The sequence below is a fragment of the Triticum aestivum genome, chromosome 5D (assembly GCF_018294505.1).
Source record: "Triticum aestivum cultivar Chinese Spring chromosome 5D, IWGSC CS RefSeq v2.1, whole genome shotgun sequence".
NCBI lineage: Eukaryota > Viridiplantae > Streptophyta > Magnoliopsida > Poales > Poaceae > Triticum > Triticum aestivum.
In genome coordinates, this window is record NC_057808.1 from 435,581,144 (window position 1) to 435,653,232 (window position 72,089).

The 72,089-nt window shown below is 47.0% G+C and overlaps 3 protein-coding genes across 4 annotated transcripts; 2 read left to right on the forward strand and 1 right to left on the reverse strand.

The window, feature by feature from the left end:
- The first annotated feature begins 24,012 nt into the window (after positions 1-24,012).
- LOC123122451 (uncharacterized) lies at positions 24,013-26,157 on the forward strand. The gene is made up of 2 exons (XM_044542654.1): positions 24,013-25,271; positions 25,797-26,157. The coding sequence occupies exons 1-2, from the start codon at positions 24,018-24,020 to the stop codon at positions 25,857-25,859; spliced, it is 1,317 nt and encodes a 438-aa protein (XP_044398589.1). The 5' UTR covers positions 24,013-24,017; the 3' UTR covers positions 25,860-26,157.
- A 3,160-nt stretch (positions 26,158-29,317) lies between these two features.
- LOC123125332 (uncharacterized) lies at positions 29,318-32,518 on the forward strand. Of its 2 annotated transcripts, none has more exons than XM_044545846.1 (3): positions 29,318-30,638; positions 31,161-31,299; positions 31,792-32,518. In XM_044545846.1, exons 1-2 carry the CDS (start codon positions 29,391-29,393, stop codon positions 31,272-31,274), a joined length of 1,362 nt encoding a protein of 453 aa, XP_044401781.1. In that variant the 5' UTR covers positions 29,318-29,390; the 3' UTR covers positions 31,275-31,299; positions 31,792-32,518. The 2 variants fall into 2 exon arrangements, with proteins under 2 accessions (XP_044401781.1, XP_044401780.1); XM_044545845.1 differs by having other exon boundaries at positions 31,800-32,517.
- A 14,096-nt stretch (positions 32,519-46,614) lies between these two features.
- Positions 46,615-49,876, reverse strand: LOC123120835 (uncharacterized). Its single transcript, XM_044540822.1, has 3 exons — positions 49,783-49,876; positions 47,782-48,950; positions 46,615-47,228 (listed from the first exon to the last, which is right to left on the reverse strand). The coding sequence occupies exons 1-3, from the start codon at positions 49,874-49,876 to the stop codon at positions 47,028-47,030; spliced, it is 1,464 nt and encodes a 487-aa protein (XP_044396757.1). The 3' UTR covers positions 46,615-47,027.
- Positions 49,877-72,089: the final 22,213 nt, after the last annotated feature.

A 72,089-nucleotide genomic window follows, 5' to 3' on the forward strand; every position in this document is an offset into this window, starting at 1 on the left:
ATTGCTTTCACCGATGACAACTTACTTGAAGGATCTTACTCAATCCATAGGTAGATATGGTGGACTCTCATGGCAAAACTGGTTGTAAGGGTATTTGGAAGCACAAGTAGTATCTCTACTTGGTGCAAAGAATTGGCTAGCATGAGGGAGAAAGGCAAGCTCAACATGTTGGATGATCCATGACAATATACTTTATCTCAGATATAAGAAAACATAACCCATTACGTTGTCTTCCTTGTCCAACATCAACTCTTTAGCATGTCATATTTTAATGAGTGCTCGCAATCATAAAAGATGCCAAGATAGTATATTTATATGTGAAACCTCTCTTTCTTTATTACGTCCTATTAATTGCAACGATGACCAAAACTATGTTTGCCAACTCTCAACAACTTTTAATCATCATACTCTCTATATGTGAAGTCATTACTCTTCATAAGATCAATATGATCTCTTTATTTCTTTTTATTCACTCAAGATCATAGCAAGATAATCAAGCCCTTGACTCAACGCTAATCTTTATTATGTAGCTCACAGACTCGATTACATAGAGGGATTATAAAGCAAAACTCACAACTAGATCATACTAAAACTTTATTCTACTAGATCAAGATAATACCAAAAGGATCAAACTAAGAAAAATGGTAAAGATAGGAGTGTGATGGTGATACGATACCGGGGCACCTCCCCCAAGCTTGGCTGTTGCCAAGGGGAGTGCCCATACCCATGTGATTAGATCTCCTTTCCGGTGAAGAGGATGGTGGTGATGATGGATAATCGCACATCGAGCGTAAGAGATCCTCCAACTTGCGGATAATGCCCTTGAGTGCGACGATATGATCCTTCAACAAAATATTTTCACGTGTGAGGTACTTGTTTTGTATACGAGCTAACTCAATCATCTTGAAAGCTTCAATCTCAGTTGGGGTAAAGAGAGGTGGAAGGGTGTCTTCTTCTTCTGCCTCTCCTCGGGTTCTTCTCTCTTCGTAGGGGATCTATCGTAGTCCTTTCGATAAGTAAGAGTGTCGAACCCAACGAGGAGCAGAAGGAAATGACAAGCGGTTTTCAGCAAGGTATTCTCTGCAAGCACTGAAATTATAGGTAACAGATAGTTTTGTGATAAGGTAATTTGTAACGGGTAGCAAGTAACAAGTGTAAATAAAGTGCAGCAAGATGGCCCAATCCTTTTTGTAGCAAAGGACAAGCCTGGACAAACTCTTATATAGAAAAAAGCGCTCCCGAGGACACATGGGAATTATCGTCAAGCTAGTTTTCATCACGTTCATATGATTCGTGTTCGGTACTTTGATAATTTGATATGTGGGTGGACCGGTGCTTGGGTGCTGTCCTTACTTGGACAAGCATCCCACTTATGATTAACTCCTATTGCAAGCATCCGCAACTACAAAAGAAGTATTAAGGTAAACCTAACCATAGCATGAAACATATGGATCCAAATCAGCACCTTACGAAGCAACGCATATACTAGGGTTTAAGCTTCTGTCACTCTAGCAACCCATCACCTACTTATTAATTCCCAAAGCCTTCCTCTAGGCCCAAACAATGGTGAATTGTCATGTAGTCGACGTTCACATGACACCACTAGAGGAGAGACAACATACATCTCATCAAAATATCGAACGAATACCAAATTCACATGACTACTTATAGCAAGACTTCTCCCATGTCCTCAGGAACAAATGTAACTACTCACAAAGCATATTCATGTTCATAATCAGAGGGGTATTAATATGCATAATGGATCTGAACATATGGTCTTCCACCAAATAAACCAACTAGCATCAACTACAAGTAGTAATCAACACTACTAGCAACCTACAGGTACCAATCTCAGGCTATGAGACAAAGATTGGATACAAGAGATGAACTAGGGTTTGAGAGGAGATGGTGCTAGTGAAGATGTTGATGAAGATTGACCCCCTCCCGATGAGAGGAGTTTTGGTGATGACAATGGCGATGATTTCCCCTTCCCGAAGGGAAGTTTCCCGGCAGAACAGCTCCGTCGGAGCCCTAGATTGGTTCCGCCAAGGTTCCGCCTCGTGGCGGCGGAGTCTCGTCCCGAAAGCTTGCCTATGATTTTTTCCAGGGTAAAAGACTTCATATAGCAGAAGATGGACACCGGAGGCCTGCCAGGGGGCCCGCGAGGCAGGGGGTGCGCCCAGGGGGGTAGGGCGCGCCTCCCACCCTCGTGGCCAGGGTGTGGCCCCCCTCTGGTATTTTCTTCGCTTAGTATTTTTTATTAATTCCAAAAATGACTTCCGTGAAGTTTCAGGACTTTTGGAGCTGTGCAGAATAGGTCTCTAATATTTGCTCCTTTTCCAGCCCAGAAACCCAGCTGTCGGCATTCTCCCTCTTCATGTAAACCATGTAAAATAGGAGAGAATAGGCATAAGTATTGTGACATAATGTGTAATAACAGCCCATAATGCAATAAATATCGATATAAAAATATGATGCACAATGGACGTATCACTCAGCTGGGTCTTGCTCTGAAGACTCATGTCTATGGCGGAAGGAGCTCATCAACCTTCCGAACTGGACGCCTCCGCCTCCTCCTCCTCCTTCGGCGAGTCAGGGCACTCCGCCTCCTCCTCCGGCGAGTGATCAAGGCACTCCGCCTCCTTCTCCCGCTGCTCCGGCGCGTGGCGGCACTCCACCTCCTTCTCCGCCTGCGCCGGCGCGTCCAAGCAGCCCGCCTCCTCCTCCGCCTCGTTAGCAACAACAGAAGACAGCCGCCGCCGCTCCGGCTACTCCGGCGCGTGGTAGCACTCCGCCTCCTTCTTCTCCGCCTCGTAAGCAATGAAAGAAGACAGCCGCAGCCGCTCCGGCTGCTCCGGCGTCTAGCAGTTCAGCCAGAGGCGGGAGGCAATACAGATTCGGTCCATCTCTCAAGCCTCTAGAGAAGTTACCATACGAGATGACCGAGGAGGAAAATGCGAAGATCTGTAAAGCCCAAGTGAAGGACTTCTTTGAAACGCGAAGAGCTATGAGACATCCACCTCCGGAGGAGAAGATAGATCCCGTGAAAGTTCAGCGCACTGTCGATGCCCTGAAGCGACCACCACCTTCTCATCCGCTAACCAACTATGATCGCATTATTCAAAGTTCATATAAGGAAGCGTCCTGGTCGGGAAGTACTTGCAGTGATCGAAGGTTAGCAGAACGAAGAAGTGGGAAAAAATTCCCCAGCTCGGCGAACAAGCGAACCAATCGTTCCCCCAGCTCAAGGTGTATAGCGATATCGTTGCTAATCATGCGAGGATGGTGCCCGATACCAATCCTGGAGATTACCTGCCCGACGATGCACATTTATATATAATGGAGGTGGACGAATTCAAATACCGGCACGGGAAGCCTCTCGTCAAACCTGGTCATCCTCCTCTAACAACGATGATGCGAAGATTCCATGAGTGGTACATGGACACCTGCAGCAAGTCTGGGAAGGATACTTTGATGCTGAGAGTTAAAAAGGAGCACGACCTCGTTGGAATTGATCTGTTGTCTATTCCATTTGAGGAGTTCTTCCAGTTTTTCAATCAAAAGGCCCTTGATAAAATAATCGTCACTTGCTACTGTCTGTAAGTACTACTTCTGTAATTAAGTCTCTATATAAGCTCAGCTCTTTCATTGCATGTATATATAATTATCCTCACTATATTATGCAGATTGAAGATTGTCGAATGCAAGAAAAGACAAATCGGTGATATTGGGTTCATTAACACAAATCTCATAGATGAATGGATGGTTAAATATGATGCCAAACAAACCGAGGCCAACTTGCTACGATCATTGCTTCAAAATCAAAACAAAGATAAAATACTATTTCCTTACAACTTTAAGTGAGTGTTACTGTCTTGTGCATATTCGGTTTCTCTTATTACTCGAGGTTATAGTAATGTAATTGATGAGTTATGCATGCGTGCACAGCTTCCACTTTATTCTGCTAGAGATCAAGCTTGAGCAGGGACTAGTAACCGTCATAGACTCGAGACGAAAAGATCCCAAGGAGTATGCGGCCATGACTAAAATTCTCGAGAAGTAAGTCCAATCGATCATTATCGCACCATATCGGCAACTTTGTTCATTTCCTGATATCAAGTAATTGTTTTCTGTGTCTGGTAGGGTTTGGAAAAAGTTCACCGCACAAGCTCCGGGACTGCCGGGGGAGCTGCGATTTACACACCCGAAAGTAAGTACTACTAGCTAGTTCCGCACATCTCCCATTGATTCTAGCTAGTTTCATCAATACCATTTAGCATGCTTGCTTATCAGTTTGATTGGCCTCTATTTCTTGTAAAGTGGTTGTGGCAGGAACCCGGGAATAATTACTGTGGATACTACGTTTGCGAGTCCATCCGCCGCACGACCTGTGAGCGGGTCTACTCTAAAAAAAGAATATGAAGTGTGTAAGCAATAATATTCACAATTTTATTTTATTACCATCATTTGTGTTGAGTTTCATTCATATATATGTATTGACCCCCTTCTTCAAATTAGATGTTTGAGATGCGGGATGAACTCCTACCACAAGATCGCATACGAGCAATTCAAGAGGAATTGGCGGGATTCTTTCTTGACCACGTCATCAATAAAGACGGATAATACCATGTGGAACTTGAGTTCAGATGTTAGGGGATTGTAAGAGATCTTATATTGTATATATGTAGCCAGTAGCGTCGGATGGATATACGAAAACTTGTTGTTCGACCAATCTCTCGGAGAAGGAGAGGTCGATCACTTCTCTCTATATATGTTCATGACGATCTTCTATACTTAATGGTTTCTTTCATTTGCTTACTAGCTAGCGTGTCGAGTCCTCTCTATACGTATAGTACGTAGCGTCGACCAAGCACGGAGATAAGAGAGGACACTTCTCTCTATTAGCTAGCTAACACAATATATGAAACCCCTAAATTAACCCTACAAAACCCCCAAAACCCCCAACCCCCCCCCTTCAAAAAAAACAAAATCCCAGACCCTGACCTGCTGACGCGTGGATGCCTTTTGTTCCCGGTTGGTGCTACCAACCGGGACAAAAGGCCTTCCTGCCTGGGCAAGCCGTAGCGGCCACGTGAACCCCCATTTGTCCCGGTTCGTAGGCGAACCGGGACTAAAGGTATTGGGCTTTATTACCGACCCTTTAGTCCCGGTTCCGGAACCGGGACAAATGGGCCTTATGAACCGGGACAAATAGGCCTTTTTCTACTAGTGACCACCACTAGCTGCGGCCATGGCAGGGGTAGATGCCCGCAGCTCGTGGCAGCGCGAACAGTTCAAAATCTCGGTATTAATCAAACACCAACATAGAGAACCCCTAAAAATGGAAAATACAATCTAATCATCATGGAATCCTTCATCTTCTCCATTCCACACAAGAAGATGGGGCGCTGATATTGCTGCGGCTAGAGTTCTGCCCCATCACTGGAACAAAAAAGTAGTATACACTTAGGTGGGCGAAAAGTCACTGATCCCTGCCGGGAAGTTTCAGCGACGCTGATTCCTAAGGATCCACCACCTGGAGAAGAAGACGGTGTTGGGAGGATCATACCTAGAAGACTGCATGTGTTGGCGAGATAACTAGATCAACACCATTACTGACAAAATATCACCAACCCAATGAAGACACAACCCACTCCCCTATTTCAATAGAGAAATGCAAACTTGTTCCTCCAATCTCGCCGCTAGATCTGACGACGCACGTGCCACTAAAGGTAGATAAGCCAGAGGAGTCCTTATTAGACACCGTCGCCACGACCGCTGCATGGGCCGAAGCTGCGAACAACGAAGACCTAACGGTCCACCCAATCTTATTGATGGACCCGACAGCGCATGAACTAATGGTTGGAGAATAAACCGACGTAACTATTATTGCACTCTGTTGACATCATTTCTGAAAGGGCCGAAGTTTCCTGACAAAGGGAGATCTACCTAATGCATCAAAACCGGAAAACGACGGAGGAGGTGTCCAGCGATCTACCGACGAAGGAGGAGTGGCGAAGAAGGAGGGACCCTATGTCGCTCTTTCTTGGGTTGCGGGCTGCATGGGTGAAGTTTACTTCTGGCCCGCTCACTTGAATCTTATGGAATTGGAAAACATAGGAATTGGTACATGTGGGTGTTTGATATCAACATATATCAGAAAACCATGGAATTCTTTTCAAGAGCTCGGACCTCATAGAAAATTTCCTATGAAATAGACTAGGAAAAAATACACAACAATGATTCCTAAGAATTGCAGTCCTGCAAATCAAACAGTCATCACGGGCAAAAAAAATCCAAACAATCACAATTCTATTGTAATTCAGTGAATCAATGGAGACATGAAAATGTTTCCCCAATGACTTTGCGCTCGCTACTAGTCTTAGTATCAAAATTTGTCGAAATCAACCTTCGTTTCCCTTCATGTAGATCAATGAAACACCAACACCATTACTAATATCCTAGATTGTACCCCCCCCCCTCCTTCCTACAAATTTACCTCAGACTGCCACTATACCCCGCATGTCCGCCACTGAATACCTTTCTCCCAATCTTAGAACATTGTAAAAAAAATTCTTGCTGGTTGCCGTGCCAAACTACTATCAAAAGGCGATCACCTAATACTTCTAACCATCATAGCCAACTCTCTTTAGACCTACTTTGTATCTGTTTTTTAAGTTCCAGAAAAAGGTTAGGCCTCCTTTGGTTTATAGGGTAGGAAAATCGTAGGAAGAGGAAAGTCATAGAAAATGAGATGACATGTATCTCAAATCCTATGAGGAGGAATAGGAATGGAGATGCCCTTTGATTCACATCATAGGATTTTTTCCATTGAGTCTAGGCTAATGTTTATTTTCCTATGAAATGTGGAGAATAGGAAGAATTCCTCCATAGGAATAGGATTCCATTCCTACAAACCAAAGGGCTCTAAAGGAATTTTTCTTATAGAAATCCTATCCTATGAAATTTCTACAAGATTCCTCTAAACCAAAGGAGGCCTAATGTTAAATGTTAAATGCACCCGAGTCTCCTAGTTAATGTTAAATGTTGAGTTAGATTTCTGGATTAATGATGTACATATCCCATTCCGTTAGACAGATGGAGTAAAAACAACACGCAATATACATATAACATTTGGTTGCTATGTTATAGACTTTTTTAAGTGTAGACCATTATACAAAGTTTTTTCTATCAGATAAACTGTTGTAGTCATACAAATTTGGTTACAACTATCTCTTAAAATTTCAGGTTTATATACTTAGAGAAAATGAAGTGCTTGTTTCAAGATAAAAAAAATTGAATGAACAAAAGTTAAATAAAACATAGTATACCCTACAATGTTTATAAAAAGATCCTAGGAGAAACAATCAAGGGGGTGCACATAATATGTGAGAAGTGTTCAACGAGGTATAGATTCAATATTCTAATTAATACCTAGGGAAAGACAAATGATGCCAGACAAGAGCCATGTGTGACCTCTAATCTAGGCGGTGTTAATGCGTGGCTGAGTTTCCAGGCAGGTGCAAGTCAAGTCAACCACCCACACGTTCGCAGTATTTCGAGGTCAACTCAATTAGTCAACCATCACCATCACTATAAGTTGAGCTCATGAGATATAATCGAGAGAAAGCTTCGTGGGTCAATACTAGCTATGAAAATACTCAAGATCATTGTCGTCTTGGCCATCTTAGATGCTTTGTCTATCTCGAACATGTCGTCGCGGGTTAGTGTGCTAGGGAAGCAACCAAAGCAAGCGCCTAAACGGTCGAGGATAATGCCTCCGCCACCAAAGCCATCCCGAGCTAGGGCCTCCGTAGTGCCAATGAGACCACCTCCACCACCAACACAAAAGAGTGGAATGCAGCAATTGTGCTCACCGCCACCACCAATGAAGAAGAGCAAAGTGCATCCAATGCCTTCCACGCCACTACCTCCACCACCAGCGCAGAAGAGTGTACCGTGGCCACCGCGCTTGCCGTCGCCTCCACCGCCAATGCAAAAGAGCATAGCTCGGCCAATGTTCTTGCCATCACCCCCACCGCCGGCGAAGAAGAGCATAGATCGGCTGTTGCGCCCGCCGCCACCTCCATCAAAAACAACATATCGTTAGTGTGTCGTCATTGGACACCACTTTTTCCTGTGTGACACCATTATATCCCACTAGCTTTTAAGTTTAAGTTCTCATATTCTTAATCTTGTAGTACCCATTTAGCATAGTAGACCCGAAAACAGATTGTTGTTGCTTCATCAAATAGTGTTTCTTTATGTCAAGAATTGTTACCTGTTTGTTCAATTCGTGTCACAAGTTAAATAGACTGAATAGGCTAGGTCATATGATATTTTTATTTGGCCACAAGAAACCTCTTTAGGCCAAAACAAACCTCGTGTAGAAGAGCATGAGTGCAGCCCGCTCACTGTCACCTCCACCACCAACGAGGCAGTACATATCGTGGCCATTGCGCTCACCCGCCTCTACTACCAACAACATTTCATCAAATTGGCGCGCAATCAGTAGACCATTAGACCTTAAGCTCCCTTATGCTTAATCTTGCTGTACTATTATCGCAATGTTGCTTCTTAGAATCAAATAAAGCTCCGTTTGCATGCCGAGATTCTGTTCATTAGTTTACAAATACCATGCACTGATTACTGAAACATGCTGAAGTCTTATCATGTTCTGATTTGGAAGCAATGGATAGTTGTGGCCGGCTGTAACTAGGCCTGAAATTGCTCCCAACACTTGTTTCTTTTCCCAGGGAAAGCCAAGGGAGCATCGGTTCGTGCCCATAATCCCATATATGAGAGGGAGAACATTGATCAATGAGACGTAGCTTCAATATTCTAATACTTGCGACGGTAAAAGTGCATATGGTGATTAGACATTTATAGGCTTCCTAACTGTTGCATAACTTGGCCCATCCTTCATCGTGATATTTCGAATGGAAGATATTCAAACGTGGCTCAACGGCAGGTTTGACGACCCCGTGGAGTGTAGTCTTGCTAAATCACAGCCAGACTCTATAACATGACAAATAATTAATTCAAATCTAGAGTTACGTCCTCATCTCCGTCACAAATACATTTACGTCGGTTTATAATATACTTCGAATCCAACCTAGTGTTCCATCCAAATGTACTCCTTCTGTAAACTTTTAAAGTAGTGATCTAAACGATCTTATAAAAGTTAACAGAGGGAGTATAGCTTGTAGAAGGGAAAGAATAGGCTGTGCAACACAATGCATTGATCGGGGTACCAGGCACGTATATATGAGTACAGAAGGGGGCCACAACCTCAACTATACAGAGGAACTAGGAGGTGGGCCCAAGACACAATATACACGTACACAATATATTCAACACCCCCACGCAGTCGAAGCGGCGCCGGAGACGCAGAGACTGGAACGAAACTCCTCGAAGGTCGAAGTCGGCAGTCCCTTAGTCATCACATCGGCGAACTGTTGTGCAGTCGGAACATGGAGGACCCGAATACGTCCAAGGGCCACCTGCTCGCGCACAAAGTGAATGTCCAGCTCATTGTGCTTAGTCCGGCGATGATGAACGGGGTTGGCGGAAAGGTACACCGCAGAAACGTTGTCACAGTAGACAACCATAGCCTAGGAGACGTCATGATGCAACTCCTGAAGTAACTGTCGTAGCCAGGTGCACTCGGCAACGGCGTTAGCCACAGCTCGGTACTCAGCCTCCGCGCTAGAGCGCAAAACCGTAGGTTGTCACTTGGACGACCACGAGACGAGTGAAGGACCGAGGTAAACGCAGTAGCCAGAGGTGGACCGACGGGTGTCGGGGCAGCCGGCCCAGTCCGCGTCGGAGTAGGCCACCATCTCCAGAGAAGTGGACGCCGTGAGAGTAAGCCCAAGGGCCAGCGTGCCGCTGATGTAACAAAGAATCCGCTTCACGAGGGTCCAATGGGAGTCACGAGGGGCGTGCATATGCAGACACACCTGCTGAACAGCATACTGTAAATCCGGCCGGGTGAGAGTCAGATACTGAAGAGCACCAAAATGGACCGGTAGAACGGAGCATCCGACGCAGGAGAGCCCTCGAGAGCAGAAACCTTGGCCTTCGTGTCAACAGGAGTAGCAACAGGGTGACAGTTGAGCATGCCGGCACGCTCAAGTAGCTCGTGCACATACTTCTGCTGATGAAGAAAGAAGCCGTCGGGTCGTCGAACGACCTAAATGCCAAGGAAATAATGTAGAGCGCACAGGTCCTTGATGGCAAACTCATCACGCAGCCGGAGAGTAATCTGCTGAAGAAGGGCTGCGGAGGAGGCCGTCAGGATGATGTCGTCGCCGTAGAGGAGCAAATATGCAGTCGTGTCACCGCGGTGATAGACGAACAATGAGGCATCCGAGCGAGTGACGCTGAAGCCCAATGTCTGAAGGAACCCGGCGATACGCTGGTACCAGGCGCGAGGTGCTTGCTTGAGCCCGTAGAGAGACCGGGACATCAAACACACATGCCCAGGAAGAGATGCATCGACGAAACCGGTCGGCTGCTCACAGTAAACCTGCTCCTCAAGATGGCCGTGAAGGAAGGCGTTGGAGACATCCATCTGATGAACCGGCCAGCCTCGGGAAACTGCCAGCTGGAGAACTGTGCGGATCGTGCCCGGTTTTACAACCGGGACAAACATCTCGGTGAAGTCGACCGCTGCCGAAAACCACGGACCATCCAGCGAGCCTTGTAGTGCTCAAGTGTACCATCCGAGCGGGTCTTATGGCGAAAGACCCACTTGCCGCTGATAACATTGGCGCAAGAAGGCCGAGGAACCAGTGTCCAGGTACGGTTCCACTGAAGAGCGTCGAACTCTTCCTGCATCGCGGCAAGCCAGTGAGGATCACGAAGGGCTGCGCGAGCGGACGCAGGGATCGGTGATGGCTCAGTGGTGGAGGCGGCGAGAAGATACTCGTCGCTGGAGTACCGTAGACTTGGGTGATGAACGCCGGCTCGAGCCCGAGTGACGGGGCGAGATGGAAACTCGGCGACTGGCGAGGCGGTCGGCGAGACAGCCGGCGAGGCCGCCGGTGAGATGGCCGGTGAAGAAGCGGCGCCCGAGGCCGCCGAAGCGCCCGTGCCCAAGGCGTAGGGGGGCGGGCGAGGCCGGGGCGTCGCCCGAGGCACCCGAGGTGGCGGGGCCAGCCGAGACAGCCGGCGACGGGGCGGCGCCTGAGGTGGCCGGTGAAGATACCGGTGACGGGGCGGCCGGCGAAGAGGGCGGCGAAGATGCTGGTGAGGCGGGCGATGCCGAGGCCCCTGACGGAGTCAGCGAGGACGTCCTGGGGGCGCGAGTCGCAGCTGTCCCACGGCAGGAGGACCGCCGAAGCCCGGAGGCGGACCAAGAATCAAGCGGGGCCGTCCACCTGACGGGGTCGCTGGAGGACTGCCGGTGGCCGGCGGCGACGGAGCGGCGGAAGGTACCTGCTGAAATGGAAACACCGTCTCATCAAAGTAAACGTGCCGGGAGGTGAATACACAATGTGAGACGGGATCGTAGCAGCGGTATCCTTTGGTGTTCGGTGGGTAGCCGAGGAAGATGCAAGTGACTGAGCGAGGTGCAAGCTTATGAGGTGCAGTGGCGGCGAGGCTAGGATAGCAGAGACAACCAAAGATGAGAAGGCCATCATAAGATGGAGGCGCACCAAAGAGGAGATGGTGAGGGGCATAGTTCCAGCGTGGGCGATACGGGCGGATGTTAATGAGGAGGGTGGCAGTGGCGAGAGCGTCCGGCCAGAACCGGGGAGGCACGTTACAGTGAAAGAGTAACGTGCGGACGCAGTCATTAAGAGTACGAAGGATACGCTCGGCACGACCATTTTGTTGGGACGTGTAGGGGCAAGTGAGGCGGAAGATAGTACCGTGGGAGGCTAGAAGGTTACTAACAGCGGCGCTGTCAAAATATTTTCTGTTGTCAGATTGTAAAGCAAGGATAGGATGACCGAACTGTGTGATAGCGTAGGAATAAAATGCGGTGAGTGTGGCAAGAGCGTCGAACTTGCGACGAAGAGGAAATGTCCACACATAATGAGAGAAATCATCTAAGATCACCAAATAGTATAGGTAGCCCGTGTTGCTTGCAACCGGGGATGTCCAAACATCACTATGTAATAACTGAAACGGAAAAGTGGAAATAGTGGTAGATGCGCTAAAGGGAAGACGAACGTGCTTGCCAAGACGACAAGCCTCACAAGTATGGTCGTTAATCTTGTTGCATGAGAATGAAAAACTCTTAAGTATTTGACACAAAGTGGTGGAGTTCGGGTGTCCAAACGACCATGCCAAAGGTCGACACCTGCGGCGAGGGCGACTGGGTTGGTGGAGGCGGTGGTGGAGGAGTGCACCGGATAGAGCTCGTCAGGACTATCGTAACAGTGAAGGACCATCCGAGTACGGGCGTCCTTCACAGAAAAAACGACATCATCAAATTCAACGGTAATGGGATTCTCAAGGGCAAGACGATGAACAGATACAAGGTTCGTAACTAAATCAGGAGACACAAGAACATCAGACATAGTGATAGGTGTAGATGTGGAAGGGAACGAAGCACGACCAACATGTGTGATAGGTAAAGAGGAACCGTTGCCAACAGTGCTGCAAGTAGGAGTATGAACCGGAGTGGAGGAGGTTAGAGTACCAGGATGAGATGTCATGTGGGCGGTGGCGCCCGAGTCCATGTACCAAGCGCCGCCGGTGATGGGGCCAAGTGCAGCTGGGCGGCCAAGGAAGTAGTGTCCCCTGATGGTGAGACCGGCAGCGAGGCGAAGCTGCCGTAGGGCTGAACCGGGGCGGGCGGAGCATGGCCGCCGGCCATCGGCATGGCGAGCAGAGCCGTAGAGCCGGCACTGGCCGACTGCTGCGGCACGGCGAAGTATGCCGGATGGCCCACCGGAAAAGCCTGCGGCGTGGTGAAGGGATCCGGCGTGTCCGCGTACATGTAGCCGAAGAGAGACGACGTGGCAGAAGACATCGCAGCGGTGACGGTTATAGCAGCGGAAGGCAGGGGACGGGTGGTGTAGCGGCGGTGAGGAAACGGGAGAGGAGGGAGCGGCGGCGGCGGCGGCGGGTGGCGGCGGCGTCGGGTGAGGTGATGCCGGGCGATGCGACGCGAGCGGGCTTAGTAAAGCGGCTGGCGGGCGACCGGGCGAGCGAGGCGGGCGGGCGACGCGGGTAGCGATGGGAAGCGGGCACGGCTGGTTAGCGCGCGGTAGGGAGAAGCGGCAGCCGGCGCGGGGGGCACGCGAATGGCGGCTGCTGGGCGGCGGCGGCCGGCGCGGGACGGCGTGCTGGCGAGGCAAGCGGGACGGCGTGCTGGCCAGGCAAAGCGAGCGAGCGTCAGGCGAGCTAGCGGGCAAGCGGATCGAGTCGGGAGAGGCTAGCGGGCAGGCGGGCGGTTCGGGTGATGCGGGCGCGGGCGAGGCGAAGATCGAAGCGGGCGAGCGGCTGGGTAGCGATCGGGCGGCACGACTGGGTGGCGATCGAGCGAAGTGGGCGGCGCGGCGGAGAGAGAGAGGAGAGGCGGCCGGACGGCGGCGACGGCGGAAGACTAGGGTTAGAACCCGGAAATTGATACCATGTAGAAGGGAAATAATAGGTTGTGCAATACAATGCATCGATCGGTGCACCAGGCATGTATATATGTGTACAGAAGGAAGTCACAACCTTAACTATACAGAGGAACTAGAAGATGGGCCTAAAACACAATATACACGTACACAATATATTCAACATAGCTAACAATTCTGTTCCTCTCATAAGACTCGTTCGTTCCTACATGTTTTTCTTGTTATCCGCCACTACAACCCGCTCTAGAACAAACACAGACGCACATACACGGTAATGTATAAACTTTGGTCAGGAAGTGCATCTGGTTCTTGCTGCCTACTCCCTCCGTTTCAAAATAGATATTCAACTTTGTATTAAAGTTAGTATAAAGTTGGGACATTGGAACGGAGGGAGTACTTCACAAAACATTTCATCTCCCTGGACTTGAGAGCCAGCTTAACTCTCCTCTTCTTCTTGTAGTACCGTGACTGTTTTAGCTTTCCATCCAGCTCAGACCTGATGCTCCTGATCTCCCAAGGAATCACGCAAGAACTGTCCTTACGGACCTTCGTAAATTTTTATTATCACTGTCCTCTTCCCACTTCAAGCTAATTCTACCCAAACATTCCGACATGCAGCTGTAGAGAAATCGTCCAGGCACTCAAAAATAAACCCAAACTGAGACATATATGAGATGCGACACAAATATTTTTTGCTGGCTCATAGGGGTGTTGTCCGCGTCTAGTTAATTTATACTCCCTCCGGTTTACTACTCTTTCAAAAAGTCAAACTTTGACCAGTTTTATGGAGAAAATATCATGGTCCACAATACCAAATCATTATACTTTGCAAGAATCAACGGCCCAAAAGAGGGTGACTCATAAACATATTATAGGGTTAGCCGGCTTTCCTGGTTTTCGTGTTCGTTCTTTGGATCTAGTTCCCGTCGTGTTCTTGTTACGTTTTGTTTTAGTCTTTTTTTGGTCTTTTCATTGTTTTCTTCTTTCCCTTTTTCTATTTTCTATTTTTTTCTCTTTTCCCTTTTATTGACCTTTCGGTTTTCCATTCTTTTGTTTTATTTTTTACTTCTTATTTGTTCACTTTTCCTCTACATTTTGTTCTTCTTTTTCATATTTCATTTTATATTCATTTTTATTTGTATTTCTCTTTGTCCCTGTTCCGCTTTTCCTGTTATTTTGTTTCCATTTCCCCCTTTTCTATTTATGCACTTATTTCATTTTCATTTTTTGGTTTCTTTTTGTAGAGATTAATTTTGTTAAATACTTTGTCGGGGTATTAAAAATGTTCTTTATGGATAAAAAGTGTTCAATGTATTATTAAAAAGTTTATCTCACCCATAAAAATCTTATCATATTTTAAAAAATCATTCTAGCATTTAATAAATATTCAGTGCATGTAGAACACATTCTTCATGTATTCAGTAAAAATATCATAAGCTGTTTATAAAAATATTCATCTTGTATTAAAAAATATTGATCATGAACCAAAAAATATTCATCATTTTTATAAAAAAAAAGTCATCATGTATTAAAAAATCCATCTTGTATTTGAAAAATCATAGTGTATTAAAAAATATTGATCATGAACCAAAAAATATTCATCATTTTTATATAAAAAAGTCATCATGTATTAAAAAATTCATCTTGTATTTGAAAAATCGTATGTATTAAAAAGAAGATCTCCGACACAACTAAAAGTTATATCAAAGTTCTTTGAATTTATTGTCTCTGGCTCCATCCTTTGCACTTTCACTTTTCCTCTAGCCTCGCTGCAAAAGCTATAGAACACCAAACCTGCGCAAGCTGGACTAACACCGTAGCTTTTGAAAAGCCGCATGAGCCGCTCGTCCTAACGGATGAGAACATAAATCGTTGAAACGCATTGTGGTCGGGGACACACACATTGCATGGAAGGTTGTCGGACCGCTGCTTTGTTGCCATATTGTCGAGGAAGAGGTCAAGAACACAAAAGAGTGAAAACAGGATAACCACTTTCTGCCATTACCGCTTTGACGGGACGGAGCGCCGGATGATCCGCGGGACAACAACACCACAAACTCCTTGATGTGTGCCTGTCAGCCATGTTAACCACACCTGGACGGGGACAGAGTCATGCGATGTGGCCTCCACCGTTGAGTCGCCACAGACATGGACACACAAAACTAACCTGAGAAAAACTTAAACTACACTCCAACTCTGTTCCGTGTTTCCCTCTTCTCCTCGTGGTGAAGTGCCCACCGAAGACAAGGGGAGGCGCTAGGTATGGAAACACGTGCTGAAAAATGGAGCTTCTCTTCCTTATGCCTTTTTTAGAAAGCTCTCTTCCTTGAGGCTATAGGGTCCAATCCAACCATATCCTTTTTTAAGCAATGCAACCATATATATCCGAGACAATAGCCAAACTACCACTAGTCAGAACCAAACATGCCAAAATACCACCAGTAAAAGCCAACTTGCCTAAATAGCACTCATTTCACTTTTCTCTAGCCAAAATACCACTAGTTCATAACTGAGACTAACATCATCCCAAAAAGACTTGCACGCCCTTACCTCTTCAACACAGCATGTACATGGACACAAAATGGTTCTCACAACACAGTATAGCAATTAGCAAAAGAGCACCTCCATGTACACACCATTCTGCTACTAAGCATGCATGCGCGTATACCATTCTGCTACTAAGCATGCATGCACGGTTGCAAACAGTCATCATACCATAGGATAGGAGTATTGGCTTTTTCGGAGAATATGAACCCAAGAGCATGTGTGCATGGCTTGCCACAAATCTGCCATCTCCTACAAGAGCACTCTTTTTCTCCAAGTTAACGGTGTGCCTCCATCCATTTCCTGAAATCTCAGCTATATTTGGCGATGCTCTTGCTTCCAAATAATGCAGCCCCTTGCTTTTCAAATTCAACTCCTTTATCACACTAGGTAGTATGTAACCTAGCAGTCCTTCAGCAACGGCTCTCCTTTTCTCTATCAATTTCATTATCATTTCCCTAAGGTTGTCCAAAAGCTCAACAAGTGCAAGCTGCTTCATGTCCTTAATCCAATTATTGAAAACCTCTGCCAAATTATTGCAGACATACTCAACTTTTGTCATTGCTGAAAATTTGCTTCTTGTACACACACGGTTGTGATGCATGTTCAAATAGGCTATTGCATCGGTGCTTTCTGCTTGTATTTCTGCCATCCTGGACTCATGCTTCTCTACTTCATAAGTCCAAGCTGCAGGCCACATATTATCTAGTATGTCACCTTTGAACTTTTTCTTGAAGTTAAGCATTAGATGCATCATGCATTCTCTATGTTCACAATTTGGGTACACCTTCGAGACGGCGTTCTCCAATCCCTTACATGCATCTGTATGGATTGCAAGCCCTTTTGGCTCTCCAATGGCCAATTTTAGCTGCTCCATGAACCATACTCAATTTTCTGTATTTTCTTTCTCAAATATTTCAAATGCTACCGGAAACATCCAACTATGCCCATCCACGCCAATTGCGGCTGCCAATTGTCCGGTGTATTTCCCACTAAGAAAAGTTGCATCAACCCCCAAATATGGTCTACACCCTGCCAAAAACCCATCAAGCATGGCTTGAAGGCAATGAACAACCTATTGAAAACATGCACAATGTCACCCTTTTTGTTGGTAGTTGTTTTTATGTCTATCTCAAATATACTTCCAGGATTGGCTGCCAACAATTCGGCTCTAAAGTTCCACAACTGCTGAAAATTCTCCTTATATGTACCTTCCAATTGATCCTTTGCACGAGCTCTTCCTTTCCAAACATCGGTGTACTGAAGCTTAATATCATACTCCTTTTGCAAAGTTTCTCTAAGTTGTTTTGCACTCACCGTGGGGTTCTCCTCAAGCGCAGCATTCCCTTTATCAGCAAGCCAGTCTCTATTTGCCGTTCCTTTGCTGCAATTGGTACTCCCACAAGTATGGCCAAAAGGAAGTTTCTTTACCTGCAATAACATTAAAAAACATAAGTGCCAAATAAACAACGGTAAAAAGAAACAAATCAACAATAACATCAGCCAAAGCAAGAAGCAAACAACGGTACTAATCATACCATGAAAGTTTTAGTGTTCGGTAACTTTGAGGCATGTATCCTCCATGGACAATCCTCATCAGTGCAATTAGCCCTAAATCTCTGAGTGTCACTATACTGCATGCCAAAGGACCAATCTTCTCTAATTGCTAGTTGTCTCAATGCAACTCTAAATGCTTTAGAGTTAGGAAATGTGGCTCCTACTTCGATTCGAGGATTGTTTTTATCGTGGATATAAGTAGGAGCCGTATTATTCGCAAGTAAGGCCTCATCATCCCCTCGCACATGTTGTGGATCACAAGAGTTGTCAACATCTAGTGTTCCCAGTGGAACTCTTGCAGCCTTTGGCTCGGCATTTTTCTGTGGTTTGGCATTCTCCTTTGACTCAGCATTCTCCTCATGCAAATAGGTGTTCTCCTCATTGCATCCCACGGGCTCATCATCCTCGTACTCCCCTTCATAGGCTTGCTTCGGCCAAGCAAAGAATGGAGCGTGAACCGGCTGATCATCCATCTCCTCGGTCATGACAAGAGCAGGTTCATTTTCTTGTTGTTTGCTCTCAATGGTCACACCGAACCTTACTATTTTTGTGTGTGAACATATATCAAACAATTGAGCTATCTCTGATTCAGAGATCAATGGGACGACGTTACCTCCGGATCCATACCAAATGGTCATTCTCTGATCAGCAGACCATTTGTACCTCTCCTCCACAACCTCCTTTATCCGTGCCACGGACAAGCCCCGACCGGCCATAAAATTCCATGTTCTGCCCCTTGTGTACACTCTACTGCCGTCTACAATCGTCAAGTAAGACTGAACATCTATTTCTACTTTGAAATCACCCATCGAATCTGAAACATGCAAAACAGAGGCTTATCATCTAGGAGCGTTCACCATTCACAGTACATACTAGCAGGTAGAGATAGTAGATACTAGTAGGTAGAAACTACTACAAGCCTTAATTGTAATAAAAAAAAAGTTTAAAGCATCAGATTTGTGTATCCCATTGCTTCTTTTTTCACACAAAGAGTCTATATCTGACAGAACACCAAATATGCCCATCCAATTGCCATGAAAAATACCAAGGATTTTCAGCACTTGCAATGAAAAATAGGTAACAGGGGGAAATCATACAAGGTCGAGGGGATTGAGGGTGTAGTGCGTCGAGTGCCCTAGGAGGATGGTGTCGGAAGAGCTGAATCAGAAGCTGCCCTCGAAGGCCTGGGAGGGCGGCTTCGGGAGCCTGGGGAGGCCGCCCCAGCAGCTGCCGCGGAGGACCTTGGAGGAGGGCGTCGGGCCTCGTCGCGGTTCTGGAGGTCGGCGTCGGGACTCGTCGGGGTCCTGGGAGGTCGGCGTCGAGAGCCTGGGGAGGGCGGCGTTGGGCGGCGAGGCTACGGGACGCGGTGTCGGGAGGGCACTGAGGCTAGGGGAGGGCAGTGGGGCGAGTGGAAGGGCGGCGGAGCGAGCGCCGGCGCGCCGCCATGAGAGTGGGCTGGGAGGAGGAGGATACGGGAGAGATGTGTTATGTGTACGAGGATATCTCTTTAGGTTTACTGGGGGCATTTTGGGAATAACAGGAAAAGTGACAAGGAGCTAACGGTTTGACTCACAGAATTTGTTTGACATCTAACGGGAGTGCTATTGTGGCCTGAAAAACTGAAAGAGGAGTGCTATTTTGACACTTTGGTTTTTCATAGTGGTATTTTGGCACTTGTGGTTTCCATTAGTGGTATAGTGGCAATTCTCAGACAATAGCCAAACTACCACTAGTCAGAACCAAACATGCCAAAATACCACTAGTAAAAGCCAACTTGCCAAAATAGCACTCATTTCAGTTTTCTCTAGCCAAAATACCACTAGTTCATAACTGAGACTAACATCATCCAAAAAAGACTTGCATGCCCTTACCTCTTCAACACAGCATGTACATGGACACAAAATGGTTCTCACAACACAGTATAGCAATTAGCAAAAGAGCACCTCCACGTACACACCATTCTGCTACTAAGCATGCATGCGCGTACACCATTCTGCTACTAAGCATGCATGCACGGTTGCAAACAGTCATCATACCATAGGATAGGAGTATTGGCTCCAATTACATAGCATCTAATTAATCTCCTACAAGTTGTAATAAAGAGAGTTAGAACTGCAACTGATCAAGGAAATGCAGCTCTCTGGTCTCCCTGGTCAACGAACCAAAATCCATATAACTGCAAGTTGAAAATGGTATTAGTTAGTATTATGACATTTCCTGAATGTAGATGTCCTAGTGTTGGATGTCTTCTTTCTAGTATTAGCCACAGGATAGCAAAAAAAGAAAGGTTGTGAGCAACCTGATCTGGGCGCTCAACATCCAACAAAGAAGAACCAACAGTCATATAACATAAAAGAAGAAAGTATGCAACCTGATTTGGGCGATCAACATCCAAAAGCTTGCTGATATCCTCCTTCACATGGCATTGTTGTTTCTAGAAAAAAGAGATTAAGGATTATGATGAAGGCAATTTAGAGAAACAGAAAATTAATGAACAGACAAGACAAGTGGCAATTTAGAGAAAACAGAAAATTTGCATTCCAGTAAAGCAAAACTCATACCATAAGCAAAAGATCATTGTTCTCACAACCAAATGAACTAAACTCACTGAAGAGGGCTAGGAGTAGCAGTTTTGCTCCTTGTAGATGCACTAGGAGGTGTTGAAGCAATTGCAATAGCTGCTGCCCTTTGCCTTGTCATTGGGCTTGTAGGATTACCAAGTCGAGTACCTTGCTTAGTTGGTGTCTTAGGAGAAGTAGCTGCAATGCTTGCTTCAACCTTTGATTTTTTCCTATAGTTCAATACAACATTGTTAGCAATTAATATACAAGACATTTGGCAGCAAGTGAAAGAAATTTAGACTCATGAAATAATTACCGTGGAGGAGGAGTAGCATCTCGGTCCACGTCACTTTCAATCTCTGGCTCCTTGCATGTCTTTCGAAGATAACCTAATGCTCCACACCTTTGCATTTATGTTTTCTGCCAGTTCCACCTTCGGTGTAATTCTTTATCCTCCTAGTTCTTGGGCGTCCAGCACTCTTGGTAAGCTTTGGAGGGATCATATCAAATCCAGGATTTACCTTGGGCCATTGGGACCTGCCCCTAATTGGCATGAGAATTCCCTCATATGCCGCTTTGAACCTTGCCACTGAGAAGCACTCATCAATATAATCCTCTAGCTTGGCTTTTTTGGAGAATATGAACCGAAGAGCATGTGTGCATGGCTTGCCACAAATCTGCCATCTCCTACAAGAGCACTCGTTTTTCTCCAAGTTAAAGGTGTGCCTCCATCCATTTCCTGAAATCTCAGCTATATTTGGCGATGCTCTTGCTTCCAAATAATGCAGCCCCTTGCTTTTCAAATTCAAATCCTTTATCACACTAGGTAGTATGTAACCTAGCAGTGCTTCGGCAACGGCTCTCCTTTTCTCTATCAATTTCATTATCATTTCCCTAAGGTTGTCCAAAAGCTCAACAAGTGCAAGCTGCTTCATGTCCTTAATCCAATTATTGAAAACCTCTGCCAAATTATTGCAGACATACTCAACTTTTGTCATTGCTGAAAATTTGCTTCTTGTACACACACGGTTGTGATGCATGTTCAAATAGGCTATTGCATCGGTGCTTTCTGCTTGTATTTCTGCCATCCTGGACTCATGCTTCTCTACTTCATAAGTCCAAGCTGCAGGCCACATATTATCTAGTATATCACCTTTGAACTTTTTCTTGAAGTTAAGCATTAGATGCATCATGCATTCTCTATGTTCACAATTTGGGTACACCTTCGAAATGGCGTTCTCCAATCCCTTACATGCATCTGTATGGATTGCAAGCCCTTTTGGCTCTCCAATGGCCAATTTCAGCTGCTCCATGAACCATACCCAATTTTCTGTATTTTCTTTCTCAACTATTCCAAATGCTACCGGAAACATCCAACTATGCCCATCCACGCCAATTGCGGCTGCCAATTGTCCGGTGTATTTCCCACTAAGAAAAGTTGCATCAACCCCCAAATATGGTCTACACCCTGCCAAAAACCCATCAATGCATGGCTTGAAGGCAATGAACAACCTATTGAAAACATGCACAATGTCACCCTTTTTGTTGGTAGTTGTTTTTATGTCTATCTCAAATATACTTCCAGGATTGGCTGCCAACAATTCGGCTCTAAAGTTCCACAACTGCTGAAAATTCTCCTTATATGCACCTTCCAATTGATCCTTTGCACGAGCTCTTCCTTTCCAAACATCGGTGTACTGAAGCTTAATATCATACTCCTTTTGCAAAGTTTCTCTAAGTTGTTTTGCACTCACCATGGGGTTCTCCTCAAGCGCAGCATTCCCTTTATCAGCAAGCCAGTCTCTATTTGCCATTCCTTTGCTGCAATTGGTACTCCCACAAGTATGGCCAAAAGGAAGTTTCTTTACCTGCAATAACATTAAAAAACATAAGTGCCAAATAAACAACGGTAAAAAGAAACAAATCAACAATAACATCAGCCAAAGCAAGAAGCAAACAACGGTACTAATCATACCATGAAAGTTTTAGTGTTCGGTAACTTTGAGGCATGTATCCTCCATGGACAATCCTCATCAGTGCAATTAGCCCTAAATCTCTGAGTGTCACTATACTGCGTGCCAAAGGACCAATCTTCTCTAATTGCTAGTTGTCTCAGTGCAACTCTAAATGCTTTAGAGTTAGGAAATGTGGCTCCTACTTCAATTCGAGGATTGTTTTTATCGTGGATATAAGTAGGAGCCATATTGTTCGCAAGTAAGGCCTCATCATCCCCTCGCACATGTTGTGGATCATAAGAGTTGTCAACATCTACTGTTCCCAGTGGAACTCTTGCAGCCTTTAGCTCGGCATTTTTCTATGGTTTGGCATTCTCCTTTGACTCAGCATTCTCCTCATGCAAATAGGTGTTCTCCTCATTGCATCCCACGGGCTCATCATCCTCGTACTCCCCTTCATAGGCTTGCTTCGGCCAAGCAAAGAATGGAGCATGAACCGGCTGATCATCCATCTCCTCGGTCATGACAAGAGCAGGTTCATTTTCTTGTTGTTTGCTCTCAATGGTCACACCGAACCTTACTATTTTTGTGTGTGAACATATATCAAACAATTGAGCTATCTCTGATTCAGAGATCAATGGGACGACGTTACCTCCGGATCCATACCAAATGGTCATTCTCTGATCAGCAGACCATTTGTACCTCTCCTCCACAACCTCCTTTATCCGTGCCACGGACAAGCCCCGATCGGCCATAAAATTCCATGTTCCGCCCCTTGTGTACACTCTTCTGCCGTCTACAATCGTCAAGTAAGACTGAACATCTATTTCTACTTTGAAATCACCCATCGAATTTGAAACACGCAAAACAGAGGCTTATCATCTAGGAGCGTTCACCACTCACAGTACATACTAGCAGGTAGAGATAGTAGATACTAGCAGGTAGAAACTACTACAAGCCTTAATTGTAATAAAAATAAAAATAAGGTTTAAAGCATCAGATTTGTGTATCCCATCGCTTCTTTTTTCACACAAAGAGTCTATATCTGACAGAACACCAAATATGCCCATCCACTTGCCATGAAAAATACCAAGGATTTGCAGCACTTGCAATGAAAAATAGGTAACAGGGGGGAAATCATACAAGGTCGAGGGGATCGAGGGTGTAGTGCGTCGAGTGCCCTGGGAGGATGGTGTCGGAAGAGCTGAATTAGAAGCTGCCCTCGAAGGCCTGGGAGGGCGGCTTCGGGAGCCTGGGGAGGCCGCCCCAGCAGCTGCCGCGGAGGACCTGGGAGGACGGCGTCGAGCCTCGTCGCGGTTCAGGAGGTCGGCGTCGGGCCTCGTCGGGGTCCTGGGAGGTCGGCGTCGAGAGCCTGGGGAGGGCGGCGTTGGGCGGCGAGGCTACGGGACGCGGTGTCGGGAGGGCACTGAGGCTAGGGGAGGGCAGTGGGGCGAGTGGAAGGGCGGCAGAGCGAGCGCCGGCGCGCCGCCATGAGAGTGGGCTGGGAGGAGGAGGATACGGGAGAGATGTGTTATGTGTACGAGGATATCTCTTTAGGTTTACCGGGGGCATTTTGGGAATACCAGGAAAAGTGACAAGGAGCTAACGGTTTGACTCACAGAATTTGTTTGACATCTAACGGGAGTGCTATTGTGGCCTGAAAAACTGAGAGAGAAGTGCTATTTTGACACTTTGGTTTTTCATAATGGTATTTTGGCACTTGTACGCTGGGCTTCACAGTCGTAGAAAAGCAGTGCTCCGATGTATACTCTTGGCCCATAGAAAACACAGCCCGGCCCAGGCCTGGTTAGCTATACATGGACAAGGCCCGCTGCCGCTGCCCCTGCCGCTCGTCTCTCGTCTTCTCCGCCGCCATGGCCTCCGATCTCGGGCAACCGCCGCCGGCGAAACGCCCGCCGACGGCGCCCACCACCATTACCGCTATCGGCGACGACCTCCTTTGCGAGATCTTCCTCCTCCTTCCCTCCCTCCCGAGCCTCGTCCGCGCCGCCCTCGCGTGCCGCGCCTTCCTCCACGCCGTCCGTTCGTCCCCCGCCTTCCGCCGCAGATTCCGGGCGCTCCACCCGCCGCAGATCCTTGGCTTCTTTTGCGACCCCGGCCGCGAAGCCGTCCCTCCCTTCGTCCCCCTCCGCAGCCGCTCCGACCCGGACATCGCCGCCGCCGTCCGCGGCGCCGATTTCCTCCTCACCCGGATCCCAGAAGACAGCGGCGACTCCACCCTCGGGTGGGAGCTGCAGAGCTTCCACGGCGGCTACGTCGTCCTCGTCAACAATGCCACCGACCAGATCGCTGCCTACAACCCCCTCACGCAGGCACTGCATCTCGTCCCCCACCCGCCCGAAGATATCATCTTCTCCATCTCCCCTGAGTTCCACATCCTCTTCTCGGAAGAGGACCAGAGGGTATTCCGTATGGTCTGTGTCCAGCACCAGGACACGCCGAGCCTAGCCGTCTTCTCAACGGCGACCAGCGAGTGGCAGGTTTTGCCGTGGGTGGAGACCCCGCCACTACCTGAAGGCGACAATCGCTTGTTCCACCCTGGCACGCAGCTGAATGGATTCGTTTACTGGAAACACGCGAGCCAAGCCTATGTGCTCGCTCTCAACACCGCGACAATGCAATTTTCCAGAGTGAGCTTGCCGCATTTCTTGGCAGAGATAGATCATATGCTGTTTAGGCTTGGTCAGACCAAGGATGGGAAGCTCTGTATGGTTGGGGTAGATGACTCTGACACAAAGATAGGAACACTTGTTGTTCGTGTTTGGGGAGCCGATGATGACGGTGTTGAGAAGTGGATGCTGGAAGATACTTTTTCACTGAGTAAATTTGTTGATGTCACTAAGTCTTCAACAGAGTATGATTCCACGGTGCAGATTGAGGCATTTGTCGATGGCTTTGTGTACCTCTGTATTCAGTATGGTGAGCATATTGAGTCCCTCATATCCCTCTCCCTGGAAACAGGAAAGCTGAACAAGATATTTGATGATACATATACAAGCCCTGCTCATCCCTACATCATGTCATGGCCTCCTTCTTTGGTATGCAACAAGGTGAGCCTGTGCTTGAATACCCCGGTAAAGTATTTTCAGATGTTTGGTCCTTAAATTTTGTTAAGTTACTTCCGAGCATTGGATTATTGTATAGTTGTGATAATCTGCCATTAATTCCACATTTTACAATTTCAGTCAACTGTTTTTTGTTTATTCATTACACAGCAATTGCTTGATACTGAATCTTGATAAAGTACCACACCATCATTTCTGATTCGCATAACTCATGGTACATGAGTTCAATTGCAGATTTTATATTGGTAGGAGGGTGCAATATTTAGCATGTGTTGTGCAGATTTTATGATCGCACAAGGATATACAGTGCTTGTCATGCTCCCTATCGTTTGCCATTTCGGCAGATCATATGAGATGGCATTGGTGTTACAAATCTTATGTCATTACCATTTACTCTTGTGGATGCTAAACTTGTCTATCCTTGGAATCTATACTCCATAGCATTGCACGATTTGTTTGTCAAAAACTTGAAGCCTTTACTTATGCTCAAATATCCTTTTTGGGTCTTAGGAGGATTCACAAACCAAGATTACTGGAGGCAGTGTTGAGGACGCTGGTTCTGTGGGAGCATGACAAAGAAACTCCCTCTGTTTTAGTCACAGCGCCACAATCGCACATATTTGATTGATGACGATGAAGCGAAAGTCATGGAGATAGAGTTTTTTTTTTTTACTTTGTATTGGGGATGATAAAAACTCGGCAAACAAAATCACTACAATGCATAACTGGCAACTGTGAGCGATCGTAAATTGAGAATAAGTGCCAACTTAGATAGCTTTAGGGAAAAGGCAGAAAGAGAGTTGATGGAATTTATGCTATCTTGCTGTGGATTGAGTTTCAGGCCATTTGATTCTTATCTTGACTAGTTGTCTGTCATGGGTGCACTATTTTTATTCTTATCTTGACTAGTTGTCCATCATGGGTCCACTATTTATATCCTTATCAATCCAGTAATTTTTATCATTTGACTCTAACCCCACTTTTCCATTATGGAACTCAGTTTCCTTTTGATTGTTTTCTTTTTGGCTTGTTTTTGGAAGTTCTAGAGAGTTATTTAAGTTCAGCAGTAATTATTAGGGGTTTACTACAAAGAGAAATGAGCTTAGTTTGTGTAGATTTGCTTTGTCATGTCCGCTTGCATACGTTAAGAACTACTCCCTTTGTAAACTATTATAAGATGTTTTAGATCTAAAACGTCTTATAATAGTTGATCTAAAACATCTTATAATAGTTTACAGAGGTAGTATTAACATGTACTCCCTCTGCCCCAAAATTAAGTGTTGCTGATTTAGTACAAACTAAATCAACGACACTCTAAAACATCTTATAATAGTTTACAGAGGTAGTATTAACATGTACTCCCTCTGCCCCAAAAATAAGTGTCGCTGATTTAGTACAAACTAAATCAACGACACTTATTTTGGGCAGGGACGAAGCTAGAAAAAATGGGCACTAGTATCAGTCGCTGCTCGGCTATAATAAAAAGAATAAGCATTTTGCTTAATAACAAATTTGTTTTCAGATTCAAAAGCTTGTCATACCGAAGCCGCCGCTAGTACCGGCACCGCTTCACCCTGCTGGAGGCCGAAATGATGCTCGCGCCCCTGCCATAGAGGGCCGCCAGGCACCACCCATGAGTCCACATGGACGAGGAGGAAAAGCCTCGCTGCCGCCCACGTCGCACGGGCTTCGCCCGGCTGTACCCACACCGGCGGCAATGAGGAGAGGAATGGGAAATTGATACCTGTAGGTGGCAGCGCTAGGGTTCTCTCGTGGGGAACGTTGTGGGCGCGCCAATTTTTTTTTCCATTTTGCAAAGTGGATGTGGGTAAAATCATGTACGGTTAGACTAGATATTGTGCCGCTGCAGTCGTCCGATATCAAAATAAAAGAACCGGCTTAGCCAGCAAACATTCGTTGGGGAGGATGACAATTGCAAACGATTTGCATGGCAATTTATGTTGATTGAGGATGACGAATTTAGTTACCAAACATGACAAATCTGTCTTGGTTCATTTTTTTGTTAGTATTTGCTGTACTTGCGAACTAAAGTATTTCATCCTCACAACAATATAAGTTGTCATAAAAAATGTTTGATTTGTTATCTCCTCCTGAGGAACGTCAGCTGAATAGCGTTACCAAAATGAAATTGCCGCTGGTTCAGGCCTGTGTACTTCCACCGAGAGGTGAGAGAAATATTGAAATGAGTAGATTGTTACTACTACCTCCGTTCCTAAATATAGGATGAGTACGGTTTTTACCAGTGTAGAATTGAGGATCGAGGCAACAGAGAGATGACCAATGTCCGTTGATTGAAAAATGCATCAATTGGTGAAAGAATGATGTCTCTTTATGTAAAGACATGTCCCTTGGTAAAAAGGTAAATTTTCGTGGAGAGACATCTCCCTTGGTAATTATTATTTTTGGATGGTGAAATTGAATTAACTATGCCAAAAATAATGTAGCGCACCATTCAATTTGTTTATGCACTTCGATGATATCTAAACTTCACAGCTCATTGATTAAAAATGCAATAAATTTATAAAAGTTGAAAACAAATTTACAGAACATATAATAATATTGCAACAAAGCGGGGGCTTTATACTAGTTTATTCTAAAACTGACCCGTAATATACTCCATCCGATCCATAATGTAGTGCCTATAGATTTTTACAAAAGTCAAACATTACAAACTTTGACCATATTTATAGAGAGAAATAGGCACATCTAGAATACCAAGTGCACATCATTGGATACGTAATGAGTTATATTTTCAGATTATACATGTTTGGTATTGTAGATGTAGACAATTTTCTCTATACACTTGGTCAAAGTTTACAAAGTTTGACTTTTAGAAAAATTTATAGGCATTACATTGTGGAATGGAGGGAGTAGCATACATGTTAAGCCACATCATGCTACAAAGAACCGTTACTTAATTATATATAAAGTATTAATCAAGTCCTTTTGGCAAAAAGAGGATCAATCAAGTCCGTTAAATCTTGAAAGTTGGAGCATACAAACATTCATATCCTTTGGTTAATAGCCATCACCTTTTTTGAAATGATGTCTCTCCTTGGAAAGACACGTTCCTTAGCTGAAAGATGACAGTTGGTGCCTGTGAACAGTCACACCCTTTGGTTCAAAAGAACATTGTCTTGGTGAAAAACATATCTTCCTGGAAAGACACATTAGTTGGTGAAAAATGTCTCTTCACGGGAAGACACACCCCTTGGTGAGACGATGCCTCTTCATGGAAAGACGTATTAGTTTAAAAGTTACATAGTAATTACTTGAAATACAAATCACTAAATTTAGTTTGTAACTTTCCAAAATATGCAACCATCAAAATTGTCTCAATCGTGCCAACAACTCATGTAACAAAGTTTACCATTTTAATTTTTTATATGTTTCAATACATTTGAACTTTATGGCAAAAAAAACAAAAATATTTGAGAATTGCAACACTATCCTCCCTATGCACTCCTGGTGCCCAGCTCAGGGCAATCATAGCCCTCCCCCTACCCCCAGCTGGATGCACCGATAGGCATACCCGGCCTCCTACCCCCGCTCTTACTGCCTTGTCAAGTATAGCCCCCCTTACCTACGCCACGGGCATAGCTCCCCCCTCTACTCACCCTCTTAGACCTAGATTGCATCCAATACTGCTCTCTATCTCGACTCTACTGCTACTTGCTGATAGCCTTGCTGAGGAAAACACTTCTAAATTGATGTGAACTGTTGTGGATCGACAATGTGGGACTAAAAGTGAGGCACTAGTATCAGCCTTACCCATAAAAAGATAGGAGCCAGACGTGTCGCCTCCCAGCGCACCCGCACCAGCCCGTTGTCGCTGCACGAGTCTGCGACGTGGGGAGCGACAGAGACGTGTCAACGCACGCCCTACGTGCCTCCTCCTCTTCTCATGGCGGCTGCCGGTGGTAATCGCCACCTCCCTCTTCCCCTTCTCACTGATCCCACAGACAACTTTTTTTAGGTGAAGAGAGAGCTGCAATGGCTGGATGCTGGCCCACAGAAAATACAGCCCATGCCCGGCCCAGGCTATTATACCATAGTCCAGGCCCAACTGTTGCGCATCGCGCCATGGCCTCCGAGCTCGGGCAACCGCCGCCGGCGAAATGCCCACCGACGGCGCCCACCACCATTACCGATATCAGCGACGACCTCCTTTGCGAGATCTTCCTCCTCCTTCCCTCCCTCCCGAGCCTCGTTCGCGCCGCCCTCGCCTGCCGCACCTTCCTCCACGCCGTCCGTTCGTCCCCCGCCTTCCGCCGCCGATTCCGGGCGCTCCACCGTCCGCAGCTCCTTGGCTTCTTCCGTGAAACCGGCCGGGAAGCCATCCCTCCCTTCGTCCCCATCCGCAGAAGCTCCGACCCCGACCTCACCGCGGCCGTCAGCGGTTCCGATTTCTTCCTCTTCCGCCTCCCCGAAGACAGCGATTCCACCCCCGGCTGGGAGCTGAGGCGCTGCCACGACGGCTACCTCGTCCTCGCCAACAATGTCACCGACCAGATCGCTGCCTACAACCCCCTCACGCAGGCGCTGCATCTCTTCCCCACGCCGCTCAGGGAGATCCTCAGCAAGGGTCTGTTCCCCCAGCCACAGCGGCCCAAGGAGATCCGCATCGAAGTCCTTGAGTTCCATATCCTCTTCTCCGAGGAGGACCAGCGGGTGTTCCGAATGGCTTGTGTCCAATTTCGGAACATTTCGAAGGTGCCGGTGTGTGTTGCTGTCTTCTCACCGGCCACCAGGGAGTGGCAGGTTTTGCCATGGCCGGCTCCACCACAGCCTGTGGATGACGACTGGTTCGGCTTTTGCCCTGGTATGCAGATGAGTGGATTCGTTTACTGGAAACACAAGAGTAAAGCCTATCTACTTGTTCTCGACAACGTGACACTGCAGTTCTCTAGAGTGTATTTGCCGCATTTCTTGCGAAAGATAGACCCTACGCTGTTCAAGCTTGGTCAGACCAAGGATGGGAAGCTCTGCATGGTTTGTGCAGATGACTCCGACGCAAATATAGGAACGCTTGTTGTTCATGTTTGGGGAGCTGATGATGACGGTGTTGAGAAATGGATGCTGGAAGATACTTTTCCACTCAGTACATTTATTGATGCCGACAAGTATTTAACAGAGGATGATACCACGGTGCAGATTGAGGCCGTTATCGATGGCTTTGTGTACCTGTCTATTAAGTATGATGATTATACTGAGTCCCTCATATCCTTCTGCCTGGAAACAGCAGAGCTAAACACGCTCTTTGATGATACATATGCAAGCCCTGCTTATCCCTACATCATGTCATGGCCTCCTTCTTTGGTATGCAACAAGGTGAGGCCGTGCTTGAAGACCCCAGTAAAGCATTTTCAGATGTTTGCTCCTTAGATTTTGTTAAGTTACTTGTGAGTTGGAGTATTGTGTAGTCGTGATAATCTTCCATTAATTTCACATTTTGCAATTTTGGTCAACTGTTTTTATTTATTCCTTACACATCAATTGCTTGATTCTGATTCTTGATAAGGTAGCAGACTATCATGTCTGATTCATGTAACTCATAGTACATGAGTTCAGTTACAGATTTTATATTAGTAGGAGGTTGCAATGTTTAGCATGTGTTTGTGCAGATTTTATGGTAGCACAAGGATATAGAGTGCTTGTCATGCTCCCTATCGTTTGCCATTTGGGCAGATCATATGAGATGACATTGGTGTAACGAATCTTATTTCATTTTCATTTACTCTTGTGGATGCTAAACTTGTCTATCATTGGAATCTATACTCTATAGCATTGCACGGTTTGTTTGTCAAAAACTTGAATCCATTACTTACTCTCAAATATCCTTTTGTGCCTTAGGAGGATTCACAAACCAAGATTACTGGATGCAGTGTAGAAGATGCTGGTTCTGTGGGCACAGAAGAAACTCCCTCTGCTCTTGTCACAGCGCCGCAATCACACAAATTTGCTTGACGACGATGAAGCAATAGTCATGGAGGTAGAGTTCTTTTCACTTTGTATTGAGGATGATAACAACTCTGGCAAGCAAAATCACTACATATGATGCATAACTGACAACCTTGTGCGATCTTATATTGAGAATAAGTGTCGACTTCAATAGCTTTAGGAAAAAGGAAGAAAGAGAGTTGATGGGAAATGCATGAGTGGAAGTTGTTGATATCTTGTCTTTGGCCAAACCTTTGCCGGTTGAGAACTAGCCTGTTTGGAGTGATCATGGTGTACTTTTTCTCATGAGATGAGCTTTTATACAAATGCGCTGGTACTTTAGTTTTTGATGCTGTGAAAAGGTCATGTTTTAGTTTCCTATTTAGCAAGAGGCTAAGCCATGGAATTTACGCTATCTTGCTGTGGATTGAGTTTCAGGCCCTTTATTCTTATCTTGAGTAGTTGTCCATCATGGGTCCACTATTTGTATTCTTATCAATCCAGTATTTTTATCATTTGACTCTAAACTCACTTTTCCATTAAGGAACTCAGTTGCAAGAGCACACGCGCAAGAGCACCTCCGGCCGCCGCCTTGCGCTGCCACCTCGCCGGAGCTCCACCACCGTCCATGCATCGGCCTCCACTGCTGCCCTCCTCTGCCCAGGGCTGGGTTGAGGAGAGATTTTTATTTTTATTTTTTGTGGGTCCCACATGTAAGTGACTGGCTGGGAGAGATGATCTTTTTTATTTATCTGACTAGGCTGACTGGGATTGCTGACTAGGCAGTCAATGGTCAAAACCGGTCAAAACAGAGTCAAAACCATGCCAGGGTCGGTTTTTGTCCGGTTTTCAGAGTTCGGGGTTGATTTTTAGACGGTTTTGGAGTTCGGGGTTGTATCTTCGACTTTGGTGGCAGTTCAGGGTTGTAATATGGACTTTTCTCTTTATTTTTCGTGCTGTTGACCTATTGATGTGGAGATACATCAAAGTGAGTAAGAAAACGTCTAGTCATTTATCACAGTTTTGGTTGGCCCAACATGTAGTTATCTTGCTCTCTTTGATTCCAGGATTCACTGACCATACATTCTTCTACTGCAGTATTTTTCTTGCTCTCTTAGCTGCTTGGGGTTCTGCTGTTCATTGCTTTGAGCCTTTGGTTTCCAGTTCATAGTTTCTTTCTCCATTTTTCTCCAGCTATTCTAGTGTTCCCAGTCACAAAGAAAAAAAAGAGAGAGAAGAAGCTATTCTAGTGTTCCCATGTGGCCAATTTTGTGTTCACCTTGAGGCCTCTTTTGCAGACACTGTTTTCCTTCTAGATGCACTCAAATTTCAGCGGCAAATATTTTCTTAGCTCATATATGATGTTTGAATAAACAACATTTTTTGCTATTATTTCTAAAAGTAGGTATGTGACTCCTGGAGCAAAAGGGCATATATGGTTGGTTGCTGCTTCGCGACGAGGTGTGATTCTCCTTGAATATGTGGGTGAGCCCAAATTGTACGCAGGAGCTCTCCGGTCACCATTGCTGCTGAGGTATTTGCTCTGCAACTGAAATCCTCTGTGCCGTGATCGCCTCAGCTGCAACCCTTGCATGATTAAGATATCGTAATTTGTTGATGGAACCTGTGAGGACTTTGGCTCTGAATGGACGAGGATGGCCATGGCGCTGGAGAGCATGCAACGCCCTCCGTACATGGGCGTAGAACTGCCGCTGGCGAGAGCCCTTAGATTTGTGGCCTGTGCCCCCTTGATTTCATTTTTTTCTCCCAGATTTTCCTTCTGCTTTGACTTTTTTCTTTTCTTTAAAAACACAAGTCACAGCACACTGACAGAATGCGTACTGCGACCAGAGTTGTGGAAAATTAAGATTGACGAACTCACCACAGGTGCTATCGACAAAAAATATTGCTTTACACTGAAAATATATATTCTGTTTTCATGGTAGACTGAAGGCGTCAAAGTTCCAGCCATGCCTTTTTGATCCGTGGTGTTTGGATACAGCCACCCTGTAGACGTCCAGTCCGATAGTTGGTTCTCTCTGCTCTCTCCCTTTGACTTTCCAGTAGACAACCATTGCCACTCTTCACCTTTGTAAACGAGGTGAATCATGAGGCAACACGTGGATGGGCGGATGAGGCTCAACCACACCACAACCATTACTGGCTCCTACTCCAATGTCCCGGACAGTGGCGTAGCGAACGCTGTCGTCTCGACCTCTCTCCTGCCTATGATAATGATAGGGGCTTGTGGTTGCCGCCCATGCATATCACATGGACTCACAATTGTCTCCTTAACCACCACGCCACTAATCTTCTCGCACTTGTGCGGCCGACGGTGCTTTGCCTCAACCGCTCCGCTGCCACCATGGGTCCACTTCAGGTTGAGCCATCCTTCTAAGTTTAAAGGAGTATCAGTCTTTCCTCCTACATCGTTGGCCCTTCCACCTCCTAACCCTTACCTTGTTTAACTGTCACAGTAAGGACGAGGTTCAAGATCACCTTTGCGTAGGTGTGATTGGGATGAAACTGTTAAACGTGTATAGTCTCTCTTGCATTTTACCATACACATGTATATGTACTGGCCCTTAGCCCTTCTGTGAATGTAGTTGCCCATTCCTAACATGATATCAGATGCTTAGGTTCCTCTCCCGCTCCCGCACGCTCGCAGCTCTGTGCCTAGCTCCCCCGTCACCGGCCTCCCTCTACCTCGTCACCGGCGCCGGCCACCTCCTCCCTCGCCCCCGGCTCTCTCCCTCCCCGCCGCCACGCCGTCTCGCCCCGGCCTGCGCTGCCCCGAGCTCGGCCGCGGCCTGCGTCGCTGTCCCGCGCCGCCCCGAGCGCGGCCGCGGCCTGCCGTTGCTGCCTCGCGCCGCCCTGCGCCTTCCCGTGCTCGGCCGCGGCCGGCAGCCACCTCCCCGCGCCCTGCCGCCCCTGGCCGCCTCCTGGTGCAGCCGGTGCTGCCCAGGGCCGGCCCCTCCCACGCTCGCCCTCCCCCCCCCCCCCCCCCCGCTTCCTCCATCGGGGCTGGATCGAGCCAGCGCGAGCCGATCCCGATCTGGATCGGGGTCTCCTGTAGCAGTCTACTGTAGCAGTTGACAAAAAAAGAGAGCTCCTCATGTCTTCTTCGGGCTATGTCGTCGTTCCTCGGTGCTCGGTGATCTTCGATGGCACCAACTATGCCGAGTTTGCGGGCTTTATGCGTATCCACATGCGCGGTCTCCTTCTGTGGGGTGTTCTCCCTGGCGAGGTCCCCTGTCCGCCTTGCCCTGTTGCTCCAGTGGCTCCTACCCCGCCAGCACCGCCGCTTCTTGCTGTTGATGCTTCTCAGGCTGATCGTGATGCCGCCAAGGCTCTCGATGATACTACAGTTGATGCCTATGATCAGCAGATGTCAGCCTATTCGGATGCCCTTTCTGCCTATCGTGATGATCTGCCTGCTTACACTCAGTGGTGCAATGATGATGCTCGTGCTGCTGCTGTTCTTATTGCGAGTGCCCTTCCTCAGTTCGCCTCGGAGTTCATGGGACTTGGCACAGTTGCAGCGATGTGGTCTTATCTCTGTCAGCGCTATCAACCCTCTGGTGATACTCTCTACCTATCTGTGGTGCGCCAGGAGCATGCACTCCAGCAAGGTGATTCCTCTGTTGATGAGTTCTATTCACAGTGCTCTGCCATCTGGTGTCAGCTTGACTCTCTTCGGACCGTCGTTTGTGGAACTTGCTGTTGCTGTCAGACTACACGGTCCGATTTGGAGTTTCAGTGGGTTCACGAGTTCTTATCTCGTCTTCGCTCTGAGTTCTAGCCTCGACGTGCTCACCTGCTCGCTCGTGGTCGTGTTCCTATCTCGGAGGTACTTGCCGAGCTTCGTGCTGAAGAGACCCTATGCCACCTGCTCGCCTCACCGCTCCACCGCTCCTGCCTACTCCTTCAGGGGGGTGGGTCGTCCTTCTTATGCTGAGAGGGGCCGGTCGCGCCGTGACACCTTCTGTGGCTACTGCTCTCGGCCAGGTCACCCAGAGTCTGATTGCCGTGAGAAGAAGTGAGACCAGAGGCGCTCCTCTTCCAGTGGGACTCCTAGATCCTCCTCGACCCCGTCACTCACTGACCAGGACATTATGAGGCTCAAGCGTCTCTTAGCTTCCTCAGGCTCTTCGTCGACCGGTTCCGCTGCTACTGTGACTGCAGCCACTGCTCCACCACCGCAGGCATCTACACAGTCAGGTACATCTTCGTGGGTTCTGGATTCTAGAGCCTCTTTTCATATGTCTTCTGATTCTTCCGTGCTGTCTTCTCTCCAACTTCTTGATTCGCCTGTTAATATTCTTACCGCTGATGGCACACCTCTTCCTGTTGCTAGCCGTGGTCTTCTTTCCACTCCATCTTTTTCTGTTCCTAGTGTTTCACATGTTCCTCGCCTCACCATGAATCTTTTTTCCGCTGCCCAACTTACTGATTCTGGTTGTCGTGACATTCTTGATACCGACTCTTGCTCCATTCAGGATCGTCGCACCAAGGCTTTGGTTGGTGCTGGCCCCCGGCGCCGTGAGTCAGAGGGCCTTTGGGAGGTTGACTGGCTTTGTGTTCCTTCCGCTGCCACCACTTCAGCCAGCTCCCATGCTCTTGCTGCCTCTTCGTCTGCGTCCTTCCAGCAGTGGCATCATCGCCTTGGTCACATATGTGGCTCTCGCTTGTCTTCTTTAGTTCGCCAGGGCCTCTTAGGATCTGTATCTGGAGATGTTTCTTTACATTGTAATGGCTGCAGACTTGGCAAATAGACCCAGTTACCTTATCCTACCAGTGAGTCGGTATCTCAGCGTCCTTTTGACTTAGTTCATTCTGATGTATGGGGTCCTGCTCCCTTTGATTCGAAAGGTGGTCACCGCTACTATATCTTGTTTATTGATGATTTCTCTCGCTACACTTGGCTCTACTTTATGAAATCTCGTAGCGAGGTTCTCTCTATATACAAACGTTTTGCTGCCATGGTTCACACCCAGTTTTCCACGCCCATTCGTACTTTTCGTGCTGACTCCGCTGGTGAGTTTATCTCCCAGCTGTTGCGTGGTTTTCTTACGGAACAGGGTACTCTTGCCCAGTTCTCATGTCCTGGTGCACATGCTCAGAATGGCGTTGCCGAACGTAAGCATCGTCGTCTACTTGAGACGGCTCGTGCTCTGATGATTGCCTCTTCTCTCCCACCCCATTTTTGGGCTGAGGCTGTTTCTGCATCCACCTATCTCATCAACATACAGCCATCGACTGCTCTGCAGGGTGGTATTCCTATGGAGTGTCTCACTGGTCGCTCTCCTGACTACTCAGCTCTTCGTATGTTTGGATGTGTGTGCTATGTCCTTCTTGCCCCGCGAGAACGCACCAAACTGACTGCTCAGTCCGTTGAGTGTGTTTTTCTTGGCTACAGTGATGAGCACAAGGGCTATCGCTGCTGGGATCCTGTTGGTCGTCGTTTGCGCATCTCGCGTGATGTGACCTTTGACGAGTCTCGCTCTTACTACCCACGTCCTTCTACCTCGAGCTTCTCTATGGACGATCTTGCTTTTCTTCTTCTCCCTGATACACCTTGCTATGTGCCTCCTCATGTTTTTCCTCCTCCACCTGCACCTTTCCTTCCTTCTCCTTCACCACCGACACCATCTTCCCCATCCTCCTCCTCCAACTCTCCACCATCATCTCCAGTCCGTCGCCCTCTCTCACCATTTCCTCTTCACTATACTCGTCGCCCTCGTTCTGAGGATGTTTCCCCTGATGCGCCTTCCACCTCTGGTGCACCTCCTTTAACGCCTCCCCCGGTTCATAACCTCCGTGCTCGGCCTCGCCCCCCGCTTGATCGCTACTCTCCTGATCGGTACGGTCTCTCTGTTATTGCTGAGCCCACTTCCTATCGAACTGCCATGACTCAGCCTGAATGGCAGCTTGCGATGGCCGAAGAGCTTGCTGCCCTTGAGTGCTCTGGCACATGGGATCTGTTTTCCCTCCCTTTCGGTGTCCGTCACATCACCTGCAAGTGGGTCTACAAGATTAAGACTCGCTCTGATGGTTCTCTTGAGCGCTACAAAGCGCGCCTTGTGGCCCGTGGTTTTCAGCAAGAGCAGGGACGCGATTATGATGAGACATTCGCTCCTGTGGCCCACATGACCACTGTTCGCACTCTTCTTGCTGTTGCTTCTGTTCGTCATTGGTCTATCTCTCAACTTGATGTTCAGAACGCTTTTCTTAATGGCGAGTTGCGTGAGGACGTTATATGCAGCCACCACCGGGGTACTATGCTCCTGATGGTTTGGTCTGTCGACTTCGCTGCTCCCTCTATGGTCTTAAACAGGCCCCTCGCGCCTGGTTTGAGCGCTTCGCCTCTGTGGTGACTGCCGCTGGCTTCTTGCCCAGTGATCATGATCCTGCGTTGTTTGTTCACACGTCTCCTCGTGGTCGGACTCTGCTCCTTCTCTATGTTGATGACATGATCATCACTGGTGACGACTCTGACTACATAGCCTTTGTTAAGGCTCACCTCCGCGACCAGTTCCTCATGACTGATCTTGGTCCACTTCGCTATTTTCTTTGGATTGAGATCTCCTCGACCTCTGATGGCTTCTACATCTCCCAAGAAAAATATATTCAGGATCTTCTTGCTCGCGCTGCTCTCGGTGATGAGCGCACAGTTGTGACTCCTATGGAACTCAACGTTCAGCTTCATGCTTCTGATGGTGACCCTCTCCCTAACCCCACTCGCTATCGTCACCTTGTTGGCAGTCTTGTCTATCTTGCTGTTACGCGTCCTGATATCTCCTATCCTGTTCATATCCCGAGTCAGTTCATTTCAGCCCCCACCTCTGTCCACTATAGTCATCTCCTCCGTGTTCTACGATATCTTCGTGGCACGCTCTCTCAGCGCCTATTCTTTCCCCGCTCCAGCTCTCTTGAGCTCCAGGCCTACTCTGATGCTACCTGGGCTAGTGATCCCTCTGATCAACGCTCGCTGTCTGCTTATTGTGTCTTTCTTGGTGGCTCTCTTATTGCCTGGAAGACAAAGAAACAGACTGCCATTTCTCGCTCAAGTACAGAGGCTGAGTTGCGAGCCATGGCTATGCTGACGGCTGAGGTGATCTGGTTACGATGGTTACTTGAGGACTTTGGTGTGTCTGCTACTACCTCGACTCCCTTATTGTCAGACAGTACTGGTGCTATCAGTATTGCGCGTGACCCGGTGAAGCATGAGCTCACCAAGCACATCGGTGTGGATGCCCACTTTGTGCGTGCTGCTGTGCAGGATCAGACTCTCGCTCTTCACTATGTGCCCTCTGAGTTACAGTTGGCGGACTTCTTCACGAAGGCACAGACTCAAGCGCAGCATAGTTTTCTTCTCTCCAAACTCAGTGTTGTTGATCCACCATGAGTTTGAGGGGGGTGTTAGATGTGTATAGTCTCTCTTGCACTTTACCATACACATGTATATGTACTGGCCCTTGGCCCTCCTGTGAATGTAGTTGCCCATTCCTAACAGAAACGACCTAGCGACAGGGGCAAAAATGGTATGGATATCTCCCAACCGACAATCCAAACTATAGCCTTCAGACATTCTGTGGCAAGAAAATCGGTTACTATAATATGATTCCTATTCAGATGCTGATTTTTGGTTGCATATATAGATATAGTATTTGGCACTGACCGATATTTAACCGGATAGTATCTTAGATAGTTCTTGAATAGCTGCCATCTGCTTATCTCTCCGCACAACATATCGTGAACTGGCTTCACTCAACGTGTATCCAACATAATTACAATGACATTGGGGCTCATATGTAACAGGTCAATATCGGTTTAAGCGTGGCATGCTTATAATAGAATGAAATAAATAATTGTAAATGATATCCTAACTTAGCAGTTTTCCAGTTGTCTCCATATTGTGCAAACATTATTTATGTTGTTCTTTTATATTCAATGTTTAATGAAATATTTATTACCATACCGTATTCAATATTTATCCTTCCCATATTCGTGATCGGCACAATATAAATATGATTCTCATCCATATTAATATTCGATAACTATTGACACCATTCCCTTATAAATCAAACTGTTGGTGCCAAACAAAACAACTTGTTCCTTTCCCCCTCCCTTGTGTATGTTGTTTCATTCTAAAAACTAAAATGCACCGTCATTGTTAGAGCTCGAACTCGACAGCCATGACTTCCGAACTAGGGCCACCGTATCCGGTGAAACGTCTGCCACCGACTCTCACCACCATTACCGCTCTCGGTGATGACCTCCTTTACGAGATCTTCCTCCGCCTCCCGTCCCTCCCGAGCCTCATCCGAGTGGCCCTCGCCTGCCGCACCTTCCTCCAAGCTATCTGTTTGTCCCCCGCCTTCCGCCGCTGCTTTCAAGCGCTCCACCCGCCCGAACTCCTTGGCTTCTTCATTCAATCTAGCTACACCGACGTCCCTCCCTTTGCCCCCCTCCGCAACTGCTCCGACCCCGACATATCCGCCGCCATTCGTGGCTCCGATCTCTCACTCACCTGCCTCTCGGAAGACATCGATTCCTCTCCCGACTGGGATCTAGAGAGCTTCTATGGAGCCTACCTTGTCCTCATCAATCAGATCACTTCTCAGATCGTTGCCTACAACCCCCTGACGCTAACACTTGATCTCATCCCCTGGCCGCCCATCGAGATCTCCCGCTCCTCCTTCCTTGAGTTCCACATTATCTTCTCGGAAGAGGACCAGGGGGTGTTTTGTATGGTCTGTGTCCAACACCATCGCCCACAGGCACCACATGTGGAGGCATACATCGCTGTCTTCTCAACAACCACTAGGAAGTGGCAGGTTTTGCCGTGGGTCGAGACCCCGCCGCCATAACCTGAGGATGATGATGACATTCGCCATTTTTACCCTGGTATGCCAATGAAAGGATTCATTTATTGGAAACAGACAACTTGAGCCTATGTAGTCGCTCTCAACACCACGACACTACAATTCTCTAGAGTGGATTTGCCGCCGTTAGTGGGAGAGAGATACTATACACAATCTAGGTTTGGTCAGCCAAGGATGGGAAACTCTGTATGGTTGGCGCAGATGACTCTGGTGCAAAGAAAGGAATGCTTATTGTTTGAGTTTGGAGAGCAAATGATGACGGTGTTGAGAAATGGATGCTTGAAGATACTTTTCCACTGAGTAAATTTGTTGATGCCACCAAGTCTTCAACAGAGGATGATGCCAGAGTGCAGGTTGAGGTGGTTATCGATGGCTTTGTGTACCTGTCTATTAATATGATGCGCAAACAGAGTCCCTCCTATCCCTATGTTTGGAAACAGCAGAGCTTACCAATCTCTTTGATGATGCATGTGCAAGCCGTGCTCATCCCTACCTCATGGCGTGGCCTTCTTCTTTGGTGTGCAACAGGCAAGCCCGTGCTTGAAGATCCTGGTAAAGTTTCTTCAAACATATAGTTGTGATAAACTGCCATCAATTCCACATTGGGAATTTTGAACAACTGCTTTTGATTCATTTATTATTTGTTATACAACAATGGCTTGATTCTAGGTCTTGATATAGTAGGCATACTCATGTCTGATTTTGTGTAACTTAGTATGAGGATGCAGTATTTAGCATGTCATCCTATGCAGGTTTTATGATAGGACAAGGATAAAAAGAGCATGTTGTGCTCCCTGTTGTTTGTCGTTAGGGTGGATAATATGATAGCACAAGGAAATTAGGTGCTGCACACTGCCATTATTTGAGGCTGGAAAGTTGTCTTCACTGAAGTGTTGTCTAAATAATATTTTTTATGCTAACCACTATGAGAATGAGACGTCGTTGGTGTAACAAATCTTATTTCATTTCCATTGCTTGTGTGGATGCTAAGCTTGTCTATCTTTTTTATCTATAGCATTTTACAGTTTATTCATATAAATACTTGAATCCCTTACTTAACACTGAACTATTCTTTTACATCTCAGGAGGAATCACAAACCAAGGTGACTGGACAGTGTTGTGGACGCTGGTCTCGCGGGCACCAGAGAAACTCCCTCCTCTCTTGTCTCAGCAGTCACAATCTTGCAATTTCTTTTATCAATGGTGGTGAAGCAAAAGTGTCAGAGATAAGAGGACTTTTTTACTTTGTTGTAATTCGGGGATGATAAGAACCCTCTTACAAGCAAACATTTTTCTTATTAGATGAGCTTTTTTGTCTGAATTCTGTTTGCGAAAATTGTTTGTATGTGTTGGTTATGGGTATGAAATTTCAGTTGATACCTTGTCTGCAACATATATACTGATCATTCGTATTTGTTCCTGCCTTAGCATCGGCAATTTGCACATTATATTCCCTAGCTAGTGCGCGCGTGCCTCCTTGTTTCCTGATGACGATGGCATCGTCTTCCTCGAACATAGCTTGTGCCACTAAGCTCAATGTCATCATATCAGGCAGCTTTGGACATTTTTTCACAGGGCAACCGGACTAAAAGCTGGAGTAAATGGCAATAGAATGGAGTTACACCTATCAATATGGCCTCTGGAGGAGGTTCTTCACTCATCAGCTTGCCCCAAGAAGACTCCAACTGCCAGTTAATGAACTCCCAATCAAGCACCTTGGTATGCCTCTTTCGGACTAGAAAGTGTGACTTCTGATCTAAAGGACACATTGGTATTATTGCACCTTGGTATTATTCATTCCGAAGGACACATTGGATGCCAGACAAGAGCGATGTGTGACCTCTGATCTGATCTAGGAGGTGTTACCGTGTCACCGGATTGCCAAGCAAGTGCAAGTCAAGTCAGCCACCCAAGTTTGCACTAGTTTCCAAACAAGTTGTGGGTCAACGGTCAGCCACCATTTTCACTATAAGTTGAGCTCATGAGATATCCTTGAGAGCAAGCATTTAGTTAGCAAAGATGAAATCACTCTTCGTCCTAGCCATCTTGACCGCCCTGTCAGCCTAAACATGTCATGGCAGGTTAGGGCATTTCTAACCGATCCCTTAAAACTTAAGGGAGTAAACGGCCGAGTAAAGCTAGTGAAGTAAAATTTTACTTCACTAACGGTGGCCGCACCTAGCCGATCCCCTAAAAGTTAGTGCGGTAAAAAATTGTCTAGATTTTGTATCCTAGCCGCATCAACTTCAAACAAAACACAATACATATCTTAAAACATTCAAATTAAAACATGCATAGCAATAAACGTCATAATATAAAGTTTCATCACCGCGTTTTTCAAATTTAAACATGCGAAGTTCACCCAAAAGACATCACTTCAAGCACAATGTTTGATTCAAAATCACCACAAGCATAGCATGTATATGTTGTGGATCAAGCCAATCTTTGGCATGCATCACCACCCTCTCGGCCACCACCACTCAAACGAGGTCATCCGCAAAGAAATCAAGGTTGCCACCCCCTCGGCCGCTATCACCCTCACCACCATCTTCTCGGCCACCATCACCCTCACCACCACCCTCTCGCCCACCATCACCCTCACCACCACCCTCTCGGCCACCATCACCCTCACCACCACCCTCTCTGCCACCATCACCATGAGCACCATCACCACCCCCTCGGTCACCACCAACATTCCGAAGAGAGGCCAAGATTTATCCACGAGTGAGCTCCCAATACTTTCTTGCGGTTTTATCCATTGTTTGGACTCATGAACATGATAGCACGCTCTTCGGCGTTCTTCGCATCACGAATCGTCTCCTCATCGAGTGCAAGCCTACACTCCTCGGCCTTCAACTTTCTCTCTTCGGCCGCCATCTTGGTCTTCCACTTCTCATCCTCGAAGGCCCTGAGCTCATTCCACCTTGTCTTCTTTGCATTCGGCCGCCAACACCTTCTTTGTCTTGATCATTGCCACAGGTTCATCCTTGTAAGTGCCACTAAATGCATTCCTCTTCTTTCTTTCTTTTGCGATCTTGTTTCCTTCTGGTCTATTGTTGGCATCTTCATCAACCTCGTCGTTGCCCTCAATGGATATGCTCAACCTTGAACTCTTCGGAGTGGTCTCCGCAATTCTTTGGATCCACTTCTCATTCTTTCATAGCTCTTTGTAGCAATGGTGCAAAGTAAAGGCCTTGTGGCCGAACTTGGTGTTTCAATGCATGAATAGCTCTTGGATGTAAGGGCCATACTCCGCCACTTGCACACCACTCGGTGGAGCATGGTTCACTTGGTCGATGCAACCGGACCATCGGTTGCATTGATCATGGATGGTGCTCCAACGATGCCCAAGCAAACCATGTGTACGGCTTGATCACACGTCCGCGGAGGAGTTGTAGAAGTCGGTGATCCTCTCCCAAAACATGGTCTTGGTTTGATCTGTTTCGATCGTTTCATCCATGGAGATGGCACACCAAGCATCGCAAAGTGCAAGGTCCTCCTTTTGTTGAAGTTTTGGGTGCGGGTCCTTGCGGCCTTGATGCTTGATTCGGTCACCTCCACCGCCTTCTCCTCCTCGGCCACCACCTCCTCGACATCCTCCATGTCCTGGGTGGCCGCATGATCGAAAAACGAGTCACCATAGTTAAGATCATCAAGGCCAATATTGGCCGAGGACTCCAACGATGCGAGGAATTCGGGTGTGGCCATCTCCGCTCTACAATGTCAAAGCAAGCACCATAAAGCCTCACTACCGATCACAAACAATCACTATCGAATTCCAACGGGACATGAGTTATTTACCTTGTTGGCATTTCATCGAGCACTTGGCGGACGCGTTTTTTGCTGCCGGCCACGGCCGCCGCTCGCGCCAGAGCAGTCGCCGTAGGGGCAGCCGGAGTTGCCGCACGAGGCGTAGGCCTTGCACGTGCCGGCGCCGCGGTCTTTTTCTTGGAGGCCGCCTCAGCGAGCGCCGCCGCCGCCATCGGCTTTCGAGACCGTTTGCCCCCGGTAGGTGTGCCGGGAACGCGGCCTGCCATTGTCGGAGACGCGATGGCCACGCCGGACACCATTGGCGCAGTTGGAGCCGACGCTTGGATGCAGTGGTTCTATCTCATCCACAAACTTTGTTTCGCCACCGACGGCGGCGCGTCGGTGGATTCCGGCGGCAATTCGCCGGCGCTGGCGGACGGCGGGTTGAACGAGGGGTGTTGGATATCCATTCGGCCGGCTTGGAGGTCATGAATGGCGGTGGAGGGGGGGCGAGAGGCAGTGCGGCGCGGGAGGGAGAGGCTCAGTTTTACTCGGCCGAGCAAAGTTGGACTAAATTTAGGAAAAAAATTGGGGAAATAGGGAGGTGGAGTAAATTTTTTACTCCGTTAACTTTTTTAGGGGATCGGCTAGGTCCGCCGTAAGGGAGCTCCCTTATGGCCTTTTTAGGGGATCGGGCGCTAGGTATGCAGCCCAAAAAGCGCCGAAAGTTGGTGTGCAAGTGAAACGACAGAGCAAAATACCTCTGACGCCGGACCCACCCCGTGCTAGGATCTCGCCGGTACCAAGGCCACCACCTCCGAGCGGGATGCAACCATTGCGCACACCGCCTCCACCACCAACGCAAAAGAGCATGGTGCAATCAATGCCCTCGACACCACCTCCACCACGAGAGCATGACATGACCGTTGCGCTTGCCTCAGCCTCCGCCGGAGGTGCCAAAGAGGCTAGCGTGGCCATTGCGCCTCCCGGCGCCTCCACCATCAGTGAAAAAGAGCACAAGTCGGTCATTGCGCTTGTCGCCACCTCCACCACGAGCAACATATCTCGAGACCACAGGGCCATTTGATCATGCATTTGCTCCTCAGCTACCATTCTATGCCACTAGACCTTAAGCCTCCCTATGGTCAATCTCATAGCATGCATTTAGCATCTATACGCGGCATGTTGTTATTTTGACAAATAAAGCTCGTCAAGTCGAGATTCATTACCCATATGTCCAATTTGTCCAAATAAATCTCCTCAAAATGTTGTTATGTGCATGGAATAGTTCTTTTCCCTTCCTTCAGGAAGAAGTACTGGATATAGCATCTGCTGCCAAGTCTTGGAATTGTTTGCTAGGCCCAGATTTTATCTCTTTCTCTTGGTATTGGATGACTAATCTTCCCATTTCTTGATCAAGCATTCAGCACAGCTAACAATTGTTTTTGTCATCATCCACATTAAAGATCATCTGTAAACTATGTAAGCAGTAGATTTTTGGAAGGAAGGGGCACAAGGCTCAGAACTGGAATTGAATCGCATAATCTCTGAGGTATGAAGCAAACGCTATAACTGCAAACTGAACTTACCCTTAGCAAGAACAACCGAGCCAACTAAATTAACAGAAAAACGATTTTTTGTCTTTAGAGCTCATTTCTCTTATTTCGTTTTGAGTCAACTGAAAGTAATTCGAAACTTATGAAAGTTGAAACCTCATCTAAACTTATAAACGTTGTCTACATATGCAAGTTGATCTACTGGATACAAAATATCCACTTGGTCATTTAGATGAAAAGACAAGTTGATTTACTAGGTACAGAATATCCACTTGTTCATTCAGATGAAAGGATACTATGTAGTTATTTGAGTACTGCATAGCCTAGAAAACATTATCCTAAATTATTACTGGGGATTAATGAAATATACTTGCCATGCTTGATCCAGAAGACCTAAACTGAACAACCAGGACTTCAAAAATATTATTTTGACTTCTCATGGGCATCCATAGGAAATTTCTTTTCCCGTTTGATAAAGTTGGGATTTGTTTTAACTCACACGAGAATAATTAATAGAACATGTAACAAAAAGGAACTACTCCCTCTGTTCCTAAATATATTCATCTTTCTTTCTTAACTGTTGATGTTAAGCAGTTAAGAAGAAAGATGAATACTAGAAGAATCTATTGGCTGTAGAGCATAGGGACTCCAGAAATCAACATGATGAGCGGTTGATACAGAAGTGATTAGTAAAGTTGATTATGCATCACATCACCAGTGTCATATGAGTATCGTGAAAAAGCCCTCTGATTAATGAATACATTGTTTTACCCACTTCCCTGCACCCCCACATCAATGGGCTGAATATCCTAAAAATATATATTAACGCTACGATCTCAAGTTAGTTGAATCAAGAAGCTAAAATTACTAACGGGGATGAAGAAGCACCAGTTCGGGACCTTGTATGCTTAATGTTTCATCAGAATTAACTTCTTAGTTTTCAAAGTCATTGTTACCCGTTTCAGATGTAAAACCAAGCAGAAGGAAATCAACAACCATAATGGGGAAAAAAACTGTTACAGAGGATATAAAACTGAGATAATCGGTTTTAGCCCGGTTTTCCGTTAATTAACCGGGCAATTCTCACTCTCTTCTTAGTCAATGAAAATGGCAAGCCTTTTGCCTCGTTTCAAAAAAAAAAAACTGAGATAAACCATACAAGGACAGGAGCAATGAAGAGATAAAAAAGAGTAGATCCACAGCAGATAAGTACTCAAGCCAAGAAGCAAAGTGGGTCTCAACTGTCAACTCGGTGATGCACAGTAAAATAGCAACCTCCGGGAAGATAAGCTCATGATTTGGTCTCTTGCCAAATAGTCATACTGATGGTTACCCTCATTAGCCGTAGCTTATGCCTGCAGTGTTCCCTTGCTATCCTACAAGTATATGAAACTAGCAGATGATGTTATCGCCACACCGTCCAGAAACTGAAGTACCAACACATATAAACAAGACTCATCAGAAGAAATACAACATGGTCATCCCAAAGAGGCTGGTTCAACTTGTCACAGCCTCTCTCTTTCTGCCCTTCTCCTGTAGCCATCAACACCGTCACTTATCCTTAAGATACAATGTCTCGCGGTTTTCTATTCTGCAACTAGAGACTTCTTCTCGCCCTCGATAAATAGTAGAAATGCCTCTATCTCTGCAACTTTTGCCCCATTGCCATTAATCAGAGCTTCCTTATATGACCGCAATGCGGTGACAAGAACAGAGGGAGTTTCTTCGGTGACCACAGGACCATCATCCACCAAATTGTCTCCAGTAACTTTGGTTTCTAAATCCTCCTGAGGCATAAAATGATTTCTGTGTAAGTAAGGATTCAAGTGTTTGTATATATAGACAAATTGTGCAAAGGTTTATAGATTCCAATGGTACAAAATAGATCTTTATATATAAAAAAGGTACAAGATAGATCTTTATAGAAAATGGTACAAGACAGATTTATTTAGCAAAAGATTACAAAGCATTGTGTAGACAACATTTTAGTGAAGAGAAATTTCTAGCCTAAAGATAATGTCAATGCAGATATCACAAAAGCTGCACAAACCACATGGAAAAGGCTAAAATATGGTATACAATCTGCAATTGAGCATAGTACTAGCTAGTACGTATGAGTTGCTGGTGCTATTGTAACTGGACTCAGCATTAAGCCATTGCTGTGTAACCAACTAAATAACAGTTGACCAGACTTGCAAAATATGAAACTGATGGCAGATTTTCATAGCTATACAAAAATCCAGTATTCCTTTCAAGTAACTTACTTAAATGCATAGTGTTTATTTACCAAACGTCTGGAGAAATTTCACCAGCGTGTTCAAGCAAGGGCGACGAGCTCACCTTGTTGCCTACCAAAGAAGGAGGCCATGCCATGATGTAGGGGTGGATATTGCAGTCCAATGTATGACTGAAGAGCTTGTTTACATTCTCTGTTTCCGGGCAGAAGGATATGAGGCACTCACTGTATATAGCATAATCAATAGACAGGAACGCAAACCCATCGATCACCGCCACAAAATCTACATTAACGATGTACTCTTTCGAACACATAGTGACATCGATAAACGTATTCAGTGGGAAAACCTTGTGTGGCATCCATTTGTCAACACCATCACCGTCGTCGGCTCTCCACATCCAAAGAGCAAGCGTTCCTTTGTTTGCATGGAAGTCATCTATGCAAGCCAAGCAGGGCTTCCCGTCCTTGGTCCAACCAAGTTCAACATGTCTAGGGTCCATATCTTTCAAGGGCCGCGGCAAATCAATTCGACATAAATGCGGCATTGAGGTGTTGAGCATGTATGGTTGGTTCTTGATATAACAACGGGATAACCTATCATATGCATTGACCAGTGTAGCAATGTTAATGTAGGCATTGTTGTTGTCACCTCCATCCTCCCCAGCTGGTTGCGCTTGCGTCGTCGAGAACTCTACCCACGAGAAACCCTGCCACACCCTAATGTCTGGTGAGAAGACAGAGATGCGAACCCGTATGCGCCGGCGCCACTTGCGGCGACGGACACAGACCACATGGAATGACCTCTGGTCCTCTCCGGAGAAGATGATGCGGAAATTAAGGTATCGAGAATCGCAGTTGGCCTCTTGGGGCGGGCGGGGGAAGATATCCAACGGCTGCGTGAGGGGGTTGTAGGCGGCGATCTGCTTGGTGCCCTTGTGGTGGAGGACGACGTAGCCGCAGCGGCAGTCGTGCATCTCCCACCCGGGGTCGCCACTGTCTTCCGGGATGCGGGTGAGGAGGAAATCGGCGCCGCGAACGGCGGCGGTCAGGTCTTGGTCGGAAAGGCTACGGAGGGGGACGAAGGCAGGAATGCATGGTTTCCATGGGTCTTCGTACAATCCAAGGATTTGGGGAGGGTGGAGCGCCCGGAAGCAGCGGCGGAAGCCGGAGGACGAACGGACGGCGCGGAGGAAGGTGCGGCAGGCCAGGGCGGCGCGGACGAGGCTCGGGAGGGAAGGGAGACGGAGGAAGATCTCCCGCAGGACATCGTCAGCTATAGCTCAGCTCAGGGTGGACACGGTCCGGGCCGGTCCGGTCCCTGACCGAGCCGTCCTTTGGACCGGCCGTCGGCGGTCCGGACCGGACCGGACCGAGCAGGGTCACGGTCCTGTTTCCATGGACCGGACCGGCAGGGACGAAGCCCGAGCCGGACTGAGCGGCTCGTTTGGACCGGCCGAAGTTCACCACAGAGCACGCGCCGGAGCATGGCGACGCGGGGAGGGCGCTGGAGGCAGCGGGGCTCGTCGTGGAGATGTGAGGCAGCTTTGGAAGTTCCAGAGGGAGATAGAGGAGCCAAGAAGATCACCAGAGCGAGCTCATCAGCGACGAATTTGGCACGACGGCCGGTGGACGGAGATGAAAAAGACGATGCCCGATGCGGCGATGCAGGACCTCCCACGTCGTGTTCGTTGGTGCATACAATAGATCCGAGTGGGGCGCATCCAGTGGACATATTTTCCGGGGCCAGCGAGTCCAGTGGCCGCGCGGACGACGCCCCCCGCGGCGGCGGACATGAACGGCGACAGTTTCTTCAGCCCCCGCCGTGCCTGGGCCGCCACACCCCCGCCACGACCCCGCCATGCCCCCGGCACGCCCCCGCCACGCCCCACCACGCGCCCGCCACGCTCTCGCCATGCCCCGGCCACGCTCTCGCCATGCCCCCGCCACGTTCTTCGGTCCGCTCGGTCGGCTCGGTTAAAGCCCGGACCGGACCGAAGTTTTCTCGGGCTGGATTCCTGAGCTCGGACCGGCCAATTTTTTCAGCGGGCCAGGACCGAGCCGAGCGGGCCACGAGCCGGACCGCCGGACCGGACCGTGTCGTCTACCCTGAGCTATAGCAGTGATGGCGGTGGTGGTAGCCACCGGGCCATACTTCGCCGGCGCCAGCGACGGCGGCGGTGACTCTAGCTGCGAGGCCATGGCTGTCGATGTCGAGCGCCGTCCGGCAACGGATTTTCATCTTGGAGGAGCGCCAGCAGAAGTGCTGTTAATACAGACGGGTTGAAATCGGAATCGATACAAACTCTTTTCTTGATTGAAACCGATACAAAGAACATCTCCAATGGTTCCATAACCGTAAAATAATTCTAAACGTCTTATATTATGTGACGGAGGAAGTACGATTTAAAGATGAAAGTATTTACAAATTCTTATGATTTAAAAGTTGAATAAAAAAAGGTTCTTCAACGGTTTCTGTATGCGCAGATTTTTTTACGTGATACTAACTAATCTCTACAAAAAGCCCTCCATCTACGAGGCGAAGACCCTTCCAGCAAACTTTGATATAATGCAACCGCTGAAGTTTAAGGGCGCCTTCAAGTTCATGTTCATCCCCCACCCCCGCCTCGTCCCACCGCCTCTCCGACCCGCCGTTGGTTGGAGGAACCGGCCAAGCCCACTCACACCGCCCGCCGACTAGCCGTCTGTCCAAGGACCGGCTGCGCCTCCCCACACCGCACTGTCGCTGCTTGGACGTGTCGGTTGTAGTCCCAACGAACCGCCCGGCCGCCTCACCGCACCGGCCACGCTGCCCACCCCTTTTCCCCGCATGCACTGCCGTGCAACCACGGATTATCGTTGCGCCCCTGCACGCGCTGTCTCCGACCAACCACTGCGTCGACGCTACTCCATCTCTTTGCTGCCTCCACCTATGCTCGCTGGCCGAACATCGAAGACCTCTGACGCCGCCTCCTGGGCTCCAACGAGCAACCACCACAAGAAACACCCGATGTAAACGACCGTGGCCCCGATGAGCTTCCCCCGACATGCATGTGCCATTTGTATGCTTGTTACGAAATAGGGTTTCCCCCGCTCTGTATTACAAAGCAAACATCACCGATACAACCAGATAGGTGCTGGGGTGGAAGCAGCACAGGCACGCCCAAAAGAAACGAAAGAGAAAAAGAAAAGAAACAAATGTCAACACCGGCGGATCAAAAAAAATGAAGAAGCTTCTCGACCGCTGCACCCACCAGGGATCCTCCACTAAGCTCCTATACTCCGAAGCGCCGGTACCAATCAACACCTCCAAGAAGGGACGCGACGATGACGACGCTGCTGACGGCGTCCTGGACTAGGGGATACTCACCACGTCGTCTCCCGATCAGTTGGATTGAGCCGAGGATCCCCATGGCCGTTTACTCATGGGCCAGTTCGGACAGCCGATGTATACACGAGGAAGATTCCACAAGACTTGGTGACCAAGACAAGGACTCCTCTCCACCGGCGTATTCGACTAGGACTCTTGTTATCCTAGGCCTCTGGACATTATATAAGCCAAGGTCAGGCTAGTCGCTAGATTATTATGACATTACTCATCATATCCTTAGGTCTTAGACCACAACATATGATCTCGAGGTAGATCGACTCTTGTAATCCTATATTCATCAAGATCAATCAAGCAGGAAGTAGGGTATTACCTCGATAGAGAGGGCCCGAACCTGGGTAAACATCGTGTCCCCTGTCTCCTGTTACCCATCAATCCATGACACACAACTTGAGACCCCCTACCCGAGATCTTCCGATTTTGACACCGACAATGGTGCTTTCATTGAGAGTTCCGTTGTGTGGTCCGCAAAAGGATCAATGGCTCGCCTGCACATCAACTGCGACGTCGGCGTCTTCGTCGCCGCCTCGACTGGTCATCTTGGCTTGACCGAGGACTGTGCCCTACCTCCAATCATCATGTTCGGACGAGGGCCTTCATCGACATGAAATCCAATCTCTATCAAGATCATGGAGGAATCATCCATGGAGCTCGGGGGCTCGACGTCAACATTGCCCTCAAACGACCGTGCTGTTTTTCCGAACAGCGAACTTGTATCCGCTACCACCTCCTTGAGCATCGCTTTGACGATTCCTTCGGTGGAATTGTGCGGAATTGAGTCTACAACAGCACTGTAAAATTTCATCGCGTTCCGATGGAGCAATCTTCGCCGGTCTCCGATATACCGCAGCCCCGTCGAATCTGGACGGGAATCTGGATGAGTTTGGAGCGTGGTGTCCAGCATCTAGCTCGGACGTCCTTTGGAAGATCCAACCGTTGATCGGCTGCGGAATTCCTATATCTACCACCCCTCAAGATTTCAGCTCGATTCGACCGTCCGAACTCCGGGAACCTTCCGATTAGTGCATCACTTTTCAGATCTGTTTTCTGCGCGAGAACGAATCCGGCCCGAGTTCATCTTTTTTATGAACGTGATTTCGGACATCCTTTTTGAAGTAAGTTTTGTATGGGGTATTGTGTTTTGTTCCCAAACACATCTTACTAATTTTAAAGTCTTTTCCAATATGATCTTCACCATCGCGCAGGTGTCAAACCAGCCCGACAATGTTGCTCCATGGCTGCCGATCTGCGCTAGACACATCGTCGCTTTGTTGAGCCGAGCTCAACTTCTTCGGATCATCGTCTCGACAAGCCGAACAAGAGTTTGGCATCGCGAATGATAAATCATCACCAACATCGCCGCCCCACGGATTACACGGAGCGGGCACACCGGCATCGCCGCACGATCACTTTATCAAGCGGGCATTGACCACGTCACGAGTTACGACCTGCATCGGCATGGCCGCACCGTTGCTTCTTCGAGCCGATGCCCATCAAGCCGAACTACTTCAATACATCGGCTGACATGGCAGCCGCAACGTCTCCTTACCGACCTGCTCCGTCACCTCGTCTGGAACAGGGGCTTCGCCATCCCTTCATCAACCTACTCCGGAGACTTCGGCGTCGTCAGCCGACCAGCTTCATCACATCAGCTGGACTGGGGGCTTTGCCTCGGCGAGCCAACCTTTAACAGCATCGCCATGCCGTCGCTTCACTGCCCATCAGGCAATGGGTATGCGGATCGAGTCCCAATTTTGGGAGTCACTTTTTTCGGACTGCTACAACAAATAAACCAGGTGCTATTAATCCTAGCAAGTTTGCTTGTTTAGGTCTATTTTTCCCAAGGAATTATTACTCTGGTTTTGTTCCATTATCTGTATACAGGTCTATCAAATGGTGGCCGCATTGACGACGGTCGCGTGGTGGTTCGGTCAGTTTCCGTACATAGTTCGGCGAACGCCACATCCGAAACTCGGACCGACATGTGAATTCAGGCTTTGCCACGCCTTTACCGCATCACGCCGACGCCCTGCATCGACATTGACTTCGGCGCCAGGCCACATATCTTTAAATATATTATTTTGCGTAAATTAATCACGCAAGGATTTTTATATATTTATATTATTATTGTTGGCCCGCACTATTTTACATGTGTGAAAGTGCGTTATATCGACTAGAGGGGGGTGAATAGGCGATTTTTATGAATTCTCCACTGAGGAATTTGCGGGTGCGGAAATTCCTTAGTGAAGAACTACTTGCAGCGGAATAAGTACTCAAGAGTAAGCATGGCAGAACATAGGCATGGTCATCATGATGAAATGAAGACAAACACAGAGTACAGAAAGCGTAAACACAGGATAACACAGGATGAAGACAAACAAACTGAAGAAATTAAACTGAGGAAATAGAGAAAGTCTTCAGTCAAAGTCTTCAAACACAGATATGAACAAGCACACAACACAGCTATGAGGAAATGAAAGAGTTGAGGAAATAGAACCAGTTGGCTTGGTGAAGACAATGATTTGGTAGACCAGTTCCAACTGCTGTCTCAGTTGTACGTCTGGTTGGAGCGGCTAGATATTTAAACCTAAGGACACACAGTCCCGGGCACACAGTCCTCACTGTATTCTCCTTGAGCTAAGGTCACACAGACCTCGCCCACTTACTCGTGGTAAGTCTTCAGGTGACTTCCAAACCTTCACAAACTCGGTCACTCGGCGATCCACAATTTCCTCTTGGATGCTCTAGACCATGACGCCTAACCGTCTGGAAGAAGCACGGTCTTCAAAGATAACAAGCGTCGGATCCACGCAGGATCAATCTCTTCAGTGATGCTCAATCACTTGGGGTTTGTAGGTGTTTGGGTTTGGGTTTTCCTCACTTGATGATTTTCGCTCAAAGTCCTCGGAGGATGGGATGCTCTCAAATGACAAGTGTCAGTATCTCTCGGAGCAGCCAACCAACTAGTGGTTGTAGGGGGCGGCTATTTATAGCCTAGGGAGCAGCCCGTCATGATAAGACATAAATGCCCTTGAATGATATGACCGTTAGGTGGGTAGATATTTTGGGATAGCTGGCGCATAGCACAGCAACGGTCGGAAATTTGAGTATCAAATTCCTCAGGGCTATCATGTTCCTCACTGTGTAGGCAATCCGCACTGGCGAATTCCTAACTCGTCAGTCAGAACAAATTCCACAGAGACCAGAAGAACTTCGTCTCTGTCACTGAAGAATATGACTGAACTGTATGAGATTTCCAATGGCTTCACTCGAAGGGATTGGTAGGTGTAGGATTTTGAGTTGAGCATCACATGGAAATTTTTCCTTAGTATTTCCTCGACCCCCTTTAACAGTACGGTGTTTCCTATGACTCAAGAAAGAGAAAATGAAAGTACGAAAACAAAAGTCTTCACGCTTCATGTTCCTCAAATGAATACCAAGTCTTCAAGGTCACACCAATTTCTTCACTTTCAAAGTGTTCAGAAAGTCTTCAGAAATCCAAAGTCTTCAGTCAAAGAACTTCATTTTTAGGGGTCGACTTTCTCTGTAAATATCAAACTCCTCATAGACTTATAGACCTGTGTACACTCATAAACACATTAGTTCCTTAACCTATAAGTCTTCAATACACCGAAATCACTAAGGGGCACTAGATGCACTTACAATCTCCCCCTTTTTGGTGATTGATGACAATATAGGTTTAGTTTTCAACGGGGATAAACATATGAAGTGTAAATACTGATATTGAGGAATTTGATTGCAAGATATAGAAGAACTCCCCTGAAGATGTGCATAGTGAGGAATTTGCTTTTGAAGCAATGCACACTTGAAGAGTAAAATCATGGAGATCTCCCCCTATATCTTGTAATTCATACACGCATTTGACATAATATATGAAGAATTTGAAATGCATGATGAAATATGGTGACTGATGTAATTCAGCATGCGTGCAATAACATTAACGAGGAATAAGCATGTAGAAGAACTGGCAAAAGTATCAGGCCACCATAGAGTTTAAGTTTACAACTCGATCCAACAAAGTCATGAGAAGAACGAGAGTTGTAACTTAGAAAAAAATGCCCATATAGATAGACCCGCTTGAAGACTAACTCAAATTTCTCCCCCTTTGTCATCGAATGACCAAAAGGTTCGAAAATGAGGACTAACGCCCCTGAAGAATATCAAGTTGATGAAGGAGCGTCAGCATTGTTGGGGTCGTTTGTTGTAGTAGGGCCTGCCGCAGTGTCGTCCAAGTCTTCATGTCTTGACCTTCTTGTACTTCTTCGGAGGAGGTGCAGCCCAGTCAAAATCTTCCTTGAGACCCATTTTCTTCAGATCTTCTTCACCATATATGTGCGACAGAACAGCCCAGGTGCGGTTGAGGGTTTCATGAAGGTAGTAATGGTTTTTCTTCACTGCATTGTGGGTAGCAGTCATGTTGTGAAGAATTGAACCAAACTAACGCTTGACCCATTTGTGATTGCGATCAACCTTCTGGTGAAGAGTGAGGAGAAGCTCATGGTCAGTCATCACCCTGGGAGCTGTGCCTTGAGGATTTTGCTTGGGTGCGTTGGCGGCAGAGTCATGGGTGGCAGAGTCATCATTGGTGGAGTAGAATGCGGCCTTGCGAAATTGACCATCCAATGGACGAATGCCTTCATCAATAACAACAGTAGCCTTGCCCTTTTCATCAGCTGAGGAAAATGTCCGTTTGAAGACTTCAATCGGGGGCAGGTAGCTGCAATGGTTCAGTGTATCAGCTTTGTAGTTGAGTGAAGACCTTGTTCTGATGAATCTCATAATCCACGGAGCATAAGGCTTCAACTCAAAAGGTGACATTGCGACATTGGCCAGAGTCCTCATGAAGAAATCATGGAAGTTGACGGGAACGCCATGAATGATATTGAAAAGCAGATTCTTCATGATGCCAATGACTTCTTCTTCATTCGAGTCGTGGCCCTTGATAGGACTCAATGTCTTCGTCAGAATGCGATAGACAGTCCGAGGCACATATAACAATTCCTTCACAAGGAATTTTGTTCTTGGGGCCTGACCTGGCTTCAATGGCTTCATCAGCACTTGCATATAGTGATCTGTAAGCTCAGGTTCACTGTAGACGCAACAAGAAGCTTTAAGGGGAGGACTGAGAGGCAAAGCACGAAGCAATTCAGTAGCTGGTGCTTTGTAGTGAGTATTTTCAGACATCCAGTCCAACACCCATGAATTCACATCTTCAGAGTCTCCGGTGATGTGCAGAGTTGCATAAAATTGAAGAATGAGCTCTTCATTCCAATCACATATATCAGTGCAGAAATTTAATAGTCCAGCATCGTAAAGAACACTAAGGACTGGCCCGAAGCACGGCAGAGATTCCATATCCACATGAGGAATGTGCTCATGATCGAAGACTTTGTCTTCGTTGAACAACACTGAGGAATAAAAAATTTCCTGACTGGCAGTCCAGAAACGCCTCTTCCTAATGCGAGCAAAGTCATAGGGGTTGTAGTCTGAGAAGAATACGTGCTCGCCGAAGAAATCATCAGCCTTGAATTTTTGCTTCCTTGAGAATGGATCCTTTGGCTTGGGTAGAGGAGTGTCAGTGAGTTACATCACAACCTCAGGAATCGCAATCTCAGGTTCTTCAGGCTGAGGAATTTTTGGTTCCTCTTCAGTGGCAGCCTGGTTCTTCAATTCTTCATTTTCATTTTCTTCAGCACTAGCGGCTGGAATGTCTTCATGAGCTTCATTAGATCCCATCTGAACTGTAGTTGCTGGGGACTGAGGAATTTGTTGCAATGGTGTGAAGAGTGGAGAGTTGGGGTGCTGACTTTCCCAGAAGTCATCATTCATTACTGGTGTGGTACAGCCAATGTCCACGTCTTCATCTTCAATTTCTTCAACGTCGGCCTCTTCAGCAGTAAACTGAGGCATAGGCGAGGAAACTGTGGGGGTTGAAGGGATTTTATCCACTTCAATTTCTTCATCCATCTACTCTGATGAAGCAGCAGAAGGATTTTCTTCATCAGATCCGCTAAGGATCACATATTCTTCATCAAAAGGGACGATTTCCTTTGATGTCATGGAGGAAACAGGAACAACATCAATTGGGTTAGCAAATGAGCTTGTCAATTTCTTCATCTTCTTCGGTGCTGAAGAATCTGAAGGAGCTGATGCTTTCCTTTTCTTCACTGCTGCACGCTCTGCAGCCTTGGTCTTCTTCACATCTGATGCATATGGAAAGATTGTAGTTGGGGTAGGCGCAGGAGGAGCAGAGGAATGTGGTTGATTTTCTTCAGGCACAACTGATGCAGTTGCCCTGACCTCTTCATTTTCTTCAGGCGCACCACTAGTGGATGCCCTGGCAATTTCATCAGCGGCTGGAATGCAGTCATCAGCCCTGGAACTCACATTTTCTTCAGCAGCCTGATTGTCATCAGCGGTGCTGGCATGTTCTTCAGTTGGCTGAGCAGATGCTTCAGCCTGAGGAATTTCTTGTTGCGATGGGTCTGCAACATTGGAGGTGAACATCTTAGTCAGTTTAACAAACCTGACCTTGGCTCCTTTCCAATCAGCATAGTAAGCATTGAAATCATCACTGAGGACTTTGATTTCAGACTGGATCTTCACAAGTTCATCAGTTGTCATAGAGACAACGTTGTTCTTCAGGAATTTCTCCTTCCTGTACTGCGCTTTCTTGAGCTGCCTGTGTTGGGAATCGTAGCATAATTTTAAAATTTTCCTACGCTCACCAAGATGCATCTATGGAGTATACTAGCAACGAGAAGAAAGGAGTGCATCTGCATACCCTTATAGATCGCGAGCGGAAGCGTTCCAATGAACGTGGATGATGGAGTCGTACTCGCCGTGATCCAAATCACCGATGACCGAGTGCCGAACGGACGGCACCTCCGCGTTCAACACACGTACGGTGCAGCGACGTCTCCTCCTTCTTGATCCAGCAAGGGGGAAGGAGAGGTTGATGGAGATCCAGCAGCACGACGGCGTGGTGGTGGATGTAGCGGTTCTCCGGCAGGGCTTCGCCGAGCTTCTGCGAGAGAGAGAGAGGTGTTGCAGGGGAGGAGGGAGGCGCCCAAGGCTGTAGGTTGCTGCCCTCCCCCCCTTTATATAGGCCCCCCTGGGGGGCGCCGGCCCAGGGAGATGGGATCTCCAAGGGGGGGCGGCGGCCAAAGGGGGGAAGGGGTGCCTTGCCCCCCAAGGCAAGGGGAAAGCCCCCCCCCTTAGGGTTCCCAACCCTAGGCGCATGGGGGGAGGCCCAAGGGGGGCGCCCCAGCCCACTAAGGGCTGGTTCCCTTCCACTTTCAGCCCACGGGGCCCTCCGGGATAGGTGGCCCCACCCGGTGGACCCCCGGGACCCTTCCGGTGGTCCCTGTACAATACCGGTAACCCCCGAAACTTTCCCGGTGGCCGAAACTGGACTTCCTATATATAATTCTTCACCTCCGGACCATTCCAGAATCTCTCGTGACGTCCGGGATCTCATCCGGGACTCCGAACAACTTTCGGGTTTCCGCATACATATATCTCTACAACCCTAGCGTCACTGAACCTTAAGTGTGTAGACCCTACGGGTTCGGGAGACATGCAGACATGACCGAGACGCCTCTCCGGTCAATAACCAACAGCGGGATCTGGATACCCATGTTGGCTCCCACATGTTCCACGATGATCTCATCGGATGAACCACGGTGTCGAGGATTCAATCAATCCCGTATACAATTCCCTTTGTCAATCGGTATGTTACTTGCCCGAGATTCGATCGTCGGTATCCCAATACCTTGTTCAATCTCGTTACCGGCAAGTCTCTTTACTCGTATCGCAATGCATGATCCCGTGACTAACGCCTTAGTCACATTGAGCTCATTATGATGATGCATCACCGAGTGGGCCCAGAGATACCTCTCCGTCACACGGAGTGACAAATCCCAGTCTCGATCCGTGCCAACCCAACAGACACTTTCGGAGATACCCGCGGTGCACCTTTATAGTCACCCAGTTACGTTGTGACGTTTGGCACACCCAAAGCACTCTTACGGTATCCGGGAGTTGCACGATCTCATGTTCTAAGGAAAAGATACTTGACATTGGAAAAAGCTCTAGCAAACGAAACTACACGATCTTTTATGCTATGCTTAGGATTGGGTCTTGTCCATCACATCATTCTCCTAATGATGTGATCCCGTTATCAATGACATCCAATGTCCATAGTCAGGAAACCATGACTATCTGTTGATCAACGAGCTAGTCAACTAGAGGCTTACTAGGGACACGTTGTGGTCTATGTATTCACACATGTATTACGATTTCCGGACAATACAATTATAGCATGAACAATAGACAATTGTCATGAACAAAGAAATATAATAATAACCATTTATTACTGCCTCTAGGGCATATTTCCAACAGTCTCCCACTTGCACTAGAGTCAATAATCTAGTTACATAGTGATGAATCGAACACCCATTGCGTCCTGGTGTTGATCATGTTTTGCCCTAGGGAGAGGTTTAGTCAACGGATCTGCTACATTCAGGTCCGTATGTACTTTACAAATATCTATGTCTCCATTTTGAACACTTTCACGAATGGAGTTGAAGCGACGCTTGATATGCCTGGTCTTCCTGTGAAACCTGGGCTCCTTCGCAAGGGCAATGGCTCCAGTGTTGTCACAGAAGAGAGTCATCGGGCCCGAAGCATTGGGAATCACCCCTAGGTCGGTAATGAACTCCTTCATCCAGACTGCTTCCTGTGCTGCCTCCGAGGCTGCCATGTACTCCGCTTCACATGTAGATCCCGCCACGATGCTTTGCTTGCAACTACACCAGCTTACTGCTCCTCCATTCAATATATACACGTATCCGGTCTGTGACTTCGAGTCATCCAGATCTGTGTCGAAGCTAGCGTCGACGTAACCCTTTACGACGAGCTCTTCGTCACCTCCATAAACGAGAAACATATCCTTAGTCCTCTTCAGGTACTTCAGGATATTCTTGACCGCTGTCCAGTGTTCCTTGCCGGGATTACTTTGGTACCTTCCTACCAAACTTACGGCAAGGTTTACATCAGGTCTGGTACACAGCATGGCATACATAATAGACCCTATGGCCGAGGCATAGGGGATGACACTCATCTCTTCTATATCTTCTGCCGTGGTCGGGCATTGAGCCGTGCTCAATTGCACACCTTGCAATACAGGCAAGAACCCCTTCTTCGACTGATCCATACTGAACTTCTTCAATATCTTGTCAAGGTATGTACTCTGTGAAAGACCAATGAGGCGTCTTGATCTATCTCTATAGATCTTGATGCCCAATATATAAGCAGCTTCTCCAAGGTCCTTCATTGAAAAACACTTATTCAAATAGGCCTTTATACTTTCCAAGAATTCTATATCATTTCCCATCAATAGTATGTCATCCACATATAATATGAGAAATGCTACAGAGCTCCCACTCACTTTCTTGTAAACACAGGCTTCTCCATAAGTCTGTGTAAACCCAAACGCTTTGATCATCTCATCAAAGCGAATGTTCCAACTCCGAGATGCTTGCACCAGCCCATAGATTGAGCGTTGGAGCTTGCATACTTTGTTAGCATTCTTAGGATCGACAAAACCTTCCGGCTGCATCATATACAACTCTTCCTTAAGGAAGCCATTAAGGAATGCCGTTTTGACGTCCATCTTCCATATCTCATAATCATAGTATGCAGCAATTGCTAACATGATTCGGACGGACTTCAGCTTCGCTACGGGTGAGAAAGTCTCATCGTAGTCAACCCCTTGAACTTGTCGATAACCCTTAGCGACAAGCCGAGCTTTGTAGATGGTCACATTACCATCTGCGTCCGTCTTCTTCTTAAAGATCCATTTGTTTTCTATGGCTCGCCGCTCATCGGGCAAGTCAGTCAAAGTCCATACTTTGTTTTCATACATGGATTCTATCTCGGATTTCATGGCTTCTAGCCATTTATTGGAATCCGGGCCCGCCATCGCTTCTTCATAGTTTGAAGGTTCACCATTGTCTAACAACATGATTTCCAGGAGAGGGTTGCCGTACCACTCTGGCGCGGAATGTGTCCTTGTGGACCTACGAAGTTCAATAACTTGATCCGAAGCTTCATGATCATCATCATTAACTTCCTCCCCAGTCGGTGTAGGCACCACAGGAACATTTTCCCGCGCTGCGCTACTTTCCGGTTCGGAAGGGGTGACTATCACCTCATCAAGTTCCACTTTCCTCCCACTCAATTCTTTCGAGAGAAACTCCTTCTCTAGAAAGGACCCGTTCTTGGCAACGAAGATCTTGCCTTCGGATCTGAGGTAGAAGGTATACCCAATAGTTTCCTTAGGGTATCCTATGAAGACGCATTTTTCCGACTTGGGTTCGAGCTTTTCAGGTTGAAGTTTCTTGACATAAGCATCGCATCCCCAAACTTTTAGAAACGACAGCTTAGGTTTCTTCCCAAACCATAATTCATACGGTGTCGTCTCAACGGATTTTGACGGAGCCCTATTTAAAGTGAATGCGGCAGTCTCTAAAGCATAGCCCCAAAATGAGAGCGGTAAATCGGTAAGAGACATCATAGATCGCACCATATCCAATAGAGTGCGATTACGACGTTCGGACACACCATTTCTCTGAGGTGTTCCAGGCGGCGTGAGTTGTGAAACTATTCCACATTTCCTTAAGTGTGTACCAAATTCGTGACTTCAATATTCTCCACCACGATCTAATCGTAAGAATTTTATTTTTCTGTCACGTTGATTCTCAACTTCACTCTGAAATTCCTTGAACTTTTCAAAGGTTTCAGACTTGTGTTTCATTAGGTAGACATACCCATATCTACTTAAATCATCAGTGAGAGTGAGAACATAACGATATCCTCCGCGAGCCTCAACACTCATTGGACCGCACACATCGGTATGTATGATTTCCAATAAGTTGGTTGCTCGCTCCATTGTTCCGGAGAACGGAGTCTTGGTCATCTTACCCATGAGGCATGGTTCGCACATGTCAAATGATTCGTAATCAAGAGACTCCAAAAGTCCATCTGCATGGAGTTTCTTCATGCGCTTGACACCAATGTGACCAAGGCGGCAGTGCCACAAGTATGTGGGACTATCGTTATCAACTTTACATCTTTTGGTATTCACACTATGAACATGTGTAACATCACGTTCGAGATTCATCAAAAATAAACCATTGACCAGCGGGGCATGACCATAAAACATATCTCTCAAATAAATAGAACAACCATTATTCTCGGATTTAAATGAGTAGCCATCTCGAATTAAACGAGATCCAGATACAATGTTCATGCTCAAAGCTGGCACTAAATAACAATTATTGAGGTTTAAAACTAATCCCGTGGGTAGATGCAGAGGTAGCGTGCCGACGGCGATCACATCGACCTTGGAACCATTCCCGACGCGCATCGTCACCTCATCCTTCGCCAGTCTCCGTTTATTCCGTAGTTCCTGTTTTGAGTTACAAATATGAGCAACCGCACCGGTATCAAATACCCAGGAGCTACTACGAGTACTGGTAAGGTACACATCAATTACATGTATATCACGTATACCTTTGGTGTTGCCGGCCTTCTTCTTGTCCGCTAAGTATTTGGGGCAGTTCCGCTTCCAGTGACCACTTCCCTTGCAATAAAAGCACTCAGTCTCGGGCTTGGGGTCCATTCTTTGACTTCTTCCCAGTAACTGGTTTACCGGGTGCGGCAACTCCCTTGCCGTCCTTCTTGAAGTTCTTCTTACCCTTGCCCTTCTTGAACTTAGTGGTTTTATTCACCATCAACACTTGATGTTCTTTTCTGATCTCTACCTCAGCTGATTTCAGCATTGAATATACCTCAGGAATGGTCTTTTCCATCCCCTGCATATTGTAGTTCATCACAAAGCTCTTGTAGCTTGGTGGAAGCGACTGGAGGATTCTGTCAATGACCGCGTCATCCAGGAGATTGACTCCCAGCTGAGACAAGCGGTTATGCAACCCAGACATTCTGAGTATGTGCTCACTAACAGAACTATTCTCCTCCATTTTACAGCTGAAGAACTTGTCGGAGACATCATATCTCTCGACCCGGGCATGAGCTTGGAAAACCAATTTCAGCTCCTCGAACATCTCATATGCTCCATGTTTCTCAAAACGCTTTTGGAGACCCGGTTCTAAGCTGTAAAGCATGCCGCACTGAACGAGGGAGTAATCATCAGCACGCTGCTGCCAAGCGTTCATAATGTCTTGGTTTTTTGGGATTGGTGCTTCACCTAGGGGTGCTTCTAAGACATAATCTTTCTTGGCTACTATGAGGATGATCCTCAGGTTCCGGACCCAGTCCGTATAGTTGCTGCCATCATCTTTCAGCTTGGTTTTCTCTAGGAACGCGTTGAAATTGAGGACAACGTTGGACATTTGATCTACAAGACATAGTGTAAAGATTTTAGACTAAGTTCATGATAATTAAGTTCATATAATCGAATTATTTAATGAACTCGCACTCAGATAGACATCCCTCTAGTCATCTAAGTGAAACATGATCCGAGTTTAACTAGGCCGTGTCCGATCATCACGTGAGACGAACTAGTCAAAATCGGTGAACATCTCCATGTTGATCGTATCTTCTATACGACTCATGCTCGACCTTTCGGTCCTTCGTGTTCCGAGGCCATGTCTGTACATGCTAGGCTCGTCAAGTCAACCTAAGTGTATTGCGTGTGTTCCGAGGCCATGTCTGTACATGCTAGGCTCGTCAACACCCGTTGTATTCGAACGTTAGAATCTATCACACCCGATCATCACGTGGTGCTTCGAAACAACGAACCTTCGCAACGGTGCACAATTAGGGTGAACACTTTCTTGAAATTATTATAAGGGATCATCCTACTTGCTACCATCATTCTAAGCAAATAAGATGCAAAAACATGATAAACATCACATGCAATCAAATAGTGACATGATATGGCCAATATCATTATGCTCCTTTGATCTCCATCTTCGGGGCACCATGATCATCTTCGTCACCGGCATGACACCATGATCTCCATCATCATGATCTCCATCATTGTGTCTTCATGAAGTCGTCACGCCAACGATTACTTCTACTTCTATGGCTAACGCGTTTAGCAACAAAGTAAAGTAATTTACATGGCGTTATTCAATGACACGCAGGTCATAAAAAATAATAAAGACAACTCCTATGGCTCCTGCCGGTTGTCATACTCATCGACATGCAAGTCGTGATTCCTATTACAAGAATATGATCAAACTCATACATCACATATATCATTCATCACATCTTCTGGCCATATCACATCACATAGCACTTGCTGCAAAAACAAGTTAGACGTCCTCTAATTGTTGTTGCAAGTTTTTACGTGGTTTGTAGGTTTCTAGCAAGAACGTTTTCTTACCTACGTATGACCACAACGTGATTTGCCAATTTCTATTTACCCTTCATAAGGACCCTTTTCATCGAATCCGTTCCGACTAAAGTAGGAGAGACAGACACCCGCTAGCCACCTTATGCAACTAGTGCATGTCAATCGGTGGAACCTGTCTCACGTAAGCGTACGTGTAAGGTCGGTCCGGGCCGCTTCATCCTACAATGCCGCCGAAACAAGAAAAGACTAGTAGCGGCAAGAAGAATTGGCAAACTCAACGCCCACAACTGCTTTGTGTTCTACTCGTGCATAGTAACTACGCATAAACCTGGCTCTGATACCACTGTTGGGAATCGTAGCATAATTTTAAAATTTCCCTACGCTCACCAAGATGCATCTATGGAGTATACTAGCAACGAGGGGAAAGGAGTGCATCTACATACCCTTGTAGATCGTGAGCGGAAGCGTTCCAACGAACGTGGATGACGGAGTCGTACTCGCCGTGATCCAAATCACCGATGACCGAGTGCCGAACGGACGGAACCTCCGCGTTCAACACACGTACGGTGCAGCGACGTCTCCTCCTTCTTGATCCAGCAAGGGGGAAGGAGAGGTTGATGGAGATCCAGCAGCACGACGGCGTGGTGGTGGATGTAGCGGTTCTCCGGCAGGGCTTCGCCGAGCTTCTGCGAGAGAGAGAGAGGTGTTGCAGGGGAGGAGGGAGGCGCCCAAGGCTGTAGGTTGCTGCCCTCCCCCCCCCTTTATAGGCCCCCCTGGGGGGGCGCCGGCCCAGGGAGATGGGATCTCCAAGGGGGGGCGGCGGCCAAAGGGGGGAAGGGGTGCCTTGCCCCCCAAGGCAAGGGGAAAGCCCCCCCCCTAGGGTTCCCAACCCTAGGCGCATGGGGGGAGGCCCAAGGGGGGCGCCCCAGCCCACTAAGGGCTGGTTCCCTTCCACTTTCAGCCCACGGGGCCCTCCGGGATAGGTGGCCCCACCCGGTGGACCCCCGGGACCCTTCCGGTGGTCCCTGTACAATACCGGTAACCCCCGAAACTTTCCCGGTGGCCGAAACTGGACTTCCTATATATAATTCTTCACCTCCGGACCATTCCAGAATCTCTCGTGACGTCCGGGATCTCATCCGGGACTCCGAACAACTTTCGGGTTTCCGCATACATATATCTCTACAACCCTAGCGTCACTGAACCTTAAGTGTGTAGACCCTACGGGTTCGGGAGACATGCAGACATGACCGAGACGCCTCTCCGGTCAATAACCAACAGCGGGATCTGGATACCCATGTTGGCTCCCACATGTTCCACGATGATCTCATCGGATGAACCACGGTGTCGAGGATTCAATCAATCCCGTATACAATTCCCTTTGTCAATCGGTATGTTACTTGCCCGAGATTCGATCGTCGGTATCCCAATACCTTGTTCAATCTCGTTACCGGCAAGTCTCTTTACTCGTATCGCAATGCATGATCCCGTGACTAACGCCTTAGTCACATTGAGCTCATTATGATGATGCATCACCGAGTGGGCCCAGAGATACCTCTCCGTCACACGGAGTGACAAATCCCAGTCTCGATCCGTGCCAACCCAACAGACACTTTCGGAGATACCCGCGGTGCACCTTTATAGTCACCCAGTTACGTTGTGACGTTTGGCACACCCAAAGCACTCTTACGGTATCCGGGAGTTGCACGATCTCATGGTCTAAGGAAAAGATACTTGACATTGGAAAAAGCTCTAGCAAACGAAACTACACGATCTTTTATGCTATGCTTAGGATTGGGTCTTGTCCATCACATCATTCTCCTAATGATGTGATCCCGTTATCAATGACATCCAATGTCCATAGTCAGGAAACCATGACTATCTGTTGATCAACGAGCTAGTCAACTAGAGGCTTACTAGGGACACGTTGTGGTCTATGTATTCACACATGTATTACGATTTCCGGACAATACAATTATAGCATGAACAATAGACAATTGTCATGAACAAAGAAATATAATAATAACCATTTATTACTGCCTCTAGGGCATATTTCCAACTGCCTGGCCTTCTCAAATTTCCATTTTTCTTCTTGGATGAAGGCAGTCAGCATATGACTTTGACCAGGAGTCAGCTTGAAGTCAGGCATAGGAGTGTTTGGGTCCTTGTGCCAGAGGTCAATGTAATCGAGGATCAACTTTGGATCCAAAAGCAGAGGCACATTTGTGCCCTTGGCTCTAGCGGCCCTGACTTGTCTATCTCTGATGATTTCAGCAAGTTCTTCATCATCAGCTTCGTCTTCTTCAGACGGCACTTGGAAGGCGACCTGCTTCTTGTGAGGACTTGGGCGAGAGCCTCGTCCAGCAGTGGTCTTTGTCTTCAGCAGAGAGGGTCTTGTTGAAGAATTTGGTGTAGCTGAGGAACTAGCTGAAGCTCCTGAGGCAATAGAGATGCCTTTAGTCCTTTGGCACGTGGCAAGATGCACAGGTGCTGAGGATTTTGTCGGAGCAGCTGAGGACTTTGGAGGAGCAGGAGCAGCATGAGGAATTGGCCGTGAGGGCTTAGCTGAGGCACTTGGCCGTGAGGGCATTGAAGAAGAAGCACTTGGCTTATGCGCAGGCTTCTTTGCCATGGATTTCTTCGGCCTTACAGAGGCCTCAGCAGCAGCAGCAGCAGAGTCTTTGTTGAATTTCCTCACTGCATCTTTTGCCTGTTTGGCCAGCTTGGCCTGGCGCTTGGCCCATTCTTCAGGATAATCTTCACCGCGCTTGAGGCTGGTGAGATCAGCTTCTTGGCCAGGTGCCAACGGAGGTCTTGAGCATGGAGGATTGAGTGTGAATTTCTTCATGTACTTGGGAGTCACATACCTGTACTCCCTCCACTCTCTTGCCCATCTCCTCTCTATCTTTTGAATGCGCACCTTGCGCTGATTTTTATCTTCCTGAGGGGGTGTGCAGTACCCAGCATAGATGTCCTCAGGGATCTCAAAGGCAGTGTTGGTTTCAGGCCTTTTTCCTCCTTTCTGTGGCTTCTTTCCATCAGCCATTTTCTTCAGATGAGGAATTTGAGCAATTGAATTCTTTGAAGAAGTATGCAACTGTTCTTCGAGGAACGCTGCAAATGAGTTAAGTTGATGAGAACCTAGTGATTCAGCAGCGGACATGAGTACCTGTGGACAGAGTATAGTTGCGAGGAATTTGGAGAGGTTATATGCGTTCTCAGAAGGTTTTTCAAAAAGAACAAGTTTGAGGAATTTGACCAGATGAATCTTGAAGAATTTCACTAAGCATTCTTTGTCTTAGGTTCCAGAGTTGTATAGATCGAAGATCCACACAATTGAGGAATCTTGAAGAAAAATGATGCTTAGAGAAACGAATCAAGAACAGATGACATGTGAGGTGTTTAGTGTGTGAAAAATTTGAAGAATAAACACCTTTGAAGATTTTGTAGAAATCATTTGAATCAAAGAGGGCAGTAAAAGTAACTTTTAATTACCCTGGACGAAGAACACGACGAACTGCGAGGTAGAGATGAGAAGTTCGTCTGTGCAGATCTTCCACGCCCTAACTCGGCGGAGGAAGACGGCTACGGCGGCGGTGGAGTGAAGATTTCCGCGGCCGGCGCGAGTACGGCGGCGATGAGGTCGAGGCAGTGAAGCTCTTCCTCACCGGCGACGATAGTAGCGGCGGAGCTAGGGTTTGAGAAGCTCGAGCGAGAGAGAGAGAGGTCGAGCGGAGTAAAGGAAGTGAGGAACGGGAAGGGGGTATTTATAGCCACGGTGAAAAACTGTTCGCCTGATGAAATTGGACGAACGTGCCCCTGACCCTTCTCATTTGCTTGACATATGTCATCCACGTACTGAGAAGTGGAGATCGTGTTAGATAGTGGGTGAATAGATAAGTATTTCGTGGGATGCGGAACGGTTTGAGCGGCAAAGCCGAATATTTGGATAAGATAGTTAAAAGTTCCGTTCGCAAATTCTTCAGCTAACGAGGACACAGTGAAGATTTTGAACGAGTTCCAAATAGAACGCACATGAAGAATTTGTGAATAGATTGGGTTGAGTATAGCATAGCGGGGAAAGGGTCCGATCACATTCACTTAGCAGAAAATCCAACTTGAAGAATTAGCCATAAGTGAATGCTGTAGAGGACATAAACTCATATATATATATAGCCAATGAAGAAAAACGACGGAAACAGTGAAGACAATGCACATTTGAAGAACATAAACAACTGAGGAAAAACTCAGATTTGAAGATTTTCAACTTTTGTGGTGGCGTGACCCACCGTATAAGAATGATGATTTCAGACACCGCGTACAATTGTCGTAGGGCTCTGAGAATCAAATTCTTCATTAATTTATTCACACTTAGAGTGTTATTCTTCATTGATTGAAGAACAATGTTTCTTCATGTGTTGCACATCTAAGTCATCAATTTTGCATAAGTGTTAGGATGAGTGTCCTTTTCAAAGAACATTCGAAGATTCTAGGATATTTAGCTCACACCGCAACTTGCTAAATCTCTTCTCATCCAAGGGCTTTGTGAAGATATCGGCTAGCTGTTCTTCAGTCTTGACATGCTCAATAGAAATGTCGCCCTTCAACACATGATCACGAAGAAAATGATGACGAATCTAAATGTGCTTTGTCTTCGAGTGCTGAGCTGGGTTGTGAGAAATCTTGATGGCACTCTCATTGTCATAGAAGAGAGGCACATTCTTCACATTGACGCCGTAGTCCTTGAGAGTTTGCTTCATCCACAGCAATTGAGCACAGCAAGAACCAGCAGCAATGTACTCAGCTTCAGCAGTAGACAGTGATACGCAGTTTTGTTTCTTCGAGGACCAACAGACCAAAGATCGTCCGAGGAAATGACATGTACCAGAGGTTGACTTGTGGTCCACACGATCACCAGCATAGTCAGAGTCAGAATATCCAATGAGATCAAAAGCCGAGCCCTTGGGGTACCATAATCCAAGTGTTGGTGTGTGAGCTAGATATCGAAGAATATGCTTCACAGCCTTATGGTGTGATTCCTTCGGTGTAGCTTGAAATCGGGCACACATGCAAACACTAAGCATAATATCTGGCCTAGATGCACATAAATACAATAAAGAACCAATCATGGAGCGGTACACCTTTTGATCGAAGTCAATACCATTTTCATCAGTGCACAGATGGCCATTTGTGGGCATTGGAATTTTGACGCCTTTGCAATCTTGCATGCCGAATTTCCTCAGTACATCCTTGAGGTATTTCTCCTGAGATATGAATATGCCATTGCGCTGTTGATGAATTTGAAGACCTAAGAAGAATTTCAACTCTCCCATCATAGACATTTGATATTCTTCACTCATCATATAGGCAAATTCATCACTATAACGTTGGTCAGCACAGCCAAAGATAATATCATCAACATATATTTGGCACACAAACAATTCATCATCATAAGATTTAGTGAAAAGAGTAGGGTCGAGTGAACTGGGTTTGAAGCCTTTCATGAGGAATTCCTTCAAAGTATCATACCACTCCCGAGGGGCCTGCTTGAGGCCATAGAGGGGCTTATTGAGTCTGAAGACTTTGTCAGGATTCTTTGGATCTTCAAAACCTGGGGGTTGAGAAACATATACTTCTTCCTCAAGCTTACCATTGAAGAATGCACTTTTCACATCCATTTAATATAAAGTGATATCATGATGGTTAGCATAAGCAAGTAATATGAAAATAGCTTCAAGTCTAGCAACAGGTGCAAAAGTTTCACCGAAATCAATTCCTTCAACCTGTGTGTAGCCTTGAGCTACAAGTCGTGCCTTATTCCTCACCACAAGGCCATTTTCATCTTGCTTGTTGCAGTAGATCCACTTTGTGCCAATGATATTGTGCTTGCGAGGATCTGGACGTTTAACCAGTTCCCAGACGTTGTTGAGTTCGAATTGATGTAATTCTTCTTGCATGGCCTGAATCCACTCAGGCTCCAGAAATGCTTCATCTACCTTAGTGGGCTCTGTGATAGAGACAAAAGCATAGTGCCCACAAAAGTTACATAAATGTGAAGCTTTTGAGCGTGTGAGAGGACCTGGTGCTTCAATGTCATCGATGATCTTTTCAACTTGCACTTGTTTTGCAACGCGAGGATGAGCTGGTTGTCGTCGAGGAATTTGATCAGGATTTTCTTCAGCACCATTTTCTTCAGGTGCATTAGCTCGACGTTCTTCATGTTCTGGAATGAATTCTTTAGCAGATTCTTCGGTAGGAATGACATCCTCAGTAGCCTTGAACTTGATAGTTTCCTCAGGTGCTGGTTCATCTATCACAGAGGGTAGGTGCTCTCTTTGCGAGCCATTAGTTTCATCGAACCGCACATCTACAGTTTCAACAACCTTGTGAAGAACGTTGTTGAAGACTCTATAGGTGTGTGAGTCCTTTCCGTAACCAAGCATAAAACCTTCATGTGCTTTCGGTGCAAATTTAGCATTGTGATGAGGATCTCTAATCCAACATTTCGCACCGAAGACTTTGAAATAACTCACATTGGGTTTCTTGTCAGTGAGGAGTTCATAGGCAGTCTTCTTGAAGAATTTGTGAAGATATACCCTGTTGATGATGTGGGACACAGTATAAATTGCATCAATCCAGAAGTGACGAGGCGTCTTGTACTCATCAAGCATAGTGCGAGCCATCTCAACAAGAGTTCTATTCTTGCGCTCCACGACGCCATTCTGCTGAGGAGTGTAAGGAGCAGATAACTCATGAGTAATACCAAGTTCATCAAGATAGTCATCAAGACCAGAATTCTTGAACTCAGTTCCATTGTCACTTCTGATGTGCTTGATCTTCACACCAAAGTTGGTTGAAGCCCTCGAGGAAAATCGTTTGAAGACTTCCTGCACTTCATGTTTGTAAGTAACAATGTGTACCCATGTGTAACGAGAGTAATCATCAACAATAACAAAGCCATAGAGAGATGCATCATTTGTGACAGCTGAGTAATGATTAGGACCAAAGAGGTCCATATGAAGCAATTCAAATGGTCGAGTAGAGGTCATGATAGTCTTCGCTGGATGCTTAGGCTTGGTCATCTTTCCAGCTTCACAAGCTCCACACAAGTGATCCTTGAGAAATTTGACATTCTCAATGCCAATGACATGCTTCTTCTTCGCAAGCGTGTGCAAATTCCTCATGCCTGCATGACCAAGTCGTCGATGCCATAGCCAGCCTTCTGAAGCTTTTGCAAGTAGGCACACGGCTGGTTGTGGTCCTGTAGAGAAATCAACAATATACAAGTCTCCTCTCCTAAAGCCTTCGAAGACTTTGGAATTGTCAGCTTCCATAACCACAACACAACGATACTTGCCAAAGACAACCACCATATCAAGATCACAAAGCATTGAGACACACATGAGGTTGTATCCTAAGGACTCGACAAGCATGACTTTGTCCATGTGTCGATCCTTTGTGATCGCAACCTTACCTAGACCCAATACCTGACTTTTGCCTTTGTCAGCGAAGATGATATGCTTCAGATGCGATGGTGATAAGGGAGCATCCATCAATAGATTCTTGTCACCAATCATGTGATTTGTACATCCACTATCGAGGACCCACTCAGTGGCTTTGGG

Bases quoted from the DNA above. Each gene is read 5' to 3' on its own strand.
- LOC123122451 (XM_044542654.1), top strand. From the start codon at position 24,018: ATGGACAAGGCCCGCTGCCGCTGCCCCTGCCGCTCGTCTCTCGTCTTC. The intron at 25,272-25,796 runs GTGAGCCTGTGC...TTTGGGTCTTAG, and splicing joins CTTCTTTGGTATGCAACAAG to GAGGATTCACAAACCAAGAT.
- LOC123125332 (XM_044545846.1), top strand. From the start codon at position 29,391: ATGGCCTCCGAGCTCGGGCAACCGCCGCCGGCGAAATGCCCACCGACG. The intron at 30,639-31,160 runs GTGAGGCCGTGC...TTTGTGCCTTAG, and splicing joins CTTCTTTGGTATGCAACAAG to GAGGATTCACAAACCAAGAT.
- LOC123120835 (XM_044540822.1), bottom strand. From the start codon at position 49,876: ATGGCCTCGCAGCTAGAGTCACCGCCGCCGTCGCTGGCGCCGGCGAAG. The intron at 48,951-49,782 runs GTAGACGACACG...GCTGAGCTATAG, and splicing joins CATCACTGCTATAGCTCAGG to CTGACGATGTCCTGCGGGAG. The intron at 47,229-47,781 runs GTGAGCTCGTCG...TTTATGCCTCAG, and splicing joins CTTCTTTGGTAGGCAACAAG to GAGGATTTAGAAACCAAAGT.